This window comes from Periplaneta americana, chromosome 5 (assembly GCF_040183065.1).
Source record: "Periplaneta americana isolate PAMFEO1 chromosome 5, P.americana_PAMFEO1_priV1, whole genome shotgun sequence".
Lineage (NCBI taxonomy): Eukaryota > Metazoa > Arthropoda > Insecta > Blattodea > Blattidae > Periplaneta > Periplaneta americana.
Window position 1 is genome coordinate 162491100 of NC_091121.1, and position 72089 is coordinate 162563188.

The following is a 72089-nucleotide window of genomic DNA, read 5'->3' on the forward strand; positions in this document are numbered from 1 at the left end:
ATTAAAGTGGGGACGGCTGATCCTTATTTCGTAAGATAATTCAGCGTATCTTGTTGTTTGAAGTTTGTAAATAAAAACTAATATCTTAAAAGTGGGCTTCTTGCGTCTAATTGAGAAAGTTTTCCTTTTAAAGTAGATAAATAAGAAACAGGAATATTTGAAGCTTCTGCTTCAGGTGACATGCTGATTACCGAAACTTGCAACGTAATTCTATAGTAAATAATTCTGTATAAAAACGAAACCATTGCCTCTTTTTACCTAAAAAGTAAATGTTGTTTAAACTTTGTCTGTTTTCTCACTCTGGAGTTTGGATTAAAATCTCTGTCGGTATAGCAGAGTTTAAAAAATATTTGGTTAATAATTTGTTCTACAGAATCTTCTGTTTTTCTTCCAACTACACTAAACGATGATGATGATGATAAAATTTATGATGGTTGTTAAACCTTTTTCCTATTTGGTGTAAAATATTAAATTTTTCCATGTAGAGAGCTCATGGCTGTAGGAACTCAACAAAATATAAATATTTTGAAAAAAGAATTATTTCGGATCCCACATTTAAAAAAATGTACCAATACATGATATTACTAAAACCGATATATCTAAGCCATTTTTGAAGATAGATTAAATAGTTTTCTTGCGTTGCACTTGCAAAAGCATGCTCTACAAACTGTCTGTAACAGAATTTTGATATTAGTTCCTACATTTGTAAAATAAACAATTAAAATTTAATAACACTTTTTTTATTTCCTTTTTTGCAAAGAGATAGACGTATTTTTTTAAAGAAATCCATTAGCAAAATTCTGTTACAGAGAAAAGTTTCCTAATAGTCTAGAGAATGTGTGTTCTAAATTTCATGCATGTATCTTTAATAGTTCAGAAATTATAAACATTTTTGTCTGGCAATGTAGCAAAAAAATTGAAGATACCGGAAACAACAATAAAAGGGGGCGTGTGATTTAAAAATAAAATACTCTGTGATATATGTAGAATGCATTGCGTAACATTTTGTGGGTATTTGTGCCCTTATCTGATATTGAGACTCCAAGGGCAATGCATGTACCAATGGCGTCTCAACATCCTATAAGGGCACAAATACCCACAAAATGTTATGCAACGCATTCCACACATATCATAGAGTATTTTAAAGAAAAAAAATTGTTTTGAAAATTTACTCATTTTTCACCAAAAATACGGTCCTCTCCCCTTAAGACATACCTTTACAATTCTGTAAATTAAGTATAATTCAATATTGTACACTGAGTATTGATGAATAAAATTTGGCATACTTACAATATATTAATTCTGCTTTATTCTGCATTTTTAATGCTCTATTTTCGAAGGACAGTAATCAATACCAAACATTTTGGATGAAAATTGTACCATTATCAATTATTTCTCTAATAGTTTTCATAAAAGTACCAATATTTAAATTACTATTGCTTTGGAATGATTGCAATAACTACATAAACAAACGATGAAAGAGTAATGGAATGGAGAAAAATTATTTCCGGCGCCGGGATTTGAACCCGGGTTTTCAGCTCTACGTGCTGATGCTTTATCCACTAAGCCACACCGGATACCCACCCCGGTCCTACGTTCATAGACATCCATGACGTAGTGCAGAGGGCGGCGACTAGAGGGAACCCAAGAGTTGGATCTTAATCTGAGACGATTCTGTCCGACGCCGGGGTGGGTATCCGGTGTGGCTTAGTGGATAAAGCATCAGCACGTAGAGCTGAAAACCCGGGTTCTAATCCCGGCGCCGGAGAGAATTTTTCTCAGTTCCATTACTCTTTCATGGTATGATGACGCAGAATATCTGCATGGAAATATCATATGTACTTCGGTACATTAAAATAATATATATATAAACAAAATGAATTGCTTTTTCTTTTACTTACATCTTTAAAAAAATATGGCGAAGAATGAACTGATATGGATGTAATAAATTATGATTAGGAATAACCGTACGTACGTTAAAATGTAAGAATGCCACTGAGTATAACTACTAAAATGGTGTCCTTGGAAAGATTTCTAGGACTAGTTTACAGCACTGCGATGTGTAATAATAGAAACTAATCCATGTAGACTGGAGAATTCATATGGTTAGGACGGTTATAGAAATGAGTAAACTTTCAAAGCAAGACATGCCCATTTTCAGAAAGTGCTAAAAATATGTGTATCTGTAATAAATGAAGATTTTTATATGATGAAATTTTATATGAATCTACAGCAGAAAAAGTAATAATAATAATGATCTTTAATATTTCACCAGAGAAAATATTTTGCTCATTGCAGAAATGGCGTCTTGTGTCACCAATCGGTCATGTATTATAACTCCCCATTGTCTCTTAAGACATTGAGATTGATGTAAAGTCAAATATTAAACGGAACTAATCACAAAGAAATTACACTGTGCATACTGCAGGATTGGGAAAAGAAACGCTGGAAGTTTAAGTCTCCACAGTGAAAGGTACTTCGACCTTTCGCAGTGGGAGTGGAGTCGAGTAAACTCGCTCGTTTAAAGTGTGCATACTAAGTGCTCTCTTTGTTTTATGTTATAGGGACCGGAACGTGCAGAAGCAGATGCGAGAGATCTTCTGCAGCTAGCGCTAGATCGGATATGCGAACTTCAGAGGAAACTAATGCAACGTGACACTAGCGCTCCTGGAGGCTGTCATGAAGAACCATCAGGTAAGGAATCGACTGTGACTTCTACTTAATCTATGACCTGTCCATAATTAAATGCAGACTATATCTTTCTTTGTGGAAAATTTATACGTTAATACTCATCCATTTCAAATGTCTGATTGAATTTTTATTCTGGCTTTGCTTTACCATCGTACCTAAAGAGTAAATTTTTGCCGATTGCGGTAATTCGACGGATATGTGACATGCCTATCGCGGAAAGATGATAGATAAGAAGTTATGGTGATGGATTAATAAGATTAATGAATCAATTATAAAAAAAAACACGTATTGTTGTAATTTGAAACCTAGTTACAAATTTTTTTCATTGTGCTTTTTCAAAATGAAAGCAAAGCCGAACGTACTTTGCCCCAAATGTTATTGAAGATATACTGTTTTGTTACTGGTATGAAAAAAAAAAAAGTAGCTTATTTTCTTTCAGTGAAACTCCTATTATATTTACAAGCCTATTTCATTTCGATATACAAATGATTGTACACGACCATACGTTTCGATCTTACTATGATTTCGCATGAATGAATACATTAATTTATAGAAGAATGTGATGTGCATTCACTTGCTGCGGATAAAGATATGTCGACGTTTGCTGATGTCTAATCAGAGTTCATAGCTAGATTTGCGAGTTACCTTCCTGCTAAGCAACAGATTTCTTACAGCTCATTAATATCTTTTCCGACGCTTTTATAACACGTTACAATTTATCTTAATTTCCTGAAAATGATCATAGATCAATGGATCTGTGACGCTACATGTCTCTGCTCTGCAGCTCCTTGAGAGGAGAAGCATAAGTATATTAGCAAACTAGGGGAAGTGGGGTGGAAGGGATGAATATTTTTTAATATTGTATTGAGGGATGTAAGAACTGCTGTTTCTGATTTATTTAATTTACGGAATGGTTTTACCTTTATATTAATTTACTTATTTTTTATATAGAAGTGATAGCATTTATTTCAGATTAACTGTATTTATTAAAGGTGAAAATAAATCATGCTTATGAATGTGATAAACCTCTCTTCATAGAATACGTTACATCTATTCAACATAGTGTCAGTGAATAATAAAAATTGTAAATTTCAAAATCGCAAATAATAATGAAATAGTGTAAGTACAACAAAAATGAAATACGTCCTAGTTTTTATAGTACACAGTGTTCAAAATGAATATCGGTGTTTTGAGGCTTTGTGGTATTTATTACATTTAACGTACAATTGTAAATGAGCCGTTCAGAGCAAAAGTGGTGCAAGTCAAAACTGAATAATGAGGTTTGAAGTAAAAATTCTGTAAAATACTTTGCGCTATATTTTACAGAATGTTTACTTTAACCCTCATTACCCAGTTTTGACTTACACCTCTTCTGCTCTGAACGGCTCAAATAATACGTGAAATGAAAGAGAAACTCAAACAGTTTTGTACGCGCATGCACTGTTTCCTCTGTCTGCCGTTAGAAAGCACGTTGAACGAGTGAGTCTTTCTAGCAGACTTTCTTTCAATTCTAAGGGAAGTTCAAAGGAATTGATGACTGTGGTGAAAAACGGATTTGTAATTCAGTCTTGTACCTTATCCTCTTTCTCATTTCTGGGAAATAGTTCAGAAACTGAATCCTGATATGTTCTAGGTGGCATTTGATTATTTCTAAAAAAAAAAAAAAAAAAAAAAAACTTCACCAGCAATCTCTTCATTTTGTCCACTTTGTTCAGAGTTGGAAAAACTGCAATATTCCCTTTCAGGGGCGGCTCGTCCATAAGAGCTGCGGAGCTGCAGCACTCCCTGCTTTGACAGGAGAATAAAAATAATACTTATTTTAATTTGTAGAGGAATTGTTACAGCTTTTATTGGTAAATTGCTTTATATTTCATCTGGCCGGGAATATGTACTATTATCTTATGCATAATCTTTTTGCGCGTCGACTGTATTGGAATTGACACTGCATTAAAAGTCATCCTGGGATCTGCAGGGTGGTCAGCTCATAGAGAGTGTGTCTTGCTAGGTCAGGGGGTACAGAGGTGAAGGGAAGCAGAGGGAAACTGCCGCTGTTTAAAACCCATATCTCGCTGCAGTGGCTTGCAGAGCCAGGCCACAAGTGATTTTCCTCTCCTCCCACACCGCTATTGCAATGCTGCGTCAAATGGATTCTCTATTTCCTTGAAACTTAATGACAAAATTTTTTATTTTCTTTTCACATACTTATTGTTGTAGAATTTTATCGAGTTAATATAACGAAATTAATATTCTCTTTTGCCTTATTATTACGTATATATCCAGCCTCCAGCAGAACCTAATATTTGCCTTAACTCAAAATGATTGCACGAGTAGAATCCTTTTGATATAGCACGTAAAATACGAAAGAGACTTATTTCACAGTTTAAAAAAATTGTTGACCGTCAGTATATCTGAGTGTTGCTTTGGCGTGACGTCTTAATACCGTAACTTAACCAGTGCAAATGCGCAAGCATGAGTGTGTGTGTGTGAATTACAGAATATTAATTTTATTTTTCCCTTGCGGAGAATATTGATATAATGAAGTGAAATTAAAAGGTCGTCCGTTACCCGACTTAAATCTTACTTAAGTTTCATCCAGCCGAAATAGTGCATATAATATGTAAGGAAGTATAACAATGAAATTTACGCTAAGCGTTTGTGGTTACGTGGATGTGAACAAAAAAAATCTGTATTTTGTTTTCCTTGCCTCCTCTTCGGTGGTGATGCTACATGGACTAGGAGTGGTGTGACAGATTTAGGGGTTTTGCCCCAAAAAGCAAAATGCACGAATCTTCGCAGTCTCACCTAAAAAATGTTGTTTCATTGGCTATGTTACGCAACTCATATTACTGTGCAATTACGTGAAACGAACAGAACAAAGATTCTCAAACATAATCAAGAAGTAAGAAAAAATCGTGAAATTATTTTTAAAAAATATTGATTGTATCAAATTTTGTGGCCAATATGAACTTCCCCTTAGGGGACATGATGAAAAAAACGATTCGAAGAACCCTGATGTGTTTCGTGGGTTGCTACAGTTCGTGAGTAGTTTAAACAAGCCTCTCAAAAATCATTTGGAACATGCCACTGTTTAAGGTTATTCTAAGACAATTCAGAATGAACTGGTAGATTGTAAGTTGAGTGTCTGCCGATCTGAAATTCAGACTGAAATCGATGGTATTAGTTTTTCTTAGGGATTAGCAAATGGTCCCGCAGACATCTCCCAACTAAGTCAGGAAGTTTTGGTTTTTCGATATGTAGTGCATTTATTTCTGTCCTATACTTATTAGTAATGGTATCAAGAAGTGAAATTTGTATGTACCGAAATCTACTGCAGCTCTCCCAATCCACAAGTTCACGAGCAGCCACTGTTCCCTTTATTAACGCAATCTGTCCAAAATTAAACTTTCATGAAACATATATGCTTATTTCAAATTTTACGTACCCCCTAAGAAGTATTCGTGTACCTCCGGCTGAATACCACTGCCATATTACATATGGTCATAGACCTTAGAGAAAGTGCTACAGAGTACTCTGTATTATACACAGCAGAAGTTTCAGATTAATTATTATGTCTCTCAAGTTAATTGCATTTAACATACATGCCTCGTTTATTATGTTACATCTTTATCATTCTATGTGTTAGAAACCTCTAGGAGATAACCTTTGGATATGCGTCTATCCACGAACTTATAATCTTCTTTCCTATTGAATTGAAGTCGAAACTATTTCACGAACGTACAGTCGATAACTGTAACCGCAAAGTATTGTTAAAGGTAATGGATTCCACTTTCCTTTTTTGTAACTCCACGTGCTTGCTACATACCATATAATCTTGTGTCGTTTTTCTTCATTTGGAAGTCACACACTATTTTCGTTTATTTAAATGTTTGTATTTCCATTAGTGAAATACCTCTTCCGACGATCTTTTCATAACTTACCGAACTGTTCTATACAATTCTGCATTCCGTATCTTCCTAAAGCAATTAATATGAATCGAATATGACGTTTATTTAAACCTAATTGTATCAGAGCCCGGAAAAGGGTTATAGATTTCTACGAAAAAATTCGTAGCAGACAAAGCAGGAAAAAAAGTAGAAATTATGGATAAAGAAGGAGGTTTCAAATTGCATAAAAATAAAATTTGTCTAATTTAGTGAAGAACATTTCGTTTACTACTTAAACATTAAAAAAATGTGTCCATTCTTGTTTTGTCGGTGAGAACCACAGAAGGAATGGAAATATTATTTTATTAACATTAATTGGAGTACCCGACCTCCTGTTACGTAATGCCAGCATTACATTTATCTATCTTTAAACATGTATTTACATTTACATACATGTGACAACAAACAACTGTCAGTTATATTATTAAACAAATACTCCTTTGTGGTTATGGAAAGAAACAGTGAGATATAATCTTTTTTTTTCACATTGTTTGAAAATACTTCCAGACTGAAGGAGAATATATTATTATTTAATTTTTATATATTGTAGTTGTAATTTTATTTGTTTATTCAGCAATTGCTAAAGAAAATATGTATTTTATTTCAAGATTTTTTAAAAATAAGCCTGTAGAGATAACTTACAATGTTACTGTTTTCTTTAAAACAACTCAAATGATCCACGGAAATGTGCACTTAAATCGTTTTACCAGAAATTTGGTCCAGGTTAAAATACTAATAAATTATTAATTCATTTGTCGGGAGAAAATACTTGTCTTTTACGTTCGAAAACACACTTCTTTTAGTCACTGATTTATAATACTGTCCTGAATCACTGTAGCTTTACTATTGTATAACAAAATTAACGGAGCATATGTTGACATAAAATCTTAGATAAATTCGTGGTACTTAACCCAAAATTTATTAAGTTATCATTGGAATTCTTTATCATTACATATTACATAAGTTATGAAGGCAATAACACGGAAGTTTTTATATTTTTCTCAGTATTTTCTTTCGTGTAATGTTTTGACACTTGTTGTTAACGTATTCAATAAAACTTAAAGTAAAGTTTACTTAAAGGTGTTAAGCCAAAAAACACATACACACACACACACACATATATATATATGGTGCGTTTCCCTATTGCCATTACTATTTTTTGAACTGGGAACATTTGTAATTTATTTTCTTGTGTTAACTTACAACAACTTTATAAACCGATATCCGATATGCATAACTCATATTTGAATATGTGTATATCTGTTTGTCAGTGAATTATCAAATATATTCTGATTTAAAACCCGCTTTTATTTCATTAAATATACTTGATCTTATAATATAACCTTTCCGTGCCAACGTTTCTTCTTTTTTCAAACTTAATATTGTAATATAATTATCACTACTGCATCATGCATAGATGACCAGTATCTCCATCAGAATCATCAATTACACTTACGTCATGTCAGCAGGACATTGTTCGTGTTCCAAGGCGCACCTGTTGCTATGTTGAAAGATGCTGACATATTATTTGTGGCCTGGAGCTTCTTCTCTATTAGCACACATGAATAAATTGGAAGTGGTTTTCATTAGGTCACTTCATCCCAGCATTGATTTTGAAGGGACGAATAGTGAATACATGGCAGTTAAATATGCTGTGGCACATACGTATTTACTTACCTGCTTTTTATCACTATTATAAAAATGTATGTGCTAAAGTTTGAATAACTTAAGAGATTAATAAACATCTAAAAATTCTGAACTCACTTTGTTAATCTTAACGGTTAAAAATTTATATTTCATTTTAAATAAATTGCTGTGAATAAATTATAGTTAAGACATAAACGTTCTGCATTAATAAACGTTAGATTGTAGTTATTTCTGTATACTTATATTAGAGTACAATTTAAGACGTTATTCCTGTGTGTTGTATTTCTTCTTGTTTGTGTCATTAAATTATTTAAAAGCTGTATTTCCGCTCAGATATTTTACTTTTTCTCTTGATGGGTCAGTGCTAGCGCCTTGGAGTGAGACAAATGGCCAACATGTTTGGAGCTAACATATTCAGTTTTCTCAACCCCAAATTCTCTTGCAAGGATGCGATTTTGCGTATCATTTAAATGTTTCTCCATCCATTTCCCCTATTGACAATGACATTGACATACAGAGAATTCATGTGCCGTAAATCTACGAACCGGCACCCACAACTTTACTTCCCTCCGGATGAAAGTTATATTAAGAATTTTATATGGAGTGTGTACGATATAAACTACCAAAATTATACAGATTGTACATCTCGGTCTACTAAACATGATGTGTAGTGAAATTTTGTTTTTCTTCTATTTTTGTTTTTAATTCCTAAAATATCATGTTTTTAGGTTTGATAGTAGTCTAATATTTACTGTTCGAGTAAATGTGAACATCAGTGCCAATTATATTCCGTCCAACACACGCTAACACCACCACAATAGAGAGACAACAGAGTACCCTGATTTGTAATCAAAGTTATCATCACAGTTGCAATGTACGTGGTGGACCGAAGTAAATAATGACGGTCTATTATCATTTCCAAAAACATTAGACTCACAGATAACATGTTTTTCTAGGGAAACCATAAAAGTTACTGAAATATTTTATTATACTTTTTTGTTCAGTAATTTATGCTCTACCACCAACATTTTTTTTTTTTTTGCAATTTATATTGTTTACACCCTGTATATATTTTACATATCTTTGAAGTCCATACCTCTTACATTGGTTTGAACCTCTAATCCAATGACTAACATGGTTACCGTTAGACCACCATAGATCATAGACGTTGACTGCAATTTAAGTTTACATTATCTATAGTAATGTCACAAGAGGACTGAGATTTGGGACATCTCAGACCTCGAGTGACATTTATTAAGACTATATCGTGAATAAAATAAAAATGTAAATAATATATCCCTCAAATTCGCTCCCAAAATGTTAATAATTGTATATTTATGAATACTTAACCTATTCAAATATTTTAAGTCGAAATAGATGAATAACGATTACTGGAATACAGAAATTGAATGTTATTCAGTAATGCCAATTGAGAAAAGCGAAATACAGGTTTAAAAATGTTAATTACATGTAGGCTACTGCGCTTTTCTCTTGTTATTATAACAGAAATACGTTTTCATTATATGCTGAAATCATAATTTAATTTAAACATTTTACAGTATAATTACAAGTAACCTGTTAATACATTAATTAAATGAACAATTGTTATGAAGGAGTGTCATTTTCTTTAGATACAATGGACATGGAATTAGTCGCGACGCTGTTATTCCCGGCGTGACTCCTCCTCTTTGCTTACGTCTTAGGAAGTGAAGGCTCTATAAAGCCTAGGTAGGTAGTATCGTTCGCTATTTTGTTCTTTCGTTGCCGAGCTACCATGCGAGGAATCTATTTTCCACACCGTTAAACTTTGTCATTTCGTACCTCCTATCATAATAAATCAAACGCACTGTAATTCAGCAAATAATTGAGCGGCAAATAACGTCCTCGTATGCTTTCTGCGAACGCCAACGAAAGAGCCAAAATGGCGAGCGATTATATTAAGTATTTATCGAGCCTTAAGAAATGAATAACGTCTTCATGAGCGAATTACAAGACGCACACGTTTAAATGCAGCCGACCTGCAACGCGATTGGCTGTCGGAAATTTGAGCGACGCGACTATAATCTCAGACCTCAAGTGACGTTTATTAGGACTTTTTCGTGAATAAAATAAAAGTGTAAATAATATATCCCTCAAATTCGCTCACAAAATGTTAATAACTGTATATTTATGAATACTTAACCTATTCAGACACTGTGAAGTCGAAATAGATGAATAACGATCACTGCAATAAAGAAATTGAATTTTATTCAGTAATGCCAATTGATAAAAGCGAAATACATGTTTTAAAATGTTAATTACATGTACTGCGCTTTTCTCTTGTTATTATAACAAAAATACGTCTTCATTATCTGCTGAAATCATAATTTAATTTAAACGTTTTACAGTATGATTACAAATAACCTGATTAATACATTAATTAAATGAACAATTGCTATGAAGGGGTGTCATTGCCTTTAGACACAATGGACATGGTATTAGAAGATGAAGATGTAGATGTGGAAGTAGGATTTCGCACTTTATTTAGTACAATAGTTTCATGCTCATCGATTTACGTGGAAACTGTTGGCAACACTGACTAAACAAGAGAAAGACCATGCGATAAATTGATAGTGTTCAATCGAGCTGCAGAAATTATCGCGATGTATGACTGTGATTGGTTGGAATTCAAAATTCCATTACACTTCATTTGGCCGAAAATGGAATGACGTCATATAAACGAAATAGTCACTATAAACATCTTCTTCTTCTTTTCCTACTCATTTATAATAATAATAATGGCTTTATTTAACCTGGCAGAGTTAAGGCCGTAAGGCCTTCTCTTACACTCAACCAGGATTAATACTTGCTTACACAGTTGAACATAAAACTAGATCAGTGAACATGCCTACGGCCTGTTATTTCCAAAGATTAGGAGTCTTTCCATCTTTTCTTTGGTCTTCCAGGCGATTTCTTTCCATCTGCTGACAGGTTATCCCTTGCTATGCATACAGTTCTGTCTGGTGTCATGCGAGATACGTCATGATTCCATTCCTTTCTTCTTCAATTTACCCAATTACCTATCGCTTGTATGTTTAGCTGCATTCTAATTTCTTCACTTCTTACTTTATCTCTTCTTGTTTTCTTCATAATTTTCTTTAATACACTCATTACATTTGTTTCCAGAATCCTTTAATTTTTTTAAGTATCCACTCGTACTTCACAGCCATAGGTTGATATTGGGCGAATTACAGCTTTATAGATTCTTACCTTGATTGGTTTATTTAAGTACTTGTTGTTCCATATAACATCACTCATGCATCCTGCAATACTTGCTGTTTTATTTGCTTGGTGCATAACTTCATTTTGCAATGCCCCTCAAGCAGTTATCTCAACACTCAGGTAACTATAAATATAATTACAATAATTCATGTTACAAAAAAATATGAGACAATAGCTTTAAATAATTTTTCCATTGCGTCATGATGATGGTGATGGTGGTGGTCTTTAATGGAAGATTACTGGATTGGTGAAAACTCTTCATAGACTCTGAAAGCATCGTTTTTGTCCGTTAGAAAAGTCACCAAGTGTCGAGTTTGAACGCGGGACCCCGACACGGAAATCTCACGCCCTATTAGACTGTGGAGAAAGTCTCTCGGTCTACTACTGAAACAACTTATTTCAAATATAAATTATTATTATCAAGATTCACACAAATTAAATTGACGCTAAATGAAAGTAATTCTTTCAGGTACAAAGTTGAAGTCTGTAAAGCTAACAGCAAGGATTTAAAACATTTTGTGAAGATAAATGTTATGTCCTTATATGTGCAACCCTATAGAACATTTTATTAAGGAAATATATCACTAGAGAGTGGGGGAGAATGTTTGTTATAAATAAGTGCTATAATTCTTTATCTTTTCTTTCTGAAGATTTATTTCACCTCTGTTGCCAGCAACGCCAGAGCCTCTTTCTTCACTTCATTCATGCGGCACTTTTCAAATGATTATTATGATCAACACAACGGTAGTGACAACAATGAAAAACCGAGCTTTCTCTTCAGAATAGAAATCACTGTAATTCTCTGAAGTCACATGATGTACCGTTATCTCAATCTCTGGAGATGGCATAAATCTCTCACCTCCTCCTCCTCGCGTGAAGGTGGACTTCGGAGTAGAAAGAAGAGTCCGCAGGAATTGTAAATCACAATAAACGTGAAATCTCTTGTAGGTAAAGGCTCATTGTGGCGTTCTTTTTATGCTTAGGTTAAGGTTTTTTAGGATACCTCCTTGAATAGGATGTGGTTGTAAATTTTAATTCTCTTACGCATTCCCTTAAACATGGATTTCTCTGGTCAGGCACTGTCGCTTCTGAGAAAATAAAGAGGGACTGAAGTTGCTTCCAACGAAACACGTTGTTATCCAATTCGAGTTTCTTGATATTTACACCCACTTTGAAGTTTTTCAATTTTCTTGATATTGAAATCTATCTATTTACATGCTTTAAAATAACTTATCTGTAGTAATTAATTAAACGCAGAATAAATATGGGAAATGCGTGTTATTATTCCGTTGAGAAGCTTTTGTCATCTAGTATTCTGTCAAAAAAATCTGAAAGTTAGAATTTATAAAACAGTTATATTACCGGTTCTTCTGTATGGTTGTGAAACTTGGACTCTCACTTTGGGAGAGGAACAGAGATTAAGGGTGTTTGAGAATAAGGTTCTTAGGAAAATATTTGGGACTAAGAGGGATGAAGTTACAGGAGAATGGAGAAAGTTACACAACGCAGAGCTGCACGCATTGTATACTTCACCTGACACAATTAGGAACATAAATTCCAGACGTTTGAGATGGGCAGGACATGTAGCAAATGTGGGCGATTCCAGAAATGCATATAGAGTGTTAGTTGGGAGGCCGGAGGGAAAAAGACCTTTGGGGAGGCCGAGGCGTAGATGGGAAGATAATATTAAAATGGATTTGAGGGAGGTGGGATATGATGGTAAAGACTGGATTAATCTTGCTCGGGATAGGGTTCAATGGCGGGCTTATGTGAGGGCGGAAATGAACCTCCGGGTTCCTTAAAAGCGAGTAAGTAAGTAATGTCACGAGAGGTTTGAGATCCGCCGATAAATCCACGAGCGAAGCGAGTGGATTTACCTGGGAAATCTCAGACCTTCGAGTGACATTTATCAGGACTATTTTGTGAATAAAATAAAAATGTAAATAATATACTCCTAAAATTCGATCACAAAATGTTAATAACTTAATTGTATACTTACTTACTTACAAATGGCTTTTAAGGAACCCGAAGGTTCATTGCCGCCCTCACATAAGCCCGCCATCGGTCCCTATCCTGTGCAAGATTAAGCCAGTCTCTATCATCATACCCCACCTCCCTCAAATCCATTTTAATATTATCCTCCCATCTACGTCTCGGCCTCCCTAAAGGTCTTTTTCCCTCCGGTCTCCCAACTAACACTCTATATGCATTTCTGGATTCGCCCATACGTGCTACATGCCCTGCCCATCTCAAACGTCTGGATTTCAAGTTCCTAATTATGTCAGGTGAAGAATACAATGCGTGCAGTTCTGTGTTGTGTAACTTTCTCCATTCTCCTGTAACTTCATCCCGCTTAGCCCCAAATATTTTCCTAAGCACCTTATTCTCAAACACCCTTAATCTATATTCCTCTCTCAGAGTGAGAGTCCAAGTTTCACAGCCATATAGAAGAACCGGTAATATAACTGTTTTATAAATTCTAACTTTCAGATTTTTGGACAGCAGACTGGATGATAAGAGCTTTTCAACCGAATAATAACACGCATTTCCCATATTTATTCTGCGTTTAATTTCCTCCCGAGTGTCATTTATATTTGTTACTGTTGCTCCAAGATATTTGAATTTTTCCACCTCTTCGAAGGATAAATCTCCAATATTTATATTTCCATTTCGTACAATATTCCCGTCACGAGACATAATCATATACTTTGTCTTTTCGGGATTTACTTCCAAACCGATCGCTTTACTTGCTTCAAGTAAAATTTCCGTGTTTTCCCTAACCGTTTGTGTATTTTCTCCTAACATATTCACGTCATCCGCATAGACAAGAAGCTGATGTAGCCCGTTCAATTCCAAACCCTGCCTGTTATCCTCAACTTTCCTAATGGCATATTCTAAAGCGAAGTTAAAAAGTAAAGGTGATAGTGCATCTCCCTGCTTTAGCCCGCAGTGAATTGGAAAAGGATCAGATAGAAACTGAATAACTTAATTGTATATTAACGAATACTTAACCTATTCAGACATTGTGAAGTTGAAATACTCGTAGATGAATATCGATTACTGCAATAAATAAATTCGATGTTGTTATTCAGTAATGCCAATTGCGAAAAGCGAAATAGAGGTTTAACAATGTAAATTACATGTACTGCACTTTTCTCTTATTATTATAACATAAATACGCTTTCATTACAGTATCTGCTGAAATCATAATTTAATTTAACAGTAACAGTGGGGACAGCTATATACCAATGCTTATGTATTCACAGCAAGACATGTTGCTACACAGTGAAGCCGTCTCTGTATAGATAGGACTAAATAAAACACGAATTTTATTACGCCATATGAAGGCAGTTTGATCAAAGACCTTATTATTACTATGCAAGATCTTTGCGTTTGATATGCGATGATGTTACATAAATTTGAACATCTGACTTTCTATTAATTGTTTAATTTCATTCACAAAATACAAATTTTATAGGCTACAATTATAGGTTGTTACCTGTGGAAGCAGGACCAATGTCAGCTGTGCCTTATTTCGACTGTTACAATCAGTGCTACACGAAAGCATTTTTTATAGCTCAACAAAAGCATTCTCGCTGTATTATGTAACGGAACTAAAGCTTCATCTACACAGTTCAATATTCCAATCGCGTATGCGTGCAATCTGAGAAGAATATTGAAAGAATGAAGTTTAAAAGGTACGTTCAATTATGATGCATGACGATTTTATATCTACATGGAGCGCAGTTTTTGAACGTCGTCTTCACTGCGTAAATATATTTATTGATATTAAATATCAAACTTTCATTCATTGCTTTAAAGTTGAAAGGAAAGTTTAACCGTGTAGTTGCATCTTGTATTCATGATCATCAATTTACGGGGAAACAGTTGGCGACAACGACCAAACAAAAGAACGACCATGCGATAAATTGATAGCGATAAATCTAGCTGCAAAAATTATCGCAAAGTGTGACTGTGATTGGTTGGAATTCAAAATTTCATTACACTTCATTGCTCGAAATGTAATGACGTCATATAAACGAAATAGTCACCATAAATAGATGAATGTGTCGTAATTTTCTTTATTATATTAATCATGAACTAGAAATAGACATATCATAACCTTTTGAATGAAACTGATACTTAATCTTAAGAATGAATGTCTTAAATTGAATGAACTATAGTATGACAAATTTTGACTTCATATTTTGTTTGATAGTGCACAGAGAACGTCTTTGACGTATGTTCAAATATATAGGGCCTACGAGCACAGACCTATTATCCCTTTCTCGATTACTTTTTCAGACAATCCTAAAATTAATAATCTCTCTTCTCCTTATATTTGTCCTAAATTTCCTTTTTGGATTCTTCTTATTTCATCTTCGTCTCTCCTTGTTATTCTTCTTTTCATATTAACGTCGTCTATCATCTTCTTCTTCTTCTTCTTCTTCTTCTTCTTCTTCCCCGAACTCTTCTCCCGTCCCCCATTCCTTCCAGTGCATCCTTTATTAGGCAGTTTCTTCTCAGCCAGTGACCTAACCAATTCCTTTTTCTCTTTCTGATCAGTTTCAGAATCATTACCTCAAAAATAATACGAGCTCCTTGGAATTAATGACATTACTTATTGTTTGCACCGTATATTTATAGGTCTGTGTAAGAGCATAGAAATAATCTTATGATACTACACGAGTCATAATAAAATACTGAAAATTTTCATTTCAAATGTGGAGAAATATCTTATTTCGTTTAAAATTTCGAAAAAATAAAATAAAAAGTACGCAATTTCGAAGAAACAAAGTTTATTGAATTTCGCGAATTTAAAATATAGGCCTTATTTACAATTGACTTATCTCACTACGTACATCAAAGGAGTAACTTTTCTGCATTAAAAAATTCCCACCAGAATCCATTCATGAAATTTCAGAGTCTCTAACCATGAGTGAATTAGTCCAGACTAGGGATACTACTTACTTACTTACTTACTTACTTACTTACTTACTTACTGGCTTTTAAGGAACCCGGATGTTCATTGCCGCCCTCACATAAGCCCGCCATTGGTCCCTATCCTGAGCAAGATTAATCCACTCTCTATCATCATATCCCACCTCCTTCAAATCCATTTTAATATTATCTTCCCATCTACGTCTCGGCCTCCCTAAAAGTCTTTTAATCTCCGGCCTCCCAACTAACACTCTATATGCATTTCTGGATTCGCCCATACGTGCTACATGCCCTCCCCATCTCAAACGCCTGGATTTAATGTTCCTAATTATGTCAGGTGAAGAATGCAATGCGTGCAGTTCTGTGTTGTGAAACTTTCTCCATTCTCTTGTAACTTCATCCCTCTTAGTCCCAAATATTTTCCTAAGCACCTTATTCTCAAACGCCCTTAACCTATGTTCCTCTCTCAAAGTGAGAGTCCAAGTTTCATAACCATAAAGAACAACCGGTAATATAACTGTTTTATAAATTCTAACTTTCAGATTTTTTGACAGCAGACTGGATGATAAAAGTTTCTCAACCGAATAATAAGAGGCATTTCCCGTATTTATTCTGTGTTTAATTTCCTCCCGAGTATCATTTATATTTGTTACTGTTGCTCCCATCATCATCATCATCATCATCATCATCATCATCATCATCATCATCATCATCATCATCGAAGCTACAGCCCAATTTGAGCCTCGGCCTCCCTTAGAAGTCTCTTCCATGCATCTCTGTCCCTGGCAACCAACCACCATCCTTTAATTCCCACTTTCTTTAGATCCTCTAACACTCCATCCATCCATCGCAGTCTTGGTCGTCCTACACTCCTTTTTCCTTCAAATTTATTCCCCATAACTTTCTTGGGTATCTCATGATCTGCCATCCTTTTCACATGTCCTGCCCATCTTAATCTTGATATTTTAATGACTGTAACCACATCAGGGGACTTATATAGTTGGTAAAGTTCAAAGTTGTATCTTATTCGCCATTCTCCTTTATCACATATTGGGCCATATATCTTCCTTAGAATTTTGGTTTCAAAGGATCTCAATCTTGACATATGAGTCTTTGAGAGGGTCCACGTCTCACTGCCATATGTTAATACAGGTTTTACCAAAACATTATAAATATTGCATTTTGTTTCCCTTGTAAGAAGTTGACTTAAAGTGCCTCAATAATCCAAAATATGCTTTATTAGCATTTTGAATTCTTCCATCAATTTCTTCACTAATATCATTATTGTCATTCATTAAGGAGCCCAGATATACAAAACTAGAGACCCTCTGAAATTTATATTGATTAATTTTTAAATGGGTTGTTGTTGTCAAGTCCCTTTTTTGTTTTTTACATCCAACAATCATGTACTTAGTCTTCTGTTCGTTAATTTTCAGCCCCATTTTTTGGACTGCTGTTTCTAAAGCAGTAAATGTTCTCTTAACATTCTCCACAGATCGACCAATGATATCTATATCATCAGCATAGGCCAGTATTTGGGATGATTTGTAGAGTATTGTACTTCTAGTTTGTATATCTGCATCCCTTATCACTTTTTCAAGGCAATATTAAATAAAAGACACGCTAATGAGTCGCCCTGTCTTAGACCCTTAGTTGTTTGAAATAAATCTGATAGTTCAGATTGGATCTTTATTTGACACTGACTGTCATCCATGCATGTTTTAACTAGTCTCACCAGCTTCTTCGGAATGTTCAGCTCTACCATCGCTTTATAAAGCTCAGCTCTATTGATGCTGTCATATGCCGTTGAAAAATCAACAAACAAGTGATGAGTTTCAATATTTTGTTCATATGTTTTCTAAATAATTTGTCTTAAAGTAAAAATTTGATCAATTGTCGACTTTCCGCTTCTGAAGCCAGCTTGATATTTTCCTATGGCCCTTTCTGTGTATGGTAATAGCCTGTTGTGCAAGATTCTGGAGAATATCTTATAAGTGGTATTTAATAACGTTATTCCTCTATAATTAGAGCAAATCATCTGGTCACCCTTCTTGTGTAATGGGTATATAACTCCAATTCTCTAATCATCAGGAATCATTTCTTGTGTCCATATGTCCTTAATTAATTTCTGTATGTCTTGTATTAATTCATTACTGCTACTCTGAAGGAGTTCTGATTGGATACTATCCATTACTAGTGCTTTGTTTTTCTTTAATCCAATTATTACATCTCTTATCTCTTCCTCGGTGGGTTCATCAATATCATCATGATCATCATTCCTATAATCGTTATTATTTATAATACATTGTAGATCATTATACTGTTGCTCCCAGGTATTTGAATTTTTCCACCTCTTCAAAAGATAAAGTTTTAATTTTTATATTCCCATTTCGTACAATATTCTCGTCACGAGACATAATCATAGGCTTATTTGAAGGTTTCGTAACAAGCTGTTTTTTTACGGTGATGGGTTGTTAGCCGGGCTAGGGATAGGCCTAATATTGTTGAAAATATATAACTATTTTATAAACGAATGATATTGGTAAAGTCATGTAGGGCCTAGTAATAAAATAAACAGGCTTAACTGGATTTGCAATACGAAACGTTTCTACACATTAATTAAAACAAAGCAGATTAGGTAAAAAAAACACATAGCCATACCACTTCACCATGTAAGTCATTTAATCTTTGCCATGGGCTACGTTTCTGTCTCGTAATTATCTGTGTGAAATGAGTGTAATCATCAGCGGTACCTCTTTCGTGAGTTGTATATATTCACATTCAACGGACCATCACTGTTTCTGAAACGTGTGCAAAAGAAGTTGAAAATGAAAGAATGAAGAATAAAAGAACAACGCCGTGTTTTTCTTGTCTGGAAAGAAGATTCCATTTAAGATCCATCCAGAAGCGAAGGTTGTAAATTGAATTCTTTACCACATTTCCTACCAAAGAGAATCTTAACTTTATTGTGTTACTCTCCTCATGACTTCCGAGAAAACGTTAGGAGCCTTCTGTTGTAGATAACCCACGAACAGTCGCTGTGTCAATGTAGAAAGAATGAAGAGGATGTCCTTCAACAGCGTCCAGTAGGGAAGTGCCTTGGAAACTACACACGAATGTGTGAACCTGTCTCCTTCTCATTAAACTGGAAACACTTATCTTGGTGCAAAACAGATCTGTAATGCCAGTTTATGGATGTTAACACGCTGAAATAAATAGGGTAAGATTGCGTATATCGCACCACTTTAGCATTTATAATTTTTATTGAACAATACAATTTTTATTTTCTGCATTCCTTTACAGACATATATTCCTAGAACATTTACCTTTCATGTAAAAAAGAATCCTTAAATTTGGTTTAATATTTTTTTAAGTAGAATGACATCTTCGAAACACTTGTCAGTGGTGCCATTTAGGCAACTAGTTTCCTAAATAGCACCTGTGGTTTCTTAAATCGCACCTCTTTAACTGCAGGGAACAGGATGAAGGAAAGCTTTTAATATTGAACAGTATTTAATATGAATAATGTAATAAATGCAAATTACAAGTTTATTGAAATTAATGAAAGGGAGTAACGCATCTTCAAAATAATGAAATTGAAAAAATAGAGCATAAATTACCTAACATTTAAATTTCCAGAATGCGTTTTTTTTATTGTTACACATTTGCCATGTTCTTCACCAGGCAGTTCAAACTGTAAATTGCGTCAATTTTCCCCACGATTATCTCGAAGCCAACTAAAAACTGCTACATGATTTACCTGTCTGAAATGGTTTGAAGATAGAAACGTCTAAAGGTTGGGCCTCTAGTATTATGACGAGGAAGCTGAAATAGGAGCACATCATTTTCCCAAGATAATCTAGCTTCTAAATTTTTGGAATAGAGATTTGGGAGAGATAGAGAGCATACTCGCTAGCAGCTACGAGAGCACTATAGTGCACTGCGTTTGCCGCGGGTAAGAGGGGCTAGCCCCAGCGTGCTCTGTACTGACGACCCCTGCTCTAGAGCAAAGTTAAAAAGTAAAGGTGGTAGTGCATCTCCTTGCTTTAGCCCGCAGTGAATTGGAAAAGCGTCCGACAGAAACTGACCTATACGGACTCTGCTGTACGTTTCACTGAGACACATTTTAATTAATCGAACTAGTTTCTTGGGAATACCAAATTCAACAAGAATATGATATAAAACTTCTCTCTTAACAGAGTCATATGCCTTTTTTAAATCTATGAATAACTGATGTACTGTACCCTTATACTCCCATTTTTATCTCCAATATCTGTCCAATACAAAAAATCTGACCAATAGTCGATCTATTACGAAAATAAAACCACAATTATTCCATTCTCATTATCTGAAAAATGTAACAAAGCTCCTACATCTATATTAAGTATTAAAATTATCATATGTCCGATAATCATTTAAAATGGAACCAACATATTAATTACTTTTGTAATAAATTACGTAAAATAGTATATTATTTTGTTTTATTGAGGAATTACTTGTCAATAAGTTTATTACGTACAATATATTTAACTTTATTTCAATCGGTAATTATGTATGGAATTATAGGATGGGGTAGCTCATTTAAATCCAATTTTAATCCACTTTATTTATTACAGAAGAAAATAATTAAAATATGTCTCCATAAACCTATTGATTTTCCATCTCAAAATTTGTTTCTAGACTTCAATGTACTTAACGTAAGACAAATTTATTATATTGTATTAATAAAATTCATACATAAAAATCGAAATGATGTTGAATTGTATTCCATTGTTATGAAACAAAAGGATGAATTCTTTAAGATTGTTTGAACCAAAATGCAACACTGTTACAGTATTTAATCATAGTAGTAATTTAGTCCCAAGAATATATAACAAATTTATATTTAAATATCCTAATCTTATCAATTCTAATATTTCTAGTATTAAATTTAAAAAGTTATGTATGTATTTTATGAAAATTAAAAATTTTAAATTTAAATTTATATGCTATAATTGCACAGTAAACATAGGACAAATTGTATTGTATAATTATTAATTTCAATTCAGGAATCCGCCCCTGAGCACGAGTTCTACTCTTTCAGGGGCGAGCTAAAGTTTTTCTGAATATATTATATTTTATGTTACAATTATTAGCAAAATAATACATAAATAAATAAATAAATAAATTACCCCTAAAACCACACTGATGATCCCCAATAATTTCATCTACATAATGAAGTTAATCACCTCAAAAGAATATTGGACAACATTTTGTATCACGTCAAAAATGTTCTTACAAAACATTGCACTGAAATATACTGTATATTTAAGTTTAAAATTGAGGCATTGACATGGGAAAGGTCGTAAGTGCCAAAAATTCGAATTTTTAGGTTTTTCATTGAGAAGGTAGTAAATGGCCATGCCAATGGCACAGACAAGGTAGTATGTCCGTATGTAATGAAACGAAGTTGGAAACGTAGTCACTAGACGTTGTAAGTTGTATGTGCACAGCTGTTGGCGCGGAGAAGGTAGTAACTCCTTTTACAACATCAGAGTGTGTCTAGACAAATATGGGCTGATAACTGCAGGGCAGAAGAAGAATCGGATGATTCTAATGGTCCTGATTTACATTATTGCCAAGAAACATTTTGATTCAGTGGACTTGAAATTCCTGGTTTCAAGACATTCCTACATGACATGTGATAGGGAATTTGGCATCATAGGGAAAAGAAAAAAAATGCAAGACCATGGTTCCAGAAGAGTTAAGGCCTAATAATGTAATAATGACGAAGGATGAGGATTTCTTCGACTTTTCTGCAGAATGTGACAAGTTTTTGAATACAACTCCTGTCAAAATCAACACCCTCATCTGGATTAGACTCTCAAGAGCTGATTTTCCTCTAATAAAAAGAAGAGTCATTTAATGACCTTGAAATGTGGACAGAGCACAGGATTTTTAAGAAAGGACAGTTGCAACGCCTTGAAAGACGACCAGTCGTCCCTGATACCAAAAAGAGAGACTTGTTATCTTTGTTAGACTTCCTCGATGAAAAGTATCATGCATTTTACCGGAACATTTGTGCATAATGTATAAATAACGTTAATTCTCAGTTTGGCTAAGGAGTGATTTCAATGTTGTAATTTCATAAAATGGGATTTCACAGACTATTACACTCTTATTACGCCATACTACTTTTGACCAATAAAACGGTACGAAAGGACGTATTTCAACCAATCATGGCTGCTTATCGCACAATTTTATCGCGTCCCTAGCATTTGTTTAATTTTATCGCGTCCCTAGCATTTATTTAATTTTATCGCGTCCCTAGCATTTATTTAATTTTATCGCGTCCCTAGCATTTGTTCAATTTTATCGCGTCCCTAGCATTTGTTTCTTTGTTTGCCAACAGTTGAAACTGCGCTGGTCTGGATGTCAATATATATATATATATATATATATATATATATATATATATATATATATATATATATATATATATATAAAATTACAAACCACTCCAGTCGATGCACAGCAGTTTCAAATGTGACTCACATTGGCATTCAAGAACAAGAATTAATAAAAATCACTTATCATACCTATGCATCTTCTGAATTCCGATTTACAAATAAATGAAGAGCACCATTCGGAAATCCTGAATAAGTTGGATACACCATGTAGGCCTAAATCAACGAGTTCCACTTGTATTACGCATACGTCCAATATAACATCAATTGAACCACCAACCATATTCAAATTTGGAAATTGTACATTCAATAATTATTCCTTTTAAAATTATTCATTCGGAAATTCTGAATAAGTTGAATACACCATGTAGACCTAAATCAACGAGTTCCATTTCTATTACGCACACGTCCAATATAACATCAATTGAACCACCAACCATATTCAAATTTGAAAATTGTACATTCAATAATTATTCCTTTCAAAATTATTCATGTTTATTTTTTATGTCATCGTCGTTAATTAAAACTTTTCTAACACTTGTGCATATTAGTTAGGTTATGTTATAGCTTCTGCTATATGATATTATGGATAGTCACGTATCAGAGATTATTTAATATTAAGATTTATTGAAAATCATCTGTCAAGTGACGTTGATTACTAGGATTCGGATAATTGAAGTGGAATGTTGCATTTTAATAAAAATGAAACTGAATCAACAAAGCCGTCTTGATTAGTAACATTGCCATCGTGTATAATAGATCGAGAACTTCTCGACGAGAAGGCATTGCTCACTACTGCCATCTAGCATGCATCTAGCGTAATATTTGTAATGTTGAGATGGTACAATAATACATTTGAAGACAGTTGTATTTTTGTAAGTCAATTAATATTTTATTGTATTGGAGAACTTCGTTACTTCTAATCTTTATATACTTTCTTCTAATCGTGTAATAGTCAATTAAATCCCACTCGAGTTTTGATTTTCTCTAGATAAATCAAAACGTCTAGTGAGATTACTGTTGATAAATCTATGCCAGACTTTTCAAATTTCATATGTACACAAACATGAGTATCGTAACCGTTATAATAAATAGATTAGGTCTAAATGAAATGGTGCATTCACTCCACATAGTTCTGCTTTCAAACTTATTACTATTAACAGCTTTAAGAATTTCGAAAGTTCGACCGGCGACTTTTTATGTTTTTATCTCTCGCCATTTATTGGAAGACACACCATCTGTAGCAGTTAATTCCTTACTGTTTTGCTCCGAACAATGAGACTGTAAAAACGTCACAGAGTCCAAAAGAGGTATGAACTTTAGGAATGGATTGTGAAATGTATTTGGACGCTGCTGATTTAGTTAATAGCATTTGTGTACACCATCTGCAGATCTAATTCCTTTCTGTCAGCTATAAATCTTTAAGCAATTCCGAAAGTACTTTCTTCCTTCCAAACTGATACAAATTTTTGTATGTACTGTTTGTTTTCTTGTTTTATAGATTCTCCTGTTTAAATACAATTCGCCGAATGGCCATAGTTTTGGATTTCTATTCTGTAGACTGCAGGTCAAATCCCGTGCATTGGTTTATACCACAATAAACCTCACTTTTTACGAATAAAACTGCATTATTATTTTTATATTATTATTAATTTATTACTATTTATTTAATTATTATTTATTTGGCTAGCTAGCTAGTGAGTACAAATTAAATTTGTAAAACAAAAATGTTTCTAGCCACTACCGTAAGAGCCAGGCTAGTGTACGCTGAGGTCTTAGCCAATACATAACATAAATTTTACAAGGACAGTTTACTAATTGCAGTAATTAACTTAATTCAAATCATAAATAACACACAAAGGCAAAAACAGAAGAAAGTAAAAAAGAGAGAAAAACACTTAATATAAATTGTCAATCGGACAGAATCCAGTGATATTCAATAAAAACATTAATATAGTCGACAGAAATAAAATATAAAAAATACACACATTTGTTAATATTATATATCATGAATAATTTTATAAATTTCTGTTTTAAAAGCTTCAATTTTAAAATATTTCAAATTTGGAAAATGATTTAAATTTTATTATAAAGTCTTGAGCCGAAACTAGCACCATGTTTACGAGCTGCATTGTATGACATTTAGGCTCAATTAATGGGAAAAGTAGACTTTTTCCTTCGAGTACGATATTCATGTCGATTATGTTATGTTTCATTTGATTTCTGTGGTAGTAAGTTAGTAAACTATATTTATAAATTTCTTCAATAGTTAATACTTTAAAATCTGTATAAATTCAATTTGTTGGGTAATGCATATTTTTGGTTAGACAAGTTTTATTAATCTTCTGTGTAGTAAAATTAATGGATTAAGTACAGATGAGCTATTCAACCCTAATTTATTATACCATATTGTATTAATGATTGTACTAAAGCTAAACATATTATTCTCAATGCCTCCTTAGTGATAAAATTTCGGAGTATTATGAATGTATAAATTGTCTTTCTTATACTTGTACAAATAAAATCAATTTATCCCAACGTATTCGGAGGTTCATTTCCGCCCTCACATAAGCCCGCCATTTGTCCCTATCCTGAGCAAGATTAATCCAGTCTCTCTCATCATATCACACCTTCTTCAAATCCATTTTAATATTATCTTCCCATTTACTGTTTTTATAATTTCAAACCATTATTTGCGTTGAAATAAGTGTTGTGTCAAGATTTCCCCCAAACAAAAATATTGTATCATCTGCTTAGGAATACAATAGTCTGTTATGATTTTTTAAATCAATTGTTAATAAATCATCAATGCCAAATTGAATCCAGTTAATTAATGTAATTAGCAAAATAATAATAATAATAATAATAATAATAATAATAATAATAATAACTTCGCTCTAGAATATGCCATTAGGAAAGTTCAGGATAACACAGAGGGTTTGGAATTGAACGGGTTACATCAGCTTCTTGTCTATGCGGATGACGTGAATATTTTAGAAGAAAATCCACAAACGATTAGGGGAAACGCGGAAATTCTAGTTGAAGCAAGTACAGCGATTGGATTGGAAGTAAATCCCGAAAAGACTAAGTATATGATTGTCTCGTGACCAGAATATAGTACGAAATGGAACTATAAAAATTAGAGATTTATCCTTCGAAGAGGTGGAAAAATTCAAATATGTTGGAGCAACAGTAACAAATATAAATGACACTGGGGAGGAAATTAAACTCAGAATAAATATGGGAAATTCCTGTTATTATTCGGTTGAGAAGCTTTTGTCATCTAGTCTACTGTCAAAAAATCTGAAAGTCAGAATTTATAAAACTGTTATATTACCTGTTGTTCTGTATGGTTGTGAAACTTGGACTCTCACTTTGAGAAAGGAACAGAGATTAAGGGTGTTTGAGAATAATGTTCTTAGGAAAATATATGGGGCTAAGAGGGATGAAGTTACAGGAGAATGGAGAAAGTTACACAACACAGAGCTGCACGCATTGTATACTTCACCTGACATAATTAGGAACATTAAATCCAGACGTTTGAGATGGGCAGGACATGGAGCACATTTGGGCGAATCTAGAAATGCATATAGAGCGTTAGCTGAGAGGGTGGAGGGAAAAAGACCTTTGGGGAGGCCGAGACGTAGATGGGAAGATAATATTAAAATGGATTTGAGGGACTTGGGATATGATGATAGAGAATGGATTAATCTTGCTCAGGATAGGGACCAATGGCGGACTTATGTGAGGGCGGCAATGAACCTCCGGGTTCCTTAAAAGCCAGTAAGTAATAATAATAATTATTTATTTATTTATTTAGAATATTAATGTGCAAAACAACAGCACAAGGCCAGTTACAGTTTAGCACAGGTACAAAACGAAACAAAACAACAAATGATGATGAGAATGAGTGATAAAAATGGCAATGAGATGAAATACAATCAATATAATAGTAATTAAATAAAATGTATTACAAATGAATTAATGAAATATAAATGAAGACAGGAATCATATAATGAATATTGTAAAGTTATGCAAATGACGAGAATAGTATGATACATATCTAAAACTCGAAAAGTATTACTACACATTAAATGGATCCAAGTTCAATCCATGCAAATTAGCATATTTAATACATCTGCAGACCGGAGAGAGAGATTTAGAATTCCTATAAAAAACAATTTATGAAATCTTAAACCCTTAGCAGGAATATGAAGACTGATATTGCTTATGAAAGATTCACAATCAATATCACCCTTAATGACTTTACAAAAAAATAAATAATCAAGATCCTGACGTCTGGTAAACAAACTACCGCAATTAAAATATTTGCAATTAGTCTCATAGTTATAATCTGAATTTGGTATAAATCTATAAGAACACAACGAAATAAATTTTCTTTGAATATTCTCCAATTTAGCCGAGTCAGTGGAAGTCATATAGTTCCTTACTACAGATGCATATTCAAGCTTGGATCTAACCAATGTATAGTATAAAATTATAAACACATAGGAGTTTTACTTATATCATTTATAAATAATAAAAATAGGAGAGGTCCTAATGTAGACCCTTGAGGAACTCCGCATACACTATTAAATGGAACCGAGAGAGAATTACCTAGTCGAACACAAGACTGTCTATCTGTTAAATAATTTTCAAACCAATTAACGTAGTTAGTGGAGAGACCAAAATTACTTAATTTATTTAATAAAATTTTGTGAGGAACAACATCAAATGCTTTACTAAAATCAAAATAAATTGAGTCAATTTGACCTTGAGTTTCGACAACAGGCATAATGAGATTAGATAGGAAACTAAATTTGTAGTAGTTGATTTCCCTCTAGTAAATCCATGTTGGGCCGAATTGATCTTATTTTTGACATAAAATGAAATGTGTTTGTGAATAATTTTTTCAAAAATTTTAGAAAAATTGTTTAGGATAGAAATGGGTCTATAATTAGTAACACTGTTTTTATTACCAGTTTTAAAAACTGGAATAATGGATGCTTCCTTCCATAGCGATGGGTAAATTCCTGTTTTTAAATAATAATAATAATAATAATAATAATAATAATAATAATAATAATAATAATAATAATAGTAATAATAATAATAAATCACTTATGCAGAAACTATACGTAATTTAAATCCAAGTAACTGAAATAGACCAACGAATGACAACTCAGTAAGCTTGGAATATTTTAGTGAAACTGTAAGTGTCCGCTTTATAGAGATCTTACTGTACAGAAATCACGCGTTTTTAAGATGTACAGCTACTATCCTTGATAGATATCTGGGTAATACGCACTGTCTATTATTATTTCGTCGCGAGAACTTTGCCTGAAGAATAAATTAATTTCTTAACGCCCCAGGTCAAGCCATTTATACTTGTAAAATAAATTAATTTTATAGTTAGCACTTTTTGTTACTCATTAGCGGTTAGGGAATATAACACTATTTTCTTCTTAGGGCCAGAATGATCGTAAAATTGTAAATGAGATTCTCATCACTAACAAGGCTTTAGGGATGTTTTTAGTTTAAAATACACGGCGATAAATTGTGTTGATAACGTAACCCAAATGTGATGCTAAATGGAGGAGGTACAAGACCAAAGTAGCAAGAAATGGAGTTAAAATGCTTATACTTTCATTTCATCTGCCACAAATTTTACAGCAAACAAAAGACTGAAGGCCTTAGAAGGAAATTAATGTTTTGTCGCTTTCCTTTTCACCCACTAATTTTTTTAATCCTCACACCTGGGAGTCGGCATGGACAATACACTTTTATCAGCTGAGCATCACTTTTTAATGGCTTTGGTAACGAAGAGCTTCTTTTAATTAGTTGCAAGCGGCCGAGCATTGCCATTGTGTTTGGCTTCCAAACTGTTGTGGAACCTAATGGATATCCCCGCGATTCGTATGGACAAGTCATCGTCCGATAAAAAAGTTGAACTTCTTTTGAGGACTAGGATACCATCGGCACCTAAACCTGACCTCAGCCTAAAGGATATTATTTGAGAACTACAAGTTGTACAAGAATGAAAATTCCTTTCCTATTGACTTGATAGTTTATGTACTTGCAATATGGTTATTCAAAAGTCAGGATATCGTCGATTTACAAAAAAATACATTAAGTCAAAAATATTACTTCTAACGAAAAGTTGTTTGAAAATTGAAGCGTCGGCTGGAACAACGTTGTAAGTTACAAAATTTTCATTCGGCGTGTTTCCGTGCAATAATGTTGTATGTCATGTTACCTTGCTATACTCTTTGGTTTGCAACTGTCCATAAATGCAGTACGTGAAATTTGTCCACTCAAAAGTTTGCTACCCTATAACAACAACGTTGTACGTGTGAGCTCCTCCATCTCAAATCGACCGAAATATAGAGAAAATTGACCTTACAATTTCTAAATACAATGAAACTTTTTTGTACGTAGAGAACTGTGATACAGTGCTTTGTGCAAAGTTTGAGGCATCAGAACTTCATAGTGTTTAAAATAAAAATAAATTATTTATCATATTTTCATAAAATTAGCAACTTTAAACTGTTGTAGCTCCGAAACCCTTTCACCCAATGATCAAAATCATGGTTTATTTTGATGCTGAGAAATTAAAGTTTATATTGACATGTAAACAGTTTTTCATACTTTTTATGGAAATGGAGAAATTTAGATTTTTCCTCATTAAGACGCCTTTGACTAGGAAAAAATATTTTAAAAATATATAGTTAGATTCCGCATTGAAAGTACATATGAACACGTATTTTTTACTGATGGTATGTTGATAAGAAAGTATTGAAAATATCAAATAAAGAAAATAAATAGTACGCGCGTGAAGTAACCAGCTGACTGTGAGACGGGAGCTAGCCGAGACAAGCAAGGCCAGGAGACGAACATGTGAGGTGTCGTCTAGCAGTCATGGCTGTGCTAGCGTTATCACAGGTTTTCATAAACACAGGAGTAAAATGACGCCCAACGCTCGCTTATTTTCAGCTCTCGGCCAGTGCGTGCGGTACTGCGCAGTTCAAGTCTAGACGTGTGAAAATAATTTATTTAATACCCTCCAAACTTATTGCCTTACTACTAAGCAAACAATGCCGAATCCCTCTTAATAATGCAAGGTTTTTTCTCAATTTTTTTTTTACCTTTTTAAAAATGGCCTAAAAGCAAGTAAAATCAGATGATCTGTCTCTCTGTATACAATAAAAATAAGGATTACTTCTTAACATAACCTACCAAATGTCAGCTTCACAATGAGCTCCCGTTCAGTGTTCTGCAGTAAATGGTTCCAGAGTTCTGAGCGCTGAAAGAGGATTGTTTTTATAAAATACGCTAAATTTGTCGCTCGATAATACGAAAAGCGTTTGACTTTCTATAGTATATTTTTGAAAATGCACTCTCCTCAGCACCTTGTATTAATAGGAAAAAAATTAGAGTATAAAAATAATACGAGGTTTTTTACTGATCGATTTCATATGGAATAGCCCGTGTACACATTTTTGCAGCTCCTGTAAATTTTACCAAATGTAACTTATAACTTGTCCACACCTGTGGAGTAACGGTTAGCATGTCTGGCCGCGAAACCAGATGGCCCGGGTTCGATTCCCGGTCGGGGCAAGTTACCTGGTTGAGGTTTTTTCCGGGGTTTTCCCTCAACCCAATATGAGCAAATGCTGGGTAACTTTCGGTGTTGGACCCCGGATTCATTTCACCGGCATTATCACCTTCATCTCATTCAGACGCTAAATAACCTGAGATGTTGATAAAGCGTCGTAAAATAACCTACTAAAAAAAAAACTTATAACTTAACTTTGTTCCAGCCGACGCTTCAATTATTGACAAAACTGAATCCTCAAAATATTTTATTTAATAAGTTGTTTCTCTTTATGTGTAACTTCTTTAATTTTCCACTTCTAAGTTTATAGACATGGCCTACATTTTGTACATTATACACCGTGATTCAAAACGAAAGAGCAGATTTCAATTTTGTATTACAGACAAACTATCAAAGATAGAAACACATTGCTCATGCCACGTGATAGAAACAGCTCCGCTGTTATTTGTTTATAGCAACATGGCTACTACACCGCAGGAAAAATCATTTTGTGTGTTGGAATTCGCGAGATGTCATGCTGCAAAATTGTTTGTTTCCTCAACTTCATGAAGATTCCAATGACTTCATTCTCTTGCAAGATGGCGCCCCGCCTCAATTTCACCTTGAGGTACGGCGTTATCTGAACATCACCTTTCCACAACGTCGGATTGGAAGAGGTGGACAACAGCTTCTTCATTGTTTTTGGCCTCCCAGGTCACCAGAGCTTATTCCCTGTGATTTTTATCTGAGGGGGTATATACAAGACACAGTGTTTGTCCCACCTTTGGCAGCTACTCTTGAAGATCTGAGAAATCGAATTGTTGAAGCTGTCAATTCAATAAACAGGGACCAGTTAATGCGTGTATGTGTACTGTTTCGATGTTTCTCGCGCAACACATGGTGCTCATGTTGAGTGTACAGTGCCTGTAGGATAAAACTTTGAACCTTCCTCTATCCCAGTGATGTCAACTGATGCCCATAGGAGCAATCGCGCGCTTTAGAGCCCAGGAGAGCCTGAGCGCTTTACAGCGGAAAGGAAAGAGACAGACGAAACAGGTAGTATATGCCGCTTGGTCGAGCTATATACAGGAATAGCCAGCACTGATTCAATGGATAAAAGGAAGAGAACTTGTTAAAACTGTATTCATGTTAATTTTTAGATTTGTCTGAGAAGTATAAGTGCATTATAAGAATGCAAGTTTTAATTTTAATGTTAATTTTTCACAAGTTTACTTTTTTATTCAAAAGGAATATTTTCTCAACTTTTTTACAGAAAAGTGAAATTTTCAGATAGGCCTATGTTTGTTTAGTAGCCTTACAGATACTAAAACAATGTTTTCGTAAATCTAATATATCGTAAATACGTATTACTGAAGATAGTGTATTAAATGTTTGAAAATATTCGCATGGAAAATGTTTATAAGGAAATGAATTAACAAAGCAAATACTGTTACATCACAAACAAAAGATATGTGCCTATGTGTTGGTAAAACGTCAGCTCTATAGCTTCAGCAGACTTCGAGATAATTTAATATTCTGAAAACAGAAATTTGCGCACCAATATCACCTAAAAGCATAATGCGATAAGAGTTTTATTATGTAATATTAGTTACAGTTAAAATATATACCTAGACAACTTTACTTTGTACTATAATATTGTTTTGATTACTTTTATATGGCTAAAGATACCATCAATATCTATTTAAACTTATCATGTCATATTCAGTATCTTTCTTTGGGATAACACTTTCTTTATGAATGTACAGTATAGTTGTAGTTATTATGGAATTTATGTGAATATTCCTTCTTTACTCTTTAGTATGTTATTAACGTTTAAAATACAACTGCAATATTAGGCTAAGAAATAGGTGTTAGTACTTTGTTTTACAGACAATATAGAAAATAAACAGAAAGAAGCCATATAAAAATAACGATATAAAATTTCACGTTCCGTTTGAAGTTTATGCAACACTGTTTTCTTAATCCAACAGGCTGCTTATTCCTCCTAGCGTAACTAGCGCTTGATGTCCGCGCACGACGTCAAGGTCAGAAAAATGCGCTTGCTTTGACATCAATGCTCTATCCAGGGACATGCGCAATGTCTTTCTATCTTCGATAGTTTGTCTGTAATACAAAATTGAAATCTGCTCTTGCATTTTGAATCACGGTGTATACGCCTTTTTTCTTTTCTTCAGAAGTAATGTTTTTGACTGTCTCGTGCCGTGGCGTCGTGGTCTATGGCATCCTGCCTAGGACTCGCATTAAAGAATGCGCACTGGTTCGAGTCCTCCTGGAGGAAGAAATTTTCTCATGAAATTTCGGTCAGTGTATGGGACCGGTGCCCACCCAACAACGTGATGCACTTGAGGAGCTACGAGAGGTAGAGAATATCCGGTTCCGGAAAGCCAGTTATAACGGCTTGGGGATCATCGTGCTAACCACACGGTACCTCCATTCTGGTTGGATGATCGTCCACCTCTGCTTCGGCAAGTGAATGTGAGGCCAGCAGCCGGCTGGTCGGTCTGGGCCCTTCAAGGGTTGTAGCGCCACGGATTACTGTTTTAATGTTTTTGACTTAATGTTTTTTGCTTGTAAACCAACTGTATATCATTATTTTATTACAGAGAAATATCTTTTTCAATTCCATTACTATTATTGCTAAGAAAAATGAAATAAACAGAAATTGAAGCTATTATTGAATAAGAAAATGCGTGGTCTCCCTCTCCACCCTCTTCCTCCAACCCCCTTGCCCTCACCCCTCCCTTTCCCTTCTCTATCACCCTCTCCCTCTCTCTCTCTCTCTCTCTCTCTCTCTGCAAATTCATACCAGAACATAATGGTTTTCCCTCTAGAAATACCAATTGGCCTAATGCAATGTTACTATGAATGTAATAGAGATCATTCAAGCGTACTGAGATGATTCAGTGCTCAAAATACATCGAGGTGTAGACCCTAAAATTTGTCGTTATTGTAAAAACTTGTAAAACATTTGAAAATAATTCACAAGATTTTATTATGAATTATGTTTATCACTAGAAGAGAAGGGTTCTGAAACAGGATAACAATGGGGAACATATCTGGATATTTTCAAATTGTTTTTTACCAGACTATTACACTCTTACTACGTCATACTACTTTTGACCAATAAAACGGTACGAAAGGACGTATTTCAACCAATCATGGCTGCTTATCGCACAATTTTATCGCGTCCCTAGCATTTGTTTAATTTTATCGCGTCCCTAGCATTTGTTTAATTTTATCGCGTCCCTAGCATTTGTTTCTTTGTTTGCCAACATTTGAAACTGCGCTGATCTGGACGTCAAAAATATATATAAAATTACAAACCACTCCAGTCGATGCTCAGCAGTTTCAAATATGACTCGCATTGGCATTCAAGAACAAGAATTAATCAAAATCACTGATCATACCGATTTACAAATAAATGAAGAGCACCATTCGGAAATCCTGAATCAGTTGAATACACCACATAGGCCTTCTATTATGCACACGTCCAATATAACATCAATTGAACCACCAACCACATTCAAATTTGAAAATTGTACATTCAATAATTATTCCTTTTAAACTTATTCATGTTTATTTTTTATGTCATCGTCGTTAATTAAAACTTTTCTAACACTTGTGTATATTAGTTAGGTTATGGTATAGCTTCTGCTCTGAGAGGATAAAAAGAACTTCTGCTATATGATATAATGGACAGTCACTTATCAGAGATTGTTTAATATTAAGATTTATTGAATAGTAATCTGTACAGTGTCTGTATAAAGACACTACTGCCATCTAGCATGCATTTAGCGTAATATTTGTAATGTTGAGATGGTACAATAATACATTTGAAGACAGTTGTATTTTCGTAAGTCAATTAATATTTTATTGCATTGGAGTACTTCGTTACTTCTAATTTTTATATACTTTCTTCTAATCGTGTAATAGTCAATTAAATCCCACTCGAGTTTTGATTTTCTCTAGATAAATCTGCTCGTGTTCCCCTCGCAGATTTATCGATAAAATCAAAACGTCTAGTGAGATTACTGTTGAGAAAACTCCATTCTCTTGTGAATAATACCTTATTATCACTTTTCTATAAACTTATTTCTTAACGAAGTTAGAGGACATAATAAAATATTTCCTGAATTCTGAATAACAGTGTAAATAAATTTGATTACTTTTTTTTTAATTACCTATTTATTTGTTAGTTTATGTAATCCCTGTGATAGTGGCTTCGAAACATTACACACGTGTATTTATACTGCGTTGTTCAACAAAGATTAGGCCTATTGGAAAATATTTAGAAAGACTAAACGATAGAAAAACAAAAATGGAAATAACAGAATTCCTAGAATTTAGTATAAATTAAATATTAAATTTGTTATGGAACATAAAACATCGATTATCTAGAAATAAGAGAAATGAAGTTACAGAAGAATGAAGAAAGTTACACAATGCAGAGCTGCAAGCATTGTATTCTTAATTAGGAACATTAAATCCAGACGTTTGGGATGGGCAGAGCATGTAGCACGTTAGACGATTCCAGAAATGCATATTGAGTGTTAGTTGGGAGGACGGAGGGAAAAGACCTCTGGGGAGGTCGAGACGTAGATGAGAGGACAATATTAAAATAGATTTGAGGGAAGTGGGATATGATGATACGTAGAGACTGGATTAATGTTGCTCAGGATAGGGACCGATGGCGGGCTTATGTGAGGGCGGCAATGATCCTCCGGGTTCCTTAAAAGCCATTTGTAAGTAAGTAATCAATAATCTTTCCTCTAACTACATTTTTGCTATGGAGCAGTAGTAACAATAATAATTACTTATGGCTTTTAAGGAATTCGGACGTTCTTTGCCGCCCTCACATAAGCCCGCCATCGTTCCCTATCCTAAGCAACATTAATCCAGTCTCTACAATCATATCCCACTTTCCTCAAACTCATTTGAATATTTTTCTCCCATCTACTGTACGTCTCGCTCTCCGCAAAGGTCTTTTTCCCTCCGGCCTCCCAACTAGCAATCTACATGTATTTCTGCATTCGCTCATGTGTGCTACATGCCCTGCCCATCTCAAACGTCTATATTAATGTTCCTAATTATGTCAGGTGAAGAATACAATGCGTGCAATTCTGCGTTGTGTAACTTTCTCCATTCTCTTGTAACTTCATCGCTCAGCCCCAAATATTTTCCTAACCACCTTGTTCTCAAATACCTTTAACCTCTGTTCCTCTCTCAAAGAGAGAGTTTCACAACCATACAAAACAACTGGTTATATAACTGTTTTATAAATTCCAACTTTCATTTTTTTTTTGAGAGCAGACTAGATGAAAAAAGCTTCTGAACCGAATAATAGCATGCATTTTCCATATTTATTCTGAGTTTAATTTCTTCCCGAGTGTGATTTATATTTATTACTGTTCCTCCAAGATATTTGAATTTTTCCACCTCTTCGAAAGATAAATCTCAAATTTTTATATTTCCATTTCGTAGAAAATTTGGCCATGTGACATAATCATTCGTATTTTCGGGGTTTACTTCGAAACCTATTTTTTTACTTGCTTCAAGTAAAATTTCCATGTTTTCCCTAATGGTTTGTGGATTTTCTCCTAACATAATCACGTCATCCGCATAGACAAGAAGCTGATGTAACTCGTTCAATTACAAATCCTCTATGTTATCCTGAACTTTCCTAACGGCATATTCTAGAACGAAGTTGAAAAGTAAAGGTGATAGTGCATCTCCTTGCTTTAGCCCGCTGTGAATAATTGGAAAAGCATCAGACAGAAGCTGGCCTATACGAACTCTGCTGTAAGTTTCATTGAGACACATTTTAATTAATCGAACTAGTTTCTTGGGAATACCAAATTCAATAAGAATATCATATAAAACTTCTCTCTTAGCCCAGTCATATGCCTTTTTGAAATCTATGAATAACTGATGCGCTGTACCCTTATACTTTCATTTTTTCTCCATTATCTGTCGAATAAAAAATACCTGATCAATAATTGATCTATTACGCCTAAAACCACACTGATGATCCCCAATAATTTCATCTACATATGGAGTTAATCTTCTCAAAAGAATATTGGACAAAATTTTGTACGACGTCAACAAAAGTGATATTCCTCGAAAGTTACTACATTTAATCTTGCCCCCCTTCTTAAAGATAGGTACGATAATGGACTCCTTCCATTGTTCTGGTACTATTTCCTTTTCCCAAATAGCAAGTACAAGCTTATAAATTTCGTTAGATAATGCGCTTCCACTCTCTTGTATTAATTCTGCTGGAATTTGATCGATACCTAGAGAGTTATAATTTTTCAGAATTTCAATCGCAATTTCGACTTCAGAAAGTGTGGGTTCGGGTATAAATGGATCAGCAGTTTGTATTTCAATTTCGTCCCGATCATTTCTATTTGGCCTATGTATATTTAGTAGTTGCTCAAAATAGTTTTTCCATCTTTTCAGGATTGAATGAGAGACTGCAAGTAGTCACCATTCTCATCCTTGATCACGTTTATCCTTGCCTGATATTCATTCATAAATTCCTTTATACCCTTATATGTTTTTTTTTACTATTTGTTTTTAACTCATTTAGTTTTTCCTAATAATAATAATAATAATAATAATAATAATAATAATAATAATAATAATAAGAGTAATGGTAATAGTAAGAGTAATGGTAACAGTAATACTAATAATAATAACAATAATAATAATAGTAATAATAATAATAGTAATAGTAGGAGTAATAGTAATAATAATAATAATAATTTATTTATTTATTTATTTTAGAATATTAACGTGCAAAACAACAGCACAAGGCCAATTACAGTTTAGCACGATACAAAACAGAACAAAACAACAAATGATGATGAGAATGAATGATAGAAAATGGCAGTGAGATGAAATACAAACAATATAATAGTCTACATCAATAATTAATCAAATTCAACAGAGTAGAATAGCATAAATAATTATAAAATTAGTACAATGAGATAATTAAAATAATGGAATAGTCTACATAAGAGTAATAGTAGTAGTAGTAGTAGTAGTAGTAGTAGTAGTAGTAGTAGTAGTAGTAGTAGTAGTAATAATAATAATAATAATAATAATAATAATAATAATAATAATAATAATAATAATAGTAATAATAGTAAGAGTAATAATTATAAGAGTAATAGTAATTATAAGAGTAAGAGTAATAGTAATAGTAGTAATAATAATAATAATAATAATAATAATAATAATAATAGTAATAATAATAATAATAGTAAGAGTAATAATTATAAGAGTAATAGTAATTATAAGAGTAAGAGTAATAGTAATAGTAGTAATAATAATAATAATAGTAATAATAATAATAATAATAATAGTAAGAGTAATAATTATAAGAGTAATAGTAATTATTAGAGTAAGAGTAATAGTAATAGTAGTAATAATAATAATAATAATAATAATAATAATAATAGTAAGAGTAATAATTATAAGAGTAATAGTAATTATAAGAGTAAGAGTAATAGTAATAGTAGTAATAATAATAATAATAATAATAATAATAATAATAATAATAATAGTAAGAGTAATAATTATAAGAGTAATAGTAATTATAAGAGTAAGAGTAATAGTAATAGTAGTAGTAATAATAATAATAATAATAATAATAATAATAATAATAGTAAGAGTAATAATTATAAGAGTAATAGTAATTATAAGAGTAAGAGTAATAGTAATAGTAGTAATAATAATAATAATAATAATAATAATAGTCAGAGTAATAATTATAAGAGTAATAGTAATTATAAGAGTAAGAGTAATAGTAATAGTAGTAGTAATAATAATAATAATAATAATAATAGTAAGAGTAATAATTATAAGAGTAGTAGTAATTATAAGAGTAAGAGTAATAGTAATAGTAGTAGTAATAATAATAATAATAATAATAATAATAATAATAATAATAATAGTAAGAGTAATAATTATAAGAGTAATAGTAATTATAAGAGTAAGAGTAATAGTAGTAGTAATAATAATAATAATAATAATAATAATAGTAAGAGTAATAATTATAAGAGTAATAGTAATTATAAGAGTAAGAGTAATAGTAATAGTAGTAGTAATAATAATAATAATAATAATAATAATAATAATAATAATAGTAAGAGTAATAATTATAAGAGTAATAGTAATTATAAGAGTAAGAGTAATAGTAATAGTAGTAGTAATAATAATAATAATAATAATAATAATAATAATAATAGTAAGAGTAATAATTATAAGAGTAATAGTAATTATAAGAGTAAGAGTAATAGTAATAGTAGTAGTAATAATAATAATAATAGTAATAATAATAATAATAATAGTAAGAGTAATAATTATAAGAGTAATAGTAATTATAAGAGTAAGAGTAATAGTAATAGTAGTAATAATAATAATAATAATAATAGTAAGAGTAATAATTATAAGAGTAATAGTAATTATAAGAGTAAGAGTAATAGTAATAGTAGTAGTAATAATAATAATAATAATAATAATAATAATAATAATAATAATAATAGTAAGAGTAATAATTATAAGAGTAATAGTAATTATAAGAGTAAGAGTAATAGTAATAGTAGTAATAATAATAATAATAATAATAATAATAATAGTAAGAGTAATAATTATAAGAGTAATAGTAATTATAAGAGTAAGAGTAATAGTAATAGTAGTAGTAATAATAATAATAATAATAATAATAATAATAATAATAGTAAGAGTAATAGTAATTATGAGAGTAAGAGTAATAGTAATAGTAGTAGTAATAATAATAATAATAATAATAATAATAATAGTAAGAGTAATAATTATAAGAGTAATAGTAATTATAAGAGTAAGAGTAATAGTAATAGTAGTAATAATAATAATAATAATAATAATAATAATAATAATAATAATAGTAAGAGTAATAGTAATTATAAGAGTAAGAGTAATAGTAATAGTAGTAGTAGTAGTAATAATAATAATAATAATAATAATAATAATAATAATAATAATAATAATAATAGTAAGAGTAATAATTATAAGAGTAATAGTAATTATAAGAGTAAGAGTAATAGTAATAGTAGTAGTAGTAATAATAATAATAATAATAATAATAATAATAATAATAATGTTACAGCGCTTTTGTCAATTAATATTACATGGTAAAGAACTGTTAAGTGCATCTACTGCAATGCATAATAAGCTGTAATGAGGGGATATGGAATGAGGCTGTGGAACGAGCTTGAAGAGGTTTCTTTTTCCTATGAGAATCTGAGGGGCGAGGAGGGCGGTAGGACAGGTCGTGCAAGTGATTTACTGCTGTTGAGGGGTCCATAATAAGCCTCGTCAATGCCTGCCCGCATGGAGACCACCGCCATGATACGGGCTCTGCATCCCGAAAATTCATCTAAATAAAATCACGTCTTCAAGTGGCTGCTGCAACGGCTGGTCATGCATGCGCGTGCTTTTTAAATACCCACACAGACAGGCGGGGTTATGGCGCTGCAGAGTGCATCGGCGGGATTTAAATAGAGCCGCAGAATTCCACATGCTAAACAAGTGCCGCTCCGTGTCCTGGAATTTAATACATGCTACATGCTGCTTACAGATCTTAGTGATTTTCCAATTATTCTCCGCTATGACTTGGATGGTAACCTATAAAATTTCGGATGGCCCAGCTTCAATTCTCAGAAAAAATTGTACGCTATGAAACTTCCTCCAGCCAGTAATGGATGAATCTTTGTCACTGACATGTATGTACTCTGTCTTGTCTTTAAGCAATAACCTTACTTCATTTATTTATTTATTTATTTTTTTTTTCTTTCTTTATTTATTTATTTATTTACTAGCCGTACCCGTGCGCTCCGCTGCACCCGTTAGAAATAAATATAAAGTAATTACATAATTAAAATAGGACATTTGATCCAGGGAACATTCGTGTTTGATAGAGGGATGAATCGTTTAATATGTTACTTCATTTACATTGTACTTAAAATATTAAAATGCGATCTTTTGTTCCAGAGACCACTCATTTGGTGCAATGACAATTCCTTTAACATGTTATTAATTGTTATTACCAATTATTTTTGGAAAAGCGAAAATTAACAGAAAACTTTTGGCTACAGATTTATTATTATGTTTATATTATATTATATTATATTATATTATATTATGTAAAAAGTGTGTTGATAACGGATGTACTCGAATTAGAAAGTTTTTAATTTGTTGTGGGAGCTCTTGAATCTCAGGAGGAACAACTTTTACAACAGCGCAACATAATCTGCTTGGCTCATTACCCAATTTTTTGGCATTGCATTTATTGCATACATATTTTATGTATTTTAACACGATTCAATTGTGCATAGTTAAAATTTGAATTATAAAATAATGGATTGCTAAGCTAACGTACAACTGTATTACTGCATACTAAATCAATACACTCTCGTTGTTCGTTAATTCTCTGATATAAAAATGAATATGTTCATAAACATTATTTTAAGAAATACAGGAAATGAATACACAGAATAACCTATCAAGTTTTCTGTGCATAAGAAGCTATCTTAATCTTACCTGTCCTCAATTCACTCACAAGTTACTGTAATAACATTATAGCATTATGTCCATCCAGAGAAACTACATTTTCCAATGATGAAATAATAATTAATTATACAAATCGGTTAATTTAGCTTCCGATATTACTTCACACAAACACAGAAACATTGTCTGTAGGCTATGTTTCATAGCTTTCGATTCTTGTGGCCAAGGCCCCTTATAGACGAAGTCGTTTGTTTTTTATTTCAATACACCGCCTTAGATGGCAGTTATTTTAATTTTAAAACTCATTTATCTCATTAAATATCAGTCCTATCAAAATTTTTCATGGAATAAAACTTATCGCAAATGATTTTTAAAGGAACTTTTGTTATGTAACATTTTTCACAAAAATCAATAATAAGCGAGATATTTCGATTTGTTTAATTCAGGCCCCCTTATAATCCCCCTTTTAAATAATGTATTTTGAATGCCATATAGCCTAAACTCTAAGTTACAACGAACGTAATTTATATTCCAATTTTCATCGAAATCCGTTCAGCCATTATCACGTGAAAAGGTAACAAACATACAGACAGACAGACATACAAACAAAAATTTCAAAAAAGCGATTTTCGGTTTCAGGGTAGTTAATTATATATGTTAGGACTAATTATTTTTGGAAAATCGAAAATTGCCAGAAAAATTTCGGCTACAGATTTATTATTAGTATAGATTATTTATTTATTTATTTATTTATTTATTTATTTATTTATTTATTTATTTATTTATTTATTTATTTATTTATTTACTTATTCTGGTGTAGTTAAGGCCATCAGGCCTTCTCTTCCACAACACCAGGAATACAAATACAATAATAGAAATAAACAGAAAAAAAACACTATATACAAAGTAAAGCTACACAAGAAATAAAGAAAGAGAGAGAGAAAAAAAAACACTATATACAAAGTAAAGCTACACAAGAAATAGAGAGAGAGAGAGAGAGAGAGAGAGAGAGAGAGAGGGAGAGAGAGAGAGAACAGTATAAAGAAAGTAAAGCCACACAAAAATATACACAGGTTGCAGGCACACAAACTTTAAATGACTGATTACGTTTCATAATTAATTGTATCCTAACTAATTAACTAACATAAACAAGAAACTTGCAATTTTAATCTGCATTAAAAAAAGAAAAAAACACTAGCAATACCTGTTGAACACGTGACTAGAAACTTTGTTATTTCTAGTTGTATTGTGTAAAGCAGCAGTCGTCAGCTCAGTGCACCCTTGGGCTAGCGTCTCTTACCCGCAGGTCTCTTACAGGACCAGCGTGCAACCGTGGCTGCTGGCGGATATGTTGTCTCCCTATCCCTTCTGCACGACGGAACATATTTCGTTGCACTGCTTACCCTCTACCCATTTCAGCGAGTGCTGACGACCACTGGTGTAGAGCAACATAATAATTTATGTAGTGTCATAATAAAGTGCATAAAATTTGCTGATGATATGGCGTTGTTAGCAGAATAGGAGCTGATACTGAAGCATATACTACTGGAGCTAAATGACAGTTGTGAGCAGTATGGGATGAAGACAAATGTAAATAAGATGAACAGCATGGTCAAAGGAAGAAAAATACAGAAGATAGACTTGAGAATTCTAAATGAGAGAGTAGAGCAAGTGGACAGCTTCAAATACTTGGGGTGTACTATAAGCAGTAACATGAGCTGCTGCCAGGAAGTGAAAAGGAGGATAGCAATGCTAAGGAAGCTTTTAATAGAAAAAATGAACATCTTCTGCGAACCTCTGGAAAAAGAACTAAAGAAGATACTAGTGAAGTGCTTTGTGTGGAGTGTACCATTGTATGGGGCAGAAACATGGACATTACGACGAAGTGAAGAGAAGCGAATAGAAGCATTTGAAATGTGGATATGGAGAAGAATGGAACGTGTGAAGTGGACAGACGGAATAAGACATGAAGTAGTGTTGGACAGAGTGGATGAAAAAAAAATGATGCTGAAACTGATCAGGAAGAGGAAAAGGAATTGGTTGGATCACTGGCTGAGAAGAAACTGTCTACTGAAGGATGCACTGGAAGGAATGGTGAACGGGAGAAGAGTTCGGGGCGGAAGAAGATATCAGATGATAGAAGACATTAAGATATTATATGGATGATATATGGAGAAAAAGAGGGAGGCAAAAAATAGAAAATATTGGAGAATGCTGGGTTTGCAGTGAAAGACCTGCCCTTTGGCAGAAAACTATGACCAGTACATTCAGAGCAACTAATAACAAAGGAGGATAACGTAGAAAGATATTCTTTACTTCCTTAAATATCCAACTGGTTTAATTTCTCTCTAATACAGCTCACAAATCTCTACAATAGAGATACTGTACAAACGACTGATGCTGAGATGACACAGTGACGGAACTCTGTTAAGAATTGCCGCCAGCTAATTGCTAGCTGACAGCGATCACTGGGACCACACGGCATGTTCAAATATTAGCTCTGCAGTCCAAGGCAATATTTCTTGCTAACATCACCACGAATCTTGACAGTTTCAGCTCTAAAATAATGGGTGCTATGAGAGAGGGCAAACACCGGACCTCCCGCACCGTTAAAAATATCAGTTCCACTGACGTCAGCTGATTATCTCTTGTTTCTATGGTAACTGACGGCAGAAAGCCGCCGTTTGTTGGTAGCCCTATGGTGCTTCTTGTTTTATCTATATCTTATGTCACAAGGCCCGATACTACCCTCTGATGTCTAAAATATATACCGACCGTAGTTTTAGGGGAAGACAGAAGTTTCTCCCCATATCATTTAGGTGCCCTGTGTAATAAAATGTACAGAAAATTGGGAAACCTTTAAGTAGCAATGTTTTTATAGACTTAAAAAGAATCAAAATGTTAAGAGAGAAGGGGGAAAAAACGGAATGGAGGTTTTACAAGGATGTCCGTGTTCCAATGGCTGGTCTTTAAAGAAGTATATAGCCATCATCAATTTTTTTAGTAGTTTTTGGAATCGAACGCTTCGAGGAAAAGCGTGGCAACTCCAATTCAAGGACTGTTCATTTCCTTTTATTGTAAAAGGGCCTCTTCAAATCAAACTGTCTTCACAAGAGAATATACATTGTGTTTCATGTTATTTATATGCAGCAAGGCTTTACATTTCTAGGTTTGTTGTCTTAGCATATTCTTGCCGACACAAAAAATGTGAAACAGTGATTGAATGGTGAAATAGTCAAATCGGCAAACAATTGAAACAGATGTTATTTTTTTAATTTGGTTATTTAACGACGCTGTATCAACTACTAGGTTATTGGATGAAATTGATGATAGCTAGATGGTATTTGGCGAGTTGAGGCCGAGAATTCGCCATAGATTACCTGGCATTCACCTTACAGTTTGGGAAAACCTCGGAAAAAACCCAACCAGATAATCAGCCCAAGCGGGGATCGAACCCGCGCCCTAGCGCAACTTCAGACCGGCAGGAAAGCGCCTTAACCGACTGAGCCACGTAGGTGTTATAAAAATTACCTCTGCTATCCGCCAGTGTTGAGATTTCCATGGCCGATACAAAGGAGTCATGGTCACCTTCTGTCCAATGACATATAGGCCTACATAATATATATACAGGCTGTTCTGAAAAAAAAAGTTCCAATATTTAGAGATAAATTAATATGCATTAAAACCTAGATCATATATATAACAGATAACTCATCGCTATGTTAAAATCGGCAGCACTTTGAAGAGAACAACCGCCAGGATCGCCACCCATCCGCCGTAAACGAACACGAGATGGCAGTACAATTGCTAATGCAATTCAAATGGGAATTATGACATGACTCCTTATGTAACAACTAGATGGCAGCGTAGTAAACCTGACAAAAGTTGTTAAAGTCAAAGCCTATAAGACTGACCTATATGTTACATATATGATCTATGATTAAAACAAGAAATAAAAATCCTATAAACATGGTTCCTAAAATTAATATTATCTTTACCGTCACTGTAAGAGCAGCATATCTTTCACTGTGAACTCTTTGACAAGAAACAAATGAGAAATCAGAATGCAAACGTGTGTCACTACGTGTTTTGTTTCTTTTTTCTTTACTTGGTTATTTAACGACGCTGTATTAACTACGAGGTTATTTAGCGTCGATAGGAATTGTGAAAGCGAGATTGTAATTGGCGAGATGAGGCCGGGGATTCGCCATAGATTATCTGACTGAGGAAAACCTCGGAAAAAATCCAACCATGTAATCAGCCCAAGCGAGTATCGAATCCGCGCCCGAGTGGAACTCCTGATCGACAGGCATGAATGAATTCAGATTATGTTTCTTCATTTACAAAGAAAATGATTGTGGTACATATTTAAGTTTTCGACGATTATGATTTATAAGCACTTAGAATTCCAGCTGGAAAATCAAGATTATCTCCCATCTATAATTACCTAAGTCTAAGTGTTTGCGTCTCATTGCTTCTGTTGTGTCCAGCTGGCCGTAGAACTAGGAAGTGGCTCTCGACACGAGTCTAATATTTAAAAAAATCCCATTCGAATAGGGAACAGTTCAGGTCAACCGTAAAAAAAATGTCAGGTAATGTATGTCGAATCCTCGGTCTCGTCTCGCTATCACTAATCCCATTGACGTTAAGGTATGTATTAACGTTTGAAATGGCGTTTTTTTTGACTAAAATTTTCTTTGTAATAATGTTAGCTGCAAAATCCTAGTACAGAGCATTGTACGCATAAACAGCAATAACTCAATGAAATAAATTTCAAAATTGAGTAATTTTTAGAAAATATATGGCATTTTGAAGAAATAGAATAATTTTTAATTAATTTTTTTTTGAAGGAATCAAAAAGTGAAATTGAAGTTTCTGATATATGGTTATGTTAGTCTACTTTCATATGTTGTCTGATAAATATCTTAAAAAGGTTGGTTACAAAAATGTAGATCTTCCTCCAAAACGTTAATACATACCTTAAATAATCTAGTACTTGATAAAGTGTCGTTAAATAATCAAGTAAAAAAACAGGTCAGGTCAAAGATTAAATTCCTTCAAGGCTAATGATTATCAAGACCATGATGACGACGGTAATGATGACGACAATGGCGATGATGGTTATGATGATTTAGGTAATTCAAATAGTGTGGCACTGGGATTTAAAAAAGACTAGGAACCACCTTTAATGACTTAATACATTATGCTTAATAGAACGTGAAGAATTCAATTAGCGTGATTTATGTGTCGCGAAACACGCAAAATGGCGTGAATAATGAGGTATACGGTAAATTAATTCTCAGAAACACGTAATAAAACACAGCAAAGAAACGACCAGCAAGAACTCTGCTAATGAGTCTCCACTCTACCTTTAAAGCTTTTAGTGCTGTTCTTTAATACGTAGGGTATTGATTCTCTATGCAAATAAAGCAGTTAGAAACAAAAAGTGTGTTAAGTATATAATATGCGTAAAGAAACGTGGAAACCTGCTGAATTTGACAAAATGAAACAAATTGAGATAAGAATGGGTTTAAAGTGAATCCAATAAATGAGAAATTTCTACAATATCGCGAAAAACCTTTCGAATGGTGTAGTTAACACGGATTAATTCATTCACAGTTTTCTGGCCAAAGACAATTCCTTCAGCATTCTTCAGTCATTCTTCTTTTCCGCCTCCCTCATTGTCTCCACATGCGATGCATATCTCTTACTGTTGTATATCATCTGATTTCTTCTGCTCCATACAATGCCACATTCCTCACAAAGCAATCCAATAAACTCTTCCTTAGTTGTCTTTCCAAAGGTCCTCAGCAGATTATCCTTTACTATAACTTACTTACTTACAAATGGCTTTTAAGGAACCCGAAGGTTCATTGCCGCCCTCACATAAGCCCGCCAGCGGTCCCTATCCTGAGCAAGATTAATCCAGTCTCTATCATCATACCCCACTTCCCTCAAATCCATTTTAATATTATCCTCCCATCTACGTCTCGGCCTCCCTAAAGGTCTTTTTCCCTCCGGTCTCCCAACTAACACTCTATATGCATTTCTGGATTCGCCCATACGTGCTACATGCCCTGCCCATCTCAAACGTCTCGATTTTATGTTCCTAATTATGTCAGGTGAAGAATACAATGCGTGCAGTTCTGTGTTGTGTAACTTTCTCCATTCTCCTGTAACTTCATCCCGCTTAGCCCCAAATATTTTCCTAAGCACCTTATTCTCAAACACCCTGAACCTATGTTCCTCTCTCAGAGTGAGAGTCCAAGTTTCACAACCATACAGAACAACCGGTAATATAACTGTTTTATAAATTCTAACTTTCAGATTTTTGGACAGCAGACTGGATGATAAGAGCTTCTCAACCGAATAATAACACGCATTTCCCATATTTATTCTGCGTTTAATTTCCTCCCGAGTGTCATTTATATTTGTTACTGTTGCTCCAAGATATTTGAATTTTTCCACCTCTTCGAAGGATAAATCTCCAATTTTTATATTTCCATTTCGTACAATATTCTGGTCACGAGACATAATCATATAATCCTTTACTATTACTATCATCTTTCTGACTTCCTGGCAGCAACTCTTGTTACTACTTATAAGCATAATACAGGGACATCACTTTATTTTTACCAACATTTTTAACATTAACCTGGCTATACTCGGAAACACTGTTGCCACCTTCCATTACAGGAGTTTGATGTTACTAGCGCAATATGTAAACAAATCATTTTACTAGGTATAGGAGGAGAGAAAAGTAGTGTATCCATTTATGTTGTAGGGAAATACGATATTACGATTTTCAGTTTGATCATCACTTTTACGGAATTTATCAAAATACAGTAGAGTAGTAACATTTTTTTTCAAAAACTCAACTTTTCAGGCGGCTATGTTCGTTATGTAATGTCTACTTTATTTAGCATATTAATTATTGATGTTATCATACAATATAGAGAGTGCATTTAAATTGAGGGGGTCATAAGTAAAGGGCTGTAAGTGCACTTAAGTTACTTTTGAGAAAATGTGCGATGCGATTAAAATATCCCTTTGCCAGTAAAATTTTAGATACTTTTGCTTACACTGGATGCACTTGACTCACAAATATCACTAGCATTCCTTTGCTTCTAGCCACCTCAATTCAAAAAAAGCTAATCTGAATTTTTAAACAAGTTGCTGAAAATGGTTGCCGTTCATTACAATGCAGGCTTCAATTCAGTACGCATATTATTAAAAATATTTTGAAGCATATTCTCTGAAATTGAATTTATCGTTTCTTGAATATAATTTTTTAGTACGATATTATTAATATAGGTTCTTTCTTCTATAGAAAACGCAATCATATTTATGAAACACACTATACACTGCAGTGTTTACTTCACTGCTTGAAGACTTCGAATGCAACAGCGGCCGTAAGTTTGTGTGTCTTACGGGAGCAAGGACATTAGTGAAGGGGTGAGAGTGAAGTACATTCAGAAATGCAGGTACAATAAAAATGCAAGTAAAAATAAAATGATGTCCCTGTACAATCAAAGTATTTGAAGCTATCCTCAACTCGAATTCGCAAATTTATTTCCTTTATTTTTCTTGCGATAACCATAGTATTAGTTTTGTTTGCATTTGTCTTCCTACTATACAGCGCACAGCTATCTTTTAGCTCTTGTGCACAGTTGTCTTCTAGATCCATTAGCATTAACTCCATCAGCCCTCCTATGTTCTGGTAACAGTTCTTTATTAAACTCTCCCCGAAAATGAATGTTGAACATGATAGGTGATGTTTGGTGTTGAAAGCACATACATTTGCTATTTCTGTATGCTTTACTTATTTTAAAGTTCGTTACATCCATATTTTCGTTCCATTACTATATGACAGCGTTTATCAAACTATGGTCCGCGGACCACCTGTGGTCCTCGAGGTCTGCCCTTGTTGTCCTTGAAAAAAATGCAGAAGAAAAAAATTAAATTCAAACGAATTGCGTATCACTCAGTAGCTGAAAATCTCAGAGTTTGGAAATGACACATGGCAATCGCATTTCACTTTTTCTCTCAGTACTGACATTTTATGAAATTTATTACCCTATTCGTCTACTGACTTCTCACTCTACTCTCAACAACAAAAGAGGGATTTAAAGCACTATGAACGTGGTGCTCCTCGCCATCTTTTCCCAACACATCTGGCGCCGTGCCTGTAACCCAGCCAGGGACCAAATTCATAACAGAGGGCCGAACATTTTCATGTATTTATGACTTTCTTAATAGTTTTGCCAACACCCAGTCTGCACATTGAAATCGTCACGTACTGTACGTCGTATACCAATAATACAACTCTGAGGTCACAATTTGAAACTTATTTTCCAAGTAAATATGACGAATTTTCATGGGTTCGTGATCATTTTCATTGCGATATTAAAACTAACAAACTTTCATTGAGTGAAAAAGAACAGTTAATTGAACTCTCGATGAGACCGGATTTAGAATGAAATTCGAAGCGGAAGATATGGTTAATTTCTGGACTGCATCCTAAGTGAAAAGAGAATACAGTGAACTGTAAAATTGTGTTTTAGGGATTATAATTCAGTTTGCTTCTACGTATCTGTGTGAGAAAGGGTTTTCGTCACAATCTCTAATAAAAACAAAGTATGCTACCGCAATCGACTCGATGTATGTGACAATCTCCGACCAGCATACTTCCAAATATAGAACAATTAATTTGAGTACTAACATTTATTACTTATTAATTTTTTTTAGTTAATAAGTTAAAGATTATCCAAACTCTAACAGCTTTGAAGTATTAAAGAAACAAAAATGAATTTTCTTCTATTAACATTACCTTAATTAGTTAAAACTAATATAAAATTAATTTAATTTAATTAATTTTAATTAATTAATTATATTTTAAAATATAAGTATACTGGTATTAAAATATGCTACAAAAATGATAAATTTGCTTTTGAAGGAAGAAAACAAGAGTAAGGTGGTCCGCGGATCTGTTCTGACTTTAAAAATTGGTCCCCGCTTCAAAAAAGTTTGAGAAACGCCGCTATATGAGAGTAATGTAGAAACCTTTTTTTATGTGTGCAAAATATAAATTGTTTTCGGCGTAATAGATCGACTATTGATCAGATTTTTTGTATTCGACAGATAATGGAGAAAAAATGGGAGTATAAGGGTACAGTACATCAGTTATTCATAGATTTCAAAAAGGCTTATGACTCGGTTAAGAGGGAAGTGTTATATGATATTCTTATTGAATTTGGTATTCCCAAGAAACTAGTTCGATTAATTAAAATGTGTATCAGTGAAACATACAGCAGAGTCCGTATAGGTCAGTTTCTATCTGATGCTTTTCCAATTCACTGCGGGCTAAAGCAGGGAGATGCACTATAACCTTTACTTTTTAACTTCGCTCTAGAATATGCCATTAGGAAAGTTCAGGATAACAGGCAGGGTTTGGAATTGAACGGGTTACATCAGCTTCTTGTCTATGCGGATGACGTGAATATGTTAGGAGAAAATACACAAACGATTAGGGAAAACACGGAAATTTTACTTGAAGCAAGTAGAGCGATCGGTTTGGAAGTAAATCCCGAAAAGACAAAGTATATGATTATGTCTCGTGACCAGAATATTGTACGAAATGGAAATATAAAAATTGGAGATTTATCCTTCGAAGGGGTGGAAAAATTCAAATATCTTGGAGCAACAGTAACAAATATAAATGACACTCGGGAGGAAATTAAACGCAGAATAAATATGGGAAATGCGTGTTATTATTCGGTTGAGAAGCTCTTATCATCCAGTCTGCTGTCCAAAAATCTGAAAGTTAGAATTTATAAAACAGTTATATTACCGGTTGTTCTGTATGGTTGTGAAACTTGGACTCTCACTCTGAGAGAGGAACATAGGTTCAGGGTGTTTGAGAATAAGGTGCTAAGGAAAATATCTGGGGCTAAGCAGGATGAAGTTACAGGAGAATGGAGAAAGTTACACAACACAGAACTGCACGCATTGTATTCTTCACCTGACATAATTAGGAACATAAAATCGAGACGTTTGAGATGGGCAGGGCATGTAGCACGTATGGGCGAATCCAGAAATGCATATAGAGTGTTAGTTGGGAGACCGGAGGGAAAAAGACCTTTAGGGAGGCCGAGACGTAGATGGGAGGATAATATTAAAATGGATTTGAGGGAGGTGGGGTATGATGATAGAGACTGGATTAATCTTGCACAGGATAGGGACCGCTGGCGGGCTTATGTGAGGGCGGCAATGAACCTTCGGGTTCCTTAAAAGCCATTTGTAAGTAATTAAGTAAGCAAAATATAAATTAAATTGATATATCCTACGGGATATAATTTACAACCAAGTTTTAAATTATACACATACCCATAAACATTTGTCTTAATAAAATTATTTATCCGACGTTTTAGAATATTGATCTATTAATTGTTAGTGCCATCTTTAATCAATGTAATTATATTAGCGTAGTGTTATTAGCAACAGCCAAAGGAAAATAAGCTACAGGCGCATTATAACGCAAAGAACCGTGGCGTGAGGAGGAGCTACAAAATGCCGTGTTTATTAAATTTATCTGTATCACTAGACCACTAAGTAAACATATTCTCTCTTTAAGTTTATAAAATAGCTTGGTTCAACCTTTCTGTTGTGAGGAGGGGTGGTTTGTTACCAGCGGAGAGACTACCTGTCGCCTACGCTACTGTCCTAGAGTGAATACAAATACCAACTTAAGAACGAGAAAAACTGTACAGTACTGTATATCGGACAAAAGTTTTTTGCGAGCCAGTGTACATAAATTTCACCTAAAATGAAATACCTGCTCAAATTAAAATTTTTATTCTTCATTTTATATAAACTCCTAAATTCCACCTAAATTAGAATACCTACTAAAATTAAAATTCTTAATTGTTAATTTTACATAAACTTCTAAATTTAATCTAAAATGGAATACCTATTACAATTAAAATTCTTAATCGTTCATTTTATGAACTCCTAACTTCCATTTTATGAAGTCCTAAGTTTCTCTTTTTAGCGCTTAGAATTCTGTTACCTAGTAGTAGAGTAAGGGAGGGGATTGTCGGATAGGTCTGGTAATGTCGGATAATCTCGGATAACATATTTCTTTTGCATCGAATGGTGCAATCTGATGTGAAAATAATGCATTACGTTCTCTACAAGTAGACGAACATCTGCATGAATAGCCATTACTATTGAGTGCTTCACTGTGTGTGAATAGCGTGTTTTCAACGTTTCTGCAAAAAAAAAAAAAAAAAAAAAAAATGAGGGTAAGAAATGTGATTTATTCGTTACAAGTTATTCTTATATTTACACAACATGGCATGCACTGTTTGATATACCATAGATAAGACTTCTTAATTTTCTAATTGCAGAAATGCTATCGACAACATGTTTCATGCAGCTGGCTTGTTTTACTGTTTGTGAAGAGTCGGCCAATGTCGGATACTAGCTGAGGGCAATGTCGGATACTAGTCGAGGGCAATGTCGGATACTAGCCGAGGGCATTGTCGGATACTAGCCGAGGGCATTGTGGGCTATCTTTCAATGCTGCTCGCTACATAAAAGCTGCCTTAAACCCATTTATATGTTTTATATAACAAACAACTACATTTTTACTCATGGGTATTTTTAATTAATGTAAGTAATTAATTTTCTAATTAATTGAATATTATGAAGTAACGAATTGTTTCTTCTTCTGATATTTTTAGATGCCTAAAGTAAAAGAAAAAAGAGATTCAGTCTAAAAAAAAAATGGAAGGCCGAAGATATGGCAAATGTCATTGTCGCAGTACGGGAGAAAAGAATGGGCTATCTTGCTGCTTCCAAAAGATTCAATGTACCTCGATCAACATTATTTGATTATGTACGGTCCAACTCTGAGCCCACCAAAGCCGTTAAATCGAAACTTGACGAAAACCAATACTCCCAGCTTCACTTGAAGAGAAGATAGTTGACTATGTGTTAATGATGGAGAGAAAATATTTAGGATGAACCAGAAATGATGTTAAAAGGCTTGCATATCAGTTGGCTAAACAGAACACTATTGTAATAGTTTCTTATATGCAATATATTATTTTAAATGCATTATCATACCTCCTACATAATAATGTCTAATGTATCCGACATTAGCTTCCCATTCTGTCAGTGATGATATTATTTCTGTTTTGTCTTTGCAAGTTATACAGCAAATACATATTATGTAAATTACCTAATACTTATGTACAATCTGCAGGAACCCCAAGAGGTTATTATAATACTAAGTAATTTCAGTTCTAACTTTTTTCAATTACCTTTATTTTGAAACATCAAAATGGTATCCGACAATACCCTCCCTTACTCTAATATAAATACATATTATAGCTTGAGTGAATAGTCGGTAGATTGAACTGTGTCTTGCATCCTTCTTCTTCCGAGACACCCCTATATCCAAGTGGTTTTGAAAGTAGCTGGCTCTGAAATCTAGAATGGGGGAAACAGCATAAAACTCTGTTTTGTCGCACAACACGAACTCCCAGATAATATCAGAAGTAGCTTCAATAGTAGGTCATAAAGTTGTAAACCGAAGCACTCATCTGCGAAGATGATCTTTAGCAGGCGCCGCCACCGCCTGTAGTTTCTATACATAGTTGTATTTCACTGGAAACAGCGGCCCGCATGGTCAGGATTTACCATTTGTTTGACAAGCCAAAGAATAAACGGAAATCTTTTTACTATACCCTCATAGTCTTGAAGGATTCTTGAGAAATGAATTAACAAAAAGGAGTGATGTTTGCTTAAGGGTCCAATGCTTTTGGCAGGAATGTGCTATTTTCACGAAATAATACGTCAACATGATTTTCTCCGGAAAGCAAGTAAATTCGGGGTTCTCATGGCTCAGATATATACAGGGACATCATTTTATTTTTACTAATATTTTTAATATTAACCTGGCTATACCTTTGGACTAACGGTTGAAAACGGAAAACACCTTTTGCTACCCGTTCCACGACTGGAGTTCGATGCTACTGACGTAAAATACAAACAAATCACCTTACTAGGTATAGGAGGGGAGAAAAATAGTTTGTCATTTACGTAAATTAGGAAATGTCGCAAGTTTGAGTTTGATAATTTTCATTAGGTTTTTGTTTAATTAAAATACAGTACAGTATTAACAATAAGTGTTTTTACTCACGAACTGAGTTATCCATGCGAACTTATTTATTATGCAGTGTATATTAAACTGTCTACAGCACATTAGCGTATAATGTACAGAATGAAGTTAAATTGAAAAATAATCATAATATGGATATTTAAACACATTTTTGAAAATGGTGGCCGTTCATTTCGATACAGGTTTCAGTTTTTTTGTGCACATTATCGCACTATAGACTATTGCATCTAATTCTAATTACCAGTTTCGTCCTTCGTACTAGTAACTCATGCTGAACTAATTCTGTACCTACTCTATAAAAGAGTACCTTACGTACTGTAAATTCAATCTTCACTTCTGCCCGATCCGAAAAGATAAAATTACTCAGACATCCTGTCTACTGTCCGTTCAAGTAGTTATGTTGCAGGATCGTAGAAAGAGGGGAAATCACGTGACAGTTAATTACTTAACGAGGCCCTTTTATTTAAGTTATTTTAAACAGATGTATAATATTACAACAGAAAGTAATGTTTTCGGAAAAGAGCCAAGACAGCCCAGACACTAGCTTTACAGAGGGGCGAGAAAAAGTAGGTGGGGGAAATCGGGATGCGACGTAGGCAAACGGACGACAGTACCTGTGCGAAAATATGATTCAATATTGAAAGCTCTTTCGTCACTGGAAAATGCGAACATATTTCTGAAACGTACTATACTCACTAACTCAGTACTATATGCGACCTTGGTTCTGTGTGGAGGACAGTTGGAACTTCGTTAGTAGAAGGGATGGGAGTGAAGTACATAAAAAAGCTCAGGTACAATAAAAATTGAAGTAAAAATAAAATGATGTCCCTGTAGTAGGGCCTGCGGTACTGTAAAAGAATTGTATCTCATCCTCTTTAAGTGTTGAAGTCATGGAAGTATGGTAATTCTACCTTTTTAAGCCAAAAGTATGTAGGCGACGATCAGCAGAAATTTATCCCTGAATGAAAGAGATTAGGTAAAATTCTATATTTCTCAGTCACAACAAAAATTGATCTCTGCTATAGTCTGATATCAGAAAGAATGGATACGATATCTGAGATAAAGAAAATGCCATTTTCTTTTGCTTGCTATGTTAACGAAACGTCTTCAAGTCATGCGGATTAGATATACTGCATAGAATGCTAAATGTTTGTCTTAATTTTGTGCAAATGAATCGATTTGTAAATTGCGAAATATAAATTGAAGGGATGATATCAAAAACCGGACAAGTCCAAAATATTAATTTTTCGGAAAACTAAAAAAATCTGTCCCTCATGTTCCTCATACAATAACATAATCTGACATGTTTTATATAGATTTATCACACATCTACAAACTTTGGTAAAAAGTTTCACTGTTCTCCTTTATACGATTTCTTGGAAATAAAAAGAACACATTTGGACATACTCACTTTTTGCAGAAAACTTTATATGTACACACATTAATTGAGAAAAAGTAGACTATATATATTAATTTTTAACAAAAGAATGTGCCCTCAATGAGGGTGACCATAAAGATCCAGAATAAAAGCACTACAGAATAACTTAGAAAGACAAAAATATTAAATACCGAAATTGTTTAGTAAAAAATCCAGAGAAATGCAAACCCAATAGGATCATCAATGGCCAAAATATAAATGGTAATGTAATATTTCGATTGAATCCTTAAAAATATTCAATACAATTGTTTGAATTTTAAAAAATCGGAGACCGAATGCTTTTAAAATATTACAGTACATGTGAATTTAGGAAGTGTGCCACGTGCACCAAACAAAAGACCAGAAAAACTCCACTGACTAGTGGGAATGTTATACTTCTCACTTAGGTATGGGATGCAGGACACATACATGGTTTTCTTTTCCTCATCAACGTGCTGTGCCTGCAGGGCATCCCTCTCAAACCGGATTGTAGGATCAAGAACTGTTTCCTTAGATTGAGTCCTGTGGATGGCTACAATATCTACTCTTCTGTTCGAATCTAAGAATGAAACGCAGTGGATCTCCTCGTGTACCTCCCATCCACAACGCTTGAGGACATCAGCAATACCGGTCCTGGCCTTATGGTATCGATTGTTGCGCAGCAGCTCCGTTTTTCGACAGAATCCCAACACGTGACCAAGAGTTTCCGTCTCGTTGCAGCCAGGATGGCGACAACGGGTTGTGTTGAAACTTCTGCCGGGCACAGATCTAACAACAGATAGATTGCTGAACATGTTTTATTCATATTGTCAACTGTATCAACATACAGATAAATACTTTACAAGTGTTTTATTAAATTGAAGACTTAATGTTGAAATGGTTTCCCGAACAAGGGAGACAATAATGTTATGTTTATATTTTTCTCTTTCTAATTTGTGTTCTTCAGTCATTGAATTTTTGGCACGTCAAGTATATCAAGTACCGAATAAATAATTATTCTAATAACAACACAATAAACTATGCTCAATCAAAAAATGTGAAATATATTATTATTATTATTATTATTATTATTATTATTATTATTATTATTATTATTATTATTATTATTATTATTATTGGCGGCCGGGTAGCTCAGTTGGTAGAGCAGCTGGCTACGGACTGGAAGGTCCGGGGTTCGATCCCAGGTGGTGACAGGATTTTTTATCGTTGCCAAACTTTCAGAACGGCCCCGAGGTTCACTCAGCCTCCTATAAAATTGAGTACCCGGTCTTTCCCGGGGGTAAAAGGCGGTCAGAGCGTGGTGCCGACCACACCACCTCATTCTAGTGCCGAGGTCATTGAAAGCATGGGGCTCTACCTCCATGCCCCCCAAGTGCCTTCATGGCATGTTACGGGGATACCTAAAACCTATTATTATTATTATTATTATTATTATTATTATAGTTATTTTTACTCATCACGCCCAATGCTATTATCATCTTCTGCCTCCTCAACATTCTCCTCATTCTTGCTTTTCTGAATCTGGTTCATTTTGAAAAAAAAAAAGTTATGGTTAATTAGACGACGCTCACAACTGCCGAGATTATAATGCGTCGCCGGTGTGCCGGAGTTTTGTCCCGCAGGAGTTCTTTTACATGCCAGTAAATCTACTGACATGAGCCTGTCGCATTTAAGCACACTTAAATGCCACCGACCTGGCCCGGGATCGAACCTACAACTTCGGGCATAGAAGGCCAACGCTATACCAACTATGCTACCGAGGCCGACTGTATTTATGTATTTTAGTAGGTTATTTTACGACGCTTTATCAACATCTTAGGTTATTTAGAGTCTGAATAAGATGAAGATGATAATGCCGAAAGTTATCCAGCATTTGCTCATATTGGGTTGACGGAAAATCCCGGAAAAAACGTCAACCAGCTAACTTGCCCCGACCGGGAAATGAACCCGGGCCACCTGGTTTCACGGCCAGACTCGCTAACCATTACTCCACAGATGCTGTGTGTATGTATGTATGTGTGTGTATGTATGTATGTATGTATGTATGTATGTATGTATGTATGTATGTATGTATGTATGTATGTATGCATGTATGTATAATCTTTGGCGAATGTAATATGAGTTGTATGTTTACAGTAAAAGTCAGGAATATTCTACTTCTAATTTTTGTCCTTTTTTCTTTTTTCTGTACATAATTATTAAATTACGAAACCGAGTCACGCTTCAAACTAACGGACTGTAAACTTTGGAAATCCAATAATTGCCACGAAAATAGGAATAATTAATTACTTCTTCTTTTGTTAACTCTTTCCGGAAACAGGTGGCATAAATAAAAACTTAATGCCTCAACAATAATAAATGACAGATCTCAAGGCCGACTGGTGACATTCTAGCAACATCCTTCGTAATTACGCAGTGACTTGTTTTTAAGGATTCTTAACTATTTCGTTTTGTCGCAGAAGAATGCTACGCCAACGGAAATGTCTCAATTTTTTTGAACAGCATAAAATGTAATTATAACTGTTCATTTTATTTATATTTATGTGCTTTTATACTCCGCGTTGTCAAGCTGCGTCATATACAGAGTGAACCGTAAGAAACGTCATTAATTTCAGGGGATTATTCTTCGAGATATTTCAAACAAAAAAGTTAAATACAATTTTGTTCGTTTTTCGCTTCCTTTTCGATTTAAAATTGTTTTATACAAAACATTTCATAGCGTGTCTTTAGATAGCAATTGATTGAATTCCCAATATGCTCAGTCAGTTTCAAAGAGCAGTGTATTATGATAATAAATTATTGAAAGCATTTTGGTTTTGTCCCTTAAATGTGTAGAAATTTGATCGAAAGAAACTATTCGTTCTGCAAAGCTATTTTACAACGTTACATTTACATCTGTATATTTAGAGCACAAAACTTAAATTCTTTCAGTACTTTATTATCGTAATATACTGCTCTCTTAAATTGACTGAGCATATTGGGATTTAAATGAATGGATTTCCCAAAACAAGCAATGAAATGTTCTATATAACAGATTCTTTGTATTGAAAAGGAAGCAGAAACAAGTTAATTTGCATTAAACAGTTTTGTTTGAAATATCTCTCACGTCACATGTTTTTTGTTCATTTTCCTTTTTTCATCTCCGTGGTTATGAATGAAAATATGAAATCAAAATTTGAAATTTGGCCACTGGTATTTTATCTCCCGCTTCTCTCAATCACTCTTTTAGATACACACTTTGACCGATATTTACAAAAAATTTGCATACTTAGCCTTCACAATCAAGGAAAAATATAGGCTACATTAAAATACGGACTGCCCTGGGGTGGCTGAGTGGTCAGACTTTCAGAACATAATGCAGGTGGCCCGGTTCGAGTTCCGATCAGGTCTAGGAATTTTTATTGAAAAATCCATAGTAACACTTGTGGCGGACAAAGTCGCAGTTGAATTTTTTCTCGGGGTTCTCCCGTTTTTCCCCATATTAGGCATCTACATCATTCAGTCACCATTTCTCTATTTCGTTATCATTCCATAGCAATTCCCGATAGCCGGCTGGCGACGCACGGAGAGGGCTGGTCTAGAAACGAGTAGGGTTGCCTGCTCGAACCTTAGTGTAGTCAGCCGGTGTGGTTTTGGGAATGCGCCTAGCTTGAGGGTTAGCGCAGTAGATAGTAACAGGTCATAGTTATGGATCATATTGTTCCCTCTCCCGTAAATTTTATTTCATTCCAAAATATGGACTGTGCTAAGTATTGTAAGTACGCACTAACCATTTTATATTAACTTACATATTAATCTCTGTTATGGGGAGTGGTTTGATTTTACTTATTTCAGACGAGGAGGGAGCAAGCTAGTATGTAAGAACGGTTGTGCAAGGTACGTATGGTCAAAAGACCCGTACACTGGACTTAAATGTAAATTCTGTACGTGTATTATGTATGAGTAATGGTTGAATAAAGCTATATCTAACTTAAACTACTCATCTAACCTTAATTTTTAATTTTCCTAAAAAATTTCATATTTTATTTTTATGTCACCTGAAAGCTTGAACTTTTTAGTTTTCAAAAATATATCAGTTTTGTCTCTATGATGTTTGGTTAGTTAATCAGCTGAGTTTTTATTGACCGAAAACAATCTGTCTTTAAACCGGAAGTGCAGGTCTACAAGTGTCAATTCGTCACATTCAGTCAATTTTATATATTTTTCGTGTAATAACAATACGAATTTGGCGGTAGAGTTTGACTGTATTATTTTTCATATAGTCAGGAAGCTGTGTGTTTGGTTTTACAATTTTTCATACCCTCAGGTTGTAGATGATTTTTCTCTATTTTCAGTTTTACAACATTTTACAACACTAATGTTAACACAAAGTACACTTAGAATTGAGATATTTTAAACATTCTTGCACCAAAATAAAGCTGATTGATGTAGCTAAGTCTTAAATTGCAAACAGTGTCCTACTGCTGAAGAAAGTTAATTTAAAACTCCAAGATCTTAAATTTTTATTTTTATGTTTGAAATTCCCAAAAAATAAAATGATAATTTTCCTGAATTTATGTTTTTAAAAAAAAAAAAAAAAACTGGTCACGTAATCATTCTGTTGATCCAAAAATCCCAAAACAAGTCTTCATAGAAAATCAAAATTTGGTGGCAATTTTGACCCCTGGGGCCTCAAAATTTTAAATTTTATTTTTAATTCAGATATAGAAATATTTACTTACTTACTTACAAATGGCTTTTAAGGAACCCGAAGGTTCATTGCCGCCCTCACATAAGCCCGCCATCGGTCCCTATCCTGTGCAAGATTAATCCAGTCTCTATCATCATATCCCACCTCCCTCAAATCCATTTTAATATTATCCTCCCATCTACGTCTCGGCCTCCCCAAAGGTCTTTTTCCCTCCGGTCTCCCGACTAACCCCCTATATGCATTCCTGGATTCGCCCATACGTGCTACATGCCCTGCCCATCGCAAACGTCTGGATTTAATGTTCCTAATTATGTCAGGTGAAGAATACAATGCGTGCAGTTCTGCGTTGTGTAACTTTCTCCATTCTCCCGTAACTTCATCCCTCTTGGCCGCAAATATTTTCCTAAGCGCCTTATTCTCAAACACCCTTAACCTATGTTCCTCTCTCAGAGTGAGAGTCCAAGTTTCACAACCATATAGAACAACCGGTAATATAGCTGTTTTATAAATTCTAACTTTCAGATTTTTTGACAGCAGACTAGATGATAAAAGCTACTCAGCCGAATAATAACACGCATTTCCCATATTTATTCTGTGTTTAATTTCCTCCCGAGTGTCATTTATATTTGTTACTGTTGCTCCAAGATATTTGAATTTTTCCACCCCTTCGAGGAACAAATCTGCAATTTTTATATTTCCATTTCGTACAATATTCTGGTCACGAGACATAATCATATACTTCGTGTTTTCGGGATTTACTTCCAAACCAATCGCTTTACTTGCTTCAAGTAAAATTTCCGTGATTTCCCTAATCGTTTGTGGATTTTCTCCTAACATATTCACGCCATCCGCATAGACAAGAAGCTGATGTAACCCGTTCAATTCCAAACCCTGCCTGTTATCCTGAACTTCCCTAATGGCATATTCTAAAGCGAAGTTAAAAAGTAAAGGTGATAGTGCATCTCCCTGCTTTAGCCCGCAGTGAATTGGAAAAGCATCAGATAGAAACTGACCTATACGGACTCTGCTCTATGTGTCACTGAGACACATTTTAATTAATCGAACCTGTATGTTTCACTGAGACACATTTTAATTAATCGAACTAGTTTCTTGGGAATACCAAATTCAATAAGAATATCATATAATACTTCCCTCTTAACCGAGTCATATGCCTTTTTGAAATCTATGAATAACTTATGTACTGTACCCTTATACTCCCATTTTTTCTCCATTATCTGTCGAATACAAAAAATCTGATCAATAGTCGATCTATTACGCCGAAAACCACACTGATGATCTCCAATAGTTTCATCTACGTACGGAGTTAATCTTCTCAAAAGAATATTGGACAAAATTTTGTACGACATCAACAAAAGTGATATTTCTCGAAAGTTACCACAGTTGGTTTTGTCCCCCCTCTTAAAATAGGTACAATTATGGACTCCATCCATTGTTCTGGTACAATTTTCTTTTCCCAAATAGCAAGTACAAGTTTATAAATTTCGCTATATAATGCAATTCCATCCTCTTGTATTAATTCTGCTGGAATTTGATCGATACCTGGAGAGATAATTTTTCAGATTTTCTATCGCAATTTCGACTTCTGAAAGCGTGGATGCAGGTATAAATGGCTCAGCGGTTTGTATTTCAATTTCGTCCCGATCATTTGTATTTGGCCTCTGTACATTTAATAGTTGCGCAAAATAGATTTTCCATCTGTTTAGGATTGATGGAGAGTCTGCAAGCAAGTCACCATAAAAAATAATATTCTCCATTTCTATCACATTGAATTTTTCAAAATATTTAAAAATGTCGAAGACATTCCAAAAAAAAAAGTAAAAAAAAAAGAAGCAATGTACAGTATAATGTAGGCTATATCAGGCCTGAAGGTATTAATGGGAAGAGATAGGGAAAAACTGTTTTCACATCTTATTCTGTGCTCTTTTGGGAGTAAGACAGTGAAAAAAAATTGTTGGAACATAAAAACTCTGGGCCGAGGACTAAATCAGAAAAATTTAAGTTTTTGCTTAAAAAAATATTTCCTGGTCCCCCAAATATTTTAGGGATTTATCTTGTGTAAAAATCCTTAATTTTGTGTCAAGTAATCAGGGAAAAATGAATTGAAAAAATTGGATAAAATGCACATTTTTCTCCCAAGATAAGTACCTTAAACAGGTAGTAGGCCTATATAAAGAAAAGTATAAAATGTATACTCATATGTGATTAAAATAACCTATTGCGTTTTACTTCTTGCTCTTCAGATAGACTCTCTAGTTGCGAAGTGCACTACGCTATAAACTTCCTATCGGCTACGTCACAGGTTGAGATCCGTTCTGCCCCATCGGTGCCACAGAGTGCGTGTGTGCAGAGCAGTATATTACAATGACGGCAGAATTAAAATACAGCTTATTAATATGTCTATACGTTACAGAACTGATTTATTGCGTGAGTACAGAGTACAGCTATCTGCACTCGCGGTGTATGTGGAATAAAGACTGCCGCGAATGTGTATAAAATATAGTAAGAAAAAGGTAATATATTTCAAGAAATTTACAGTCCAATCACGATTCACCTGAAATTTTTAACAGGCACGCCCCTAATGTTTGTGGTTTCTCGTAAACAGAACTTCAATCTCAAAGCGAATGCCGAATTGGGCGTATTACTTTCTTAGGTATTGGCTTCGACTCCCGAGGCACATATTTTAGCATTCGTTATTTTTGTCAAAGTTAATTATATGGTTTGTTATTCTAGATGTCACTTTATTTGGAGTCCGTGTTAATTGATGTGGTACATATTTTAGACCTACAGCTTAATCGTTGTTCCATGATAATGATAGGAGATAAAATATTCTCACAACATCCTAATTCTTCCTTTAGATAAGGATTTTTATTCTGTTATCTTATGTGCTCAGTTACCCATCTGTCTAGTTGTCTGGCTTTTCAAAGGCCACACCAGAAATGGATTCATGCACATTGACCCATTGTGCATACCATATGCGATTGTTCCAATTTGATAGGTGGCCTGGGTGCCATTTGTGAAACCGATGGTGACAAGTGGACCCTCCTGCTTCAAGCCTGATCCCATCCTGAGATGAATACCTGATATTCCCCAAAGCTCGGAGCCCCAAACTCATTCTGTATCAAGATCGGAAACCTTTAGGCCTATTACATACAATACTTAAGGTATAAGCTACATCGACTCTTTTAAGATAAAAATTCACATTTTTTCCTTAATGTCTTTCAAACTTTGGTGACGTGATTCTTTGGAGTAAACCAAGTAATTTATACAATTCAAATTTGAAAATGGAATTTGGGGCCCAAAGAAAAGTTTTTCTTTGAAAACATATTAATACAATTTTGAACCGACTTAACTCCATTAGGAATTGACGAAGGGTAAAACTTCTTTCGCCAAAATGATCCCCTGCGTATGAAGAATGTTACTTAAGTTATTTTGAACCATTCAAAAGATATGCCACATTATAACAGGGTGTTTCCGGGTTAGTGTTAAAAACTTTCAGGGATGATGGCGAAGGGCACATGTATCAATTTGAGATCAGGAACCCTGGTCCGGAAATGACTGAGTCGAAAGCTATAAGCAAAAATAGTTGTGTGGAAATGGAATAAGTTTATTCCTCTGTACACCTTATTGATGTATATTTAACTGTACATCTTACACATAGACTACTGTATTCATCTGACGTTGTTTACGTTGTCTACTTACAGTATTCCATTCAGTGCGCTGTCTGAGGGGTGGGGGCAGGAAACTACACTAAAGCAATGCAGATAGCGTAATGTGTAACGGACATGGTCGGTCCTGATATGCACGTCTGTAGACAGCAGTGTATGTGTACAAGTTGCAGTGTCCAGTCGATCAGTTCTAGTGAAATGGAGGAGTACACGAGAGCGGAATAAGCAGACCTGATTTTCGAATACGGATGAGCCAATGGGAACAGTAGACAAGCTCACGGATTGTATCGTGGCAAGTACCCACGTAGGAGACATCCGGCCCATACCATTTTTCCACCACTGTTCCAAAGGTTAAGGGAAGGAGGGCACGTGGTGCCAAATTACAATTCCATTTCCACACAACTATTTTTGCTTATAGCTTCCGACTCGGTCACTTCCGGACCATGGTTCCTTATCTCAAATTGATACATGTGGCCTTCACCATCATTCCTGAAAGTTTGTAACGTCACCTCTGAAACATCTTGTATAAGCACTTTAAGAAAAAAACCTATATAGTTGTACAGGGACATCATTTTATTTTTACTTGCATTTTTATTGTATCTGCATTTCTGAATGTACTTCACTCTCACCCCTTCACTAATGTCCTTGCTCCCGGCAGACACACAAACTTACGGCCGCTGTTGCATTCGAAGTCTTCAAGCAGTGAAGTAAACACTGCAGTGTATAGTGTGTTTCATAAATATGGTTGCGTTTTCTATAGAAGAAAGAACCTATAATAATAATAATAATAATAATAATAATAATAATAATAATAATAATAATAATAATAATAATAATAATAATAATAATAATAATATCGTACTAAAAATTATGTTCAAGAAACGATAAATTCAATTTCAGAGAATATGCTTCAAAATGTTTTTAATAATATGCGTAAAGAATTGAAGCCTGCATTGTAATGAACGGCAACCATTTTCAGCAACTTGTTTAAAAATTCAGATTAGCTTATTTTGAATTGAGGTGGCTAGAAGCAAAAGAATGCTAGTGACATTTGTAATAACATGAGTTAAGTGCATCCAGTGTAAGCAAAAGTATCTAAAATTTTAGTGGCAAAGGGATATTTTAATCGCATCACACATTAAAATTTAAATAAAAATTTCACCGATTTTAGGAAAGCTTACATATTTAAACCCCATTTTCTCAAAAGTAACTTAAGTGCACTTACAGCCCTTTACTTATGACCCCCTCAATTTAAATGCACTTTCTATATTTTATGTTAACACCGATAATTAATATGCTAAATAAAGTAGACATTATATAACGAACATAGCCGCCTGAAAAGTTGAGTTTTTGAAAAAAAAATATTACTACTGTACTGTATTTTGATAAATTCCGTAAAAGTGATCATCAAACTGAAAATCGTAATATCGTATTTCCCTACAACATAAATGGATACACTAATTTTCTCTCCTCCTATACCTAGTAAAATGATTTGTTTACATATTGCACTAGTAACATCAAACTCCTGTAATGGAAGGGGGCAACAGTATTTCCGAGTATAGCCAGGTTAATGTTAAAAATGTTGGTAAAAATAAAGTGATGTCCCTGTATATTTTTTCGATAAAATAATTATAATGGTTTGAAAATAATAATTTTAGTTTACAACACAGCGACATGTTTAAGCTTTAATTTGGTACTTCAATGAAGTGTTTTGTCAAATTTCATGTCTACTTTTTGTCCGTCGGAAGGATAATAGATGTAGGAGAAATAAATGTAAAATAGGAGAAAATGGACACTGAAGATGGTGTAATGCAGTAGTGTCAGAGTTGTAAGCTCCAAAACCAGTTGTGGAGCTAGATCGGAGCGTGAACTTGCACGCAACCAGTCTAGTGGAGCGCTCCGCTCCGTTTAGTCTCTGACAACGCTGGTGTAATGAATAGAAAGTATAGTGCACTTCTATTATAAATTCTCAATTATGAAATTATTGAGATATACAAGTTATATATATTTTTTTAAACTAGAAGAAATGAGCTTCCAGATGGGGCAAAAACATTATTTACCAAAATTTCGAAGAAATCTGACATTTCTAGATTCGATGTATACCTAGTCTAGGTCTATTTTTATTGTTTGTTTCTTGGGTTGTTTTACGACGCTGTATCAACATCTAGGTTATTTAGCGTCTGAATGATATGAAGGTGATAATGCCGGTGAAATGAGTCCGAGGTCCAGCACCGAAAGTTACCCAGCATTTGCACGTATTGGGTTGAGGGAAAACCCCGGAAAAAACCTCAACCAGATAACTTGCCCCGACCGGGATTCGAACCCGGGTCACCTGGTTTCGCGGCCAGACGCGCTGACCGTTACTCCACAGGTGTGGACTATTTTTATTGTTGTAGATGATAGGTTAAATGAAGGGGTGGTGAAAATAGTTTCTGCAATGGAAAATACTCAGCAATATCAGCTTCTTGAAGAAAATTCTCACTACGCGATGGTCAGGGATCCAACTGGGACCATTCTCGTCATCCATCACACTGCCCGGACAGGAGGTCCAAATCTGTTGTTGTTGTGGTTCTTCATCATCATCATCATCATCATCATCATCATCTTGAGAGCATCAGTTTTAGGGGCCTTAATGTTCGGTCCTGAGAAACTCAGCAACGCAAGTGTTCCTCATCTATCCATCTTGATTTCGGGTATTCTAAGCCGCGTTTCTCCTCAGCTCTTTTTTTAAGTATTGTTCATGCTAATCAAATTTCTTGTAATAGAGGCAATGATTAGGATTAGACAAAAGCGTAAGTTTAATGCTATGCTAAAATATTGATTTTGTGATAGATTTCCACGTTTGATATAGATTAGTGTTTTTAGTGGTTTATTTTATGACGCTGTATTAACTCATAATTCTTAAAACAGACTTCTAAATTTTTAATTTTACTTCATTTTCTACTACTTGTAATTTTAGAACAAGAACAAAAATGTTTTTATTACAATAGTTAAATCGTAAGATTATATATTTTTAAAACCAAATACATTAAGGGGAGAGGATGGTATTTTTGATGAAAAATTACTAAATTAAAAAAATATATATTCTTTAAAATACTCTGTGATATGTGTGATCGCCATTTTTAAGCTTCCTGCATTATGGATTTTCAAATCACTCGCCCACTTTTATTGTTGTTTCCGGTAAATTAAATTTTAATTTTTTTTTCTTCAAAATACCCTTTGATATATGTGGAATGCATTGCATAACATTTTGTGGGTATTTGTGCCCTTATCGGATGTTGAGACTTCATTTTTAAACTTCCTGCGCTATGGATTTTTAAATCACACGCCCGCTTTTATCGGTTTCCAGTAAGTTCATTTTTTTTTTTGCTACATTGCCAGACAAAATGGATATAATTTCTGAACTATTAAAGATACATGCATGAAATTTAGAACACACATTCTTTAGACTATTAGGAAACGTTTCTATGTAACAGAATTTTGTTAATTGATTCAATTTAAAAAAATACGTCCGTTTGTTTGCAAGAAAGGAAATCAGAAAATTGTTACTAAATTTTAATTTTTTATTTTACAAACGTAGGGACTAATATCAAAATTCTGTTACAGACAGTTTGTAGAACATACTTTTGCAAGTATATTGCAAAAACTGTTTGAATCTATCTTTAGAAACGGTTTAGATATATCGATTTTAGTACAATCCTGCATTGGCTATATTTTTTTCAAATTAGGGCCCCCAAATAATTTCTTTTCAAAATATTTTTATTTTGTTGAGTTGCCACAGCTATGAGATATCTACATACAAAAAATTAATAATTTACACCAAATAGGAAAAAAGTTAAAAAAAAAATACCATCCTCTCCCCTTAAGTTTTCAATTCATATTTGAGAGAATCACATAACTCAATTTATAATTTTAATAAATAAAGTAATCAATTATAAACCAGTCGTGTGATTTAGCATATCTAATGTAATACTAAAATAGTTTACATTACATATAATAATTGTGTAAACGTTTTCGCCTTTGTGGCATCTTCAGACATTGGGTGTTGCGATATCAAGTAAAATTTGATGTCGTAGCACCCAATGTCCTAAGATGCCATAAAGGCGAAAACGTTTACACAATCACTGTACGTAATGCAAATTATTTTAGTATTACGTTGATTATGATAAGTCATACGACTGGTTTATAATTGATTATTTTATTTATTAAAATTACATATACAGTAACATTTCTTCTTGAGTCGCTACGATATCATCTAGATACTTTGGTTTTTCTATTGACCACTATTATACTCACTCACATTACGGCACTCTTTGAGCGTGTGGTCAGCACGATACATTACAGGAAAAGTAAAGAAAAGGGATAAACACTCAGTTCTATGGAACGGAGATTAGTTTCCACCTGTGCAAGGAATCGAACTACGGACCACTTGGTTTGGAAGCTCACACGCTATCCACTGAGTTACAATGTCGGTCAAATAAGCAACACAGGAGAAAGAACCACGGGCTTGCGGAAAACAATTCAGAGTGGATCAACCGGGATTTTAACGAAAAATGTGTAGTCCGATTCGATTTAAGATTATTCAAGTTGCAATCTTTTACTTTATAGCAGAAGACGGTTTTATTATTTTTAATCTATCTATTACATTTATCTAGGTTACATCGGTGTGAAACATAAGGCCATAAAAAAGGATGTGCCTTCACCATAAAAGAAAAAAAAAATCGCCTTTAAAGGGACGTGTCAAAGAAAACGTGTAAACACAGGAAACCATTTGCACAGCGCATATTGTATGGAATGCAGCGAGCAAAGGTAAACAGGATGTTGTAAAAATATCGGAAGATAAAGGAAGTGGGCTCTCCATAAGAGCTTATAATAGGGGTTATTTTAATTATAGATACTGTACCAAAGTCGCAAACCAAACAAGCGTTGCAAAAAGCTAATACCAAGTTCAAGGCACGTGTTGAGAGCTGGAATCAGGGTGTGGTTTCAGGTAGACATGGAGAAACCTTTACTAATTAGAAGACACCGCTTCCCCCAAAGGAATTTTCGAATTTTACTTGTCTCGAGTCCCAACTTGTTATAATTTGCGTCCTCCATCGGGCCGCCCTGTAAACTGCACATATTAACAGGAGACAGTGTTTCAAGAACAACTGCTTCTCCGAGACGCAATAAGTCAAAACAGCATCGGAATACAAGGTCTAATTACGCCGGGCCGCGGTGAAGAAGTCACGTGCTCCAAGAATTCGAGTCTCTAAATAGCAGGTGATTGATCGTCCTGGTTGAGCGAGGTTGGTGGTCTGTGTTTGCAGACTCCACTCGCGGCAACGCTCCACTTCACACCGTTTAGCATAATTATCATTCAAGATACCGAAAAGGAACTTAGTAGTAGGTACTCACAACTGTATTAATTTGAATAGTAGTAGCAGCAGCACTAGTGATAGGAACAGTGGCGTACAAGGATAGTACTGTAGTAGTAGTAGTAGTAGTAACAGTAGTATAGTAGTAGAAGCAGTAGCAATAATAGTATAGTAGTAGCAATAGTAGTAGTAGTAATAAAAGAAGTAGTAGTAGTAGTAGTAGTAGTAGTAGTAGTAGTAGTAAAAGAAGCAGCAGCAGTAGTAGTAGCAGCAGCAGTAGACCTAGTAGTAGTACAGAGGTGTGCAAATTATTAGAATAATCTTAATTTTAAAGGTTTTTTAATAGTTCCTTCACAAATATTCATTGAATTGATGAATATTGGTATTTAATATTACTATAGTGATGTAGGATATATTTACTACTAACAATGCCGGAAAGCATTGTTGTACATTGGTATTTTTCTTATTTTACAATTGTTATGGGAATTCAGAAATTATTATATTATGTTGGTGGAATTGGAAACTTAAAAAATTAATTAAGAAATGCTTTAAACAAATTGTTCTTTGCGTTTACATTGTTGTGAAGGTTCAAATGAACGTATACATCTGTTTTGTGCATATAATTTTTTATGTTTCAATTCCGCCAACATAATATAATAATTTCTGAATTCCCATAACAATTGTAAAATAAGAAAAATACCAATGTACAACAATGCTTTCCGGCATTGTTAGTAGTAAATATAGCCTACATCAGTATATTAGGCCTAATATATACCAATATTCATCAATTCAATTAATGTTTGTGAAGGAACTATTAAAAAACCTTTAACATTATGATTATTCTAATAATTTTCACACCTCTGTAGTAGTAGTAGTAGTAGTAGTACTAGTAGCAGCAATAGCAGTAGTAGTAGTATAGTAGTAGAAGTAGCAGTAGTAGTAGTAGTAGTAGTAGTAGTAGTAGTAGTAGTAGTAGTAGTAGTATTATAGTAGTAGAAGTAGCAGCAGTAGCAGTAATAGTAGTAGTAGTAAAAGAAGCAGCAGCAGTAGTAGTAGCAGCAGTAGACCTAGTAGTAGTAGTAGTAGTAGTAGTAGTAGTAGTAGTAGTAGTAGTAGTAGTAGTAGTAAAAGAAGCAGTAGTAGTAGCAGCAGTAGACCTAATAGTAGTAATAAAAGAAGCGGTAGTAGTAGCAGCAGTAGGCCTAGTAGTAGTAGTAGTAGTAGTGGTGGTGGTGGTGGTGGTGGTGGTGGTAGTAGTAATAGTAGTAGTAGTAGTAGTAGTAGTAGTAGTAGTAAAGGCTGTGTGATGTATCTTGTCTCACTGTGAAAAGAGAGAGAAAAGGAGATATGTCTTACTTCGTCTGTGTTGTTATGGCGATGGGGGAGTGGAGCGGTGCCGTCCATCGATCCAGTGGCGGAAAGGACTAGTTGATACATTCTGTAGCGCAAAATAAAATAACAAAATATCTCTCTTCGTACTGTGTAGTTCCGTCACTGAGCTTGTCTTTCAAGAAACTGAGTTCCGGCAGCCTGTACAATAACAATATTTTGAAAGGAATCCTGAAAATTTACAACCCTCCTATAATCTCCACCCTCATTTGAAGGGACTTGGTTTTGTTGCTACTGAGACAAGATAAACCTTACTAGTAGTAGTAGTAGTAGTAGTAGTAGTAGTAGTAGTAGTAGTAGTAGTAGTAGTAGTAGTAGTAGTAGTAGTAGAAGCATCAGTAGTAGTACTACTACTACTACAACTACTACTACTACTACTAGAAGCAGCAGCAGTTTGATAATATACGTACTGTCCGTTACCCAGGAGAAGACGAGGGGCAAGAATGTGACCTTGACTATCGCTGCTGATTATTATAAACATCGCTCAGATAAGCATCCCAGTAGCCAGGTTACTACTCGTGCAGGAAACATGAGTAACAATGCGTATGGAAATTAAAGCTAAGTTGAACAGAAGGAGACCTAATGTTTCCGCTTACTACATTATAAATATTGACAAGTTGTCATACGTTATCTGTTCACATCCCTTCCCCCTCAGTCCGCTCTCGTCTTCTCCTGAGTCACCGACAGTAGCATACATGAAGACCAGCTGCTGTAACGTGAACTGCATTGCCACGAACTAAACTCAACTGAGCTGAAAACATATCTGGTGTATAATAATGACATAACCTTGACGCCCCTTCAGCCTGTGTTATCTGTCCATATTACGCAACACAAAATCATTCGATACTTGATTCTGAGGAAATGTACAAACATTTCTTTTGCAATGCCATTTGGTGTGTATAACAGCAAACGACAGACAGTAGACAGTAGGACTATTTGCGTCAAAAAATTTAACTTTTTTATCTGCCCCCATCAGAATGTTTGTCAGCCTCAAAAAGAATCTCATTCAAACTTTAGTGATGCCCGAATTCGATTATTGCGATTATCTATTCGCGAATCTAAATACTTATCTTGCCCATAGACTACAGCGTGTTCACAATATCTGCGTTCGATTCGTTTGTAACATTAGAAAATTCGATCATATAACAACGTCATTAGAACTGTTGTCTTGGAATCCACTTATAGAAAGAAGACTCTTCAACTCCCTCTTATTACTATTTAAAATCATCTACACCTTCACACCCTCTTACCTAGCATCTCGTTTTGAT